Source organism: Miscanthus floridulus, chromosome 3 (assembly GCF_019320115.1).
Source record: "Miscanthus floridulus cultivar M001 chromosome 3, ASM1932011v1, whole genome shotgun sequence".
Taxonomy (NCBI): Eukaryota; Viridiplantae; Streptophyta; class Magnoliopsida; order Poales; family Poaceae; genus Miscanthus; species Miscanthus floridulus.
This window is the reverse complement of record NC_089582.1, coordinates 8116475-8188563: the sequence shown is the minus strand read 5'-3', so window position 1 is coordinate 8188563 and position 72089 is coordinate 8116475. Positions and strand designations below refer to the sequence as shown.

Genomic DNA, 72089 nt, shown 5'->3' with positions numbered 1-72089 from the left:
GCCCAGGAAGTCACTTGCACGAATCACACATCACAGAGTTTGTTGCCATTTGCCAAACAGGTTTGGCTGCTGACTCAACACAACAATTTTGCTGCCATTGATGTTATCTTTTCGAAGAAAGAAGAGGGAGCTTTGTTGAGTTGCTTCAACTATAAGCTTGGGCCTAAAACCGTTATCACTCGTCATCATGCAGGTTGTGCACTACAAGCGGATCCACCATGTCTTTCTTGTGGATTCCATACCGAAAAATGCGACATGTAAGATTCTACGGAAGGACCTGGCCAAGCTAGCATTGTGGCGTATCAGCTCCAAGCTATAGTATGTGTTAGCCCATAGGATCACCGGCTCAGGTCTCCAAGCTATAGTATGTGTTAGCCCATAGGATCACCGGCTCAGGTGAGTCGACCACTCACCAGTCTTACCGACCACGGCCGAGCACGATAGACGTTGTCCGATCACACTCTATGGTCAGAGGTAGAAGAAGAGAGGGAGAACAGAGCATACACACACAGCCAGAGACACCAGCATTGGCCGGAGCCTTGTATGGGAGATGACAAATCTGAACTCTCTTTATTAAGTTGCAGTGACAAACTATTTATACAACTCTATCCATCTAGTCCTAGTACAGCTGTCATGCTGGTACAGTGACTAGATAATACAACAGGACTGACTTCTACGCCTGTCCCTGTTGTGGCTACAGTGAGGCAGGTGAGCCGTTCGGCGCCTGTCTTCCACAGCGGCTACAATACCACAGTAGAGAGCCTTTTCGGCGCCGTCTTCCCTTGATGTGTGTTCACACAAGGAAGCAGTAGATTATCTAACAATTCTTCCTCTAATCCTACTGATATCCCTTGTATCCCCTCCATGTCGATCATCTCCTTCAGCTCCGTGAGTCGAAGACGTCCGAGCGGCTTGGTGAGGACATCCGCAAGTTGCCGACCAGTTTCGACGAACTCGATGACGATCTACCCTTCATCGACACAGTCCCTGAGGAAGTGGAACTTCACGTCGATGTGCTTGCTCTGGTCGTGGAGAACTAGATTCTTCGCGAGGGCGATGGCGGGCTGGTTGTCCACCATCAGTGCTGGTGGGTGAGCTTCCGCACCGGTCAGCTCGCCCAGCAGCCGGCGTAGCCACACAACTTGGCACGCCGCTGTGGCTGCCGCTACGTACTCTGTCTCGCATGTAGACAACGCCACCACCTTCTGTTTCAGCGACAGCCATGAAATTGGAGCCGGCCTAAGGAAGACGAGCACGTCAGAGGTGCTCCGTCGTTCGTCGATGTCCCCCGCCATGTCTGCATCGCTGAACACAGTGAGCTGCAGCCTACTCCCACCGGTCTTGGGGAAGATGATCCCCTGATCCACCGTCCCCTTGACTTAGCGCAGTAGCCGCTTCACCGTAGCCCAGTGATCCTCTATGGGATCCTCCATGAAGCGACTGACGTAGCCCACGACGAACGTAATGTTCGGCCTCGTGTGGACTAGGTAGTGCAGACCGCCGATGATGCTCAGGTAGAGTGTTGCATCCACCTTCACCGTGGTGCTGACCTTCGTCAGCTTCAACTGCTCCTTCGTCGAAGTCACGTATGGCTTGCACTCAGCCATGCCGCTCCGCTCCAACAGCTTTGAGGCATACGCGCTCTGACCGAGCGTGAGTTCCTCCTTCCCCTGTCTCACCTCGATGCCAAGGTAGTAGGAGAGTGCGCTGAGATCGCTCATTCGAAAACGAGCAGCCATCTTGCGCTTGAAGCTATCGATGTCCTCCGCACGCGCGCCGATGACGATCAAGTCGTCCACATACATGCCGACGATGGGCTCCTCCTTCCCCTGTCGCCGTGTATAGAGCGCGTGCTCGGTTGCGCACCTTGTGAACCCAAGCTCGTCCAACGTGGCGTCAAGCTTGGCGTTCCACGCTCGTGGGGCCTGCCACAGCCCGTAGAGCGCCTAGTGCAGTCGGAGCACCCTGTGCTCTGCTCCCTTGATGGTGAAACCTGGAGGTTGCCTGACGAAGACCGTCTCCACCAGCTCACCGTTGAGGAAGGCCGATTTAACGTCCAGGTGATGGACGCGCTAGTCCTTTGCTGTTGCCAAAGCTAGTAGCAAACGGGCAGACTCCATGCGCGCTATCAGCGCAAAGACTTCCTTGAAATCGATGCCCTCGCGCTGAACAAAGCCTCGGGCGACGAGGCGCACCTTGTGTTTGACAATGGCACCGAGCTTGTCCCACTTGACCTTGTACATCCACTTCAGGCTGATCGGACGGTATCCTGGAGGTGGATCGACGAGTTCCCAAGTCTCGTTTTCCTCAATCGCCTTCATCTCCTCCAGCATCGCCCGTCACCAGTTACCATCGCGCTCGGGCAGCGTGAACGTGGGTGGTTCCTCTGCACTGATGAGCAACAGCTCTTAGTCATTGAGCAGCCGACCAGCCAGGCCTAAGGGCCCTGTGCCACCGACGATGTCATCCAGCCTGCGGAACCGCACCTCTTCACCTTCGTTGAAGGCATCCACGAACTCAGTGATGTCACTTGAAGGTGAGGCGAACTCGATCGGCATCGATTGAGTTCCCTGTTCCGTCGGAGTGCTCAGCATAGCACCTGGAGTGCTCGGCACCCCAGATGTAGTGCTCGACACTACTTCTGGACAGCTCGTCATAACTCCTGTAGTGCTCGGCACCACTGTAGGAGTGCTGAGCCTCAGTCTTGGAGTGGTCGGCACCACTGCAAGACCTCTTGGCTCTGCTACGGGAGTGCTCGGCACCTGTCCTGAAGTGGTCGCCACCACAGCAGAACCTTCCGACACCACTCCTAGCGTGCTCGGTATCCCTCCAAGAGTGCTCGGCACTCCTCCTAGAGTGAGGAGTGCTCGGCATCCCTCCCGAAGTGCTCGGCACTACCCTAGAAGTGCTCGGCTCTGTTGCTAGAGTACTCGGCACTGCTCCCAGAGTGCTTGGCACCTCTTCCCCAGCGTCTCCACCACCGTGGATGACCAGGTAGAAGAAGAGAGGGAGAACAGAGCATACACATAGCCAGAGACACCAGCGTTGGCCAGAGCCATGTATGGAAGATGATAAATCTGAACTCTCTTTACTGAGGCCTCGTTCGGCTTGCTGAAACTTGGCTGAATTGACTGAAAAACACTGTTCTGGCTGAATTGTTGAGAGAAAAATTCTGTTCCGGCTGAAAAAACAAGCTGAATAGTGCGGATTATAAGGTAAGTCGAACGGGGCCTGAGTTGCAGTGGCAACCTATTTATACAACTCTATCCATCTAGTCCTAGTACAACTGCTATGCTGCTACAGTAACTAGATAACACAACAGGATTGACTTCTGCGCCTGTCCCTGCTGTGGCTACAGTGAGGCAGGTGAGTCATTCAGCGTCTGCCTTCTATAGCGGCTACAGTACCACAGCAGGGAGCCTTTTCGGCGCCGTCTTCCCTTGCTGCGTGTTCACACAAGGAAACAGTAGATTATCTAACAGTATGCACGAAGCGTTTGGTTCACAATTTGTAAAGTAAATGCATTACACAGAGACAACAGATACCCTTTACTGGTGTTTGTTTAATCTGCCCGGATTCCATTGCGATGTAATTGCATACTGACCTATTCAATCCCGCCCCTTCCCAGCTGTAAAAGTGTGAATTTTAAATTATATGCATTGTTTAAATATCTATAGACTGAGATTATATCAATATCATATACTCTGTGATGATTTTGTACCCTGGGAGTATTATTCATAGCCACTGCAAACGTATCTCCAATCCGATCATAATTTTATTTGAAAAAAGAAAAAGATCATAATGAGACCCCACATGGAAACAGCCGAATCTATCTTCCGCGGGTCTCTCTCTCACACACACAGTGTATGCTCCGTACCTATGTCTCATCCCTGCCTGCCTGTGCCCTCTCTTCACTATACAATATTCACTTTGCATGTACATGCAGGACCCACGAGCCGGGATGAGCACGACGGGAGGAGTGCGCTCCGTCCGCACAGCCCCAGGTGGGCTGCGCACCTTCCGCCGGCCCCTAGCACGCCTCACCTGGCGACCCTGGCTCGCCGCACCCCATCCCCCAGCACCCGGGCCGTGTCCTATGACTCCCTACCTCTGAAATATAAAATACTTGGATGCAACGTACGTCTGAAGCAGATAAAACATTTAGAACGTACACTTGAAACATGTATGTGCAACATATGCAACATCCAGATAAAACACTTGTAACTTGTAACATGAAAACACTTATTGCAACATAAGACTGAAACGACTGAAATATTCCGAATATACTCTTGCGACATATATGTGTGAAACATATGCAAAATCCAGATCAAAACGCTTGCAACATATGTCTGAAACAGATAAAACATTTCTAACAAACGCTTGCAACATGCCTCTGAAACACTTGCAACATATACAACATCCTGACCAACTTTGCAATATCCATATAAAACACCTGCAACATACATCTGAAATATTTGAAACACTTAAAGCATACTACCTTCGTCCCTAAATATCTGTTGTTTTCGCTTCCCAAGAAACAACTTTGACTAAATATATATTAAAAAATATTAATATTTATGATACGTAATTAGTATCATTAGATAGATATTTGAATCTAGTTTTTTAATAAATTTATTTGAAGATAGAAATGTTGCACGTATTTTCTATAAATCGAGTCAAAGTTATCGGCATGCAAATCGTGACGACAAACATTTAGGGACAGAGAAGTACATTTATAACATAGGGGGAGGGGACCGGGCCGGTCGATACTGGCCTCGGGGTGGGAGCCGACGGCGAGTGGTGGCGTGCGAGCATCACAAGCCCGACGCACGCGGGAGGGAGCGGCCTGACCAGTAGAGGTGGGCGCGTGCGACGAGTAGGAGAGAGGAGCGAGCGGCGTAGGCTGGGCGCGCGCGACGGCAGCACCAGCACCAGCGCCCGTAGAGGCAGGCGCGCTGTAGAAGACCGCGACGGGGCGGAGGCACGGTGGAGTGTGATGAAGACGGGCGGCCGCGCTTTGGCATGGTGGAGAGGAAGGATGGCGGCTGGGCGGACGTGGTGGAGAGAGCCGTGGTGGAGCGGCCTGGCCGCGATACCGCACACCGCGATGGTGCAGGGGCACGATGGAATGGGTGCGGGCGCTGCGGGGAAGCCTGAAGAAAGGGAAAGTGAGAGAAAAGTATTCCATATTTTTTTAACAACGCGGTGCAAGTTTGTTGGGCCATTCGGCCGGTGTCGCAGCCCACCAACGACAGCTTCCGACGGATTCCTATCAGATGGGACGCCTTGCCCCAGCATTACCGTAATTTTATCCACCAGCCAGCCTTTGCAAAATGGAACCAAAGGCTTATATTAACTTGTTGACCCAATTCATTGCTGAAAAGCCCAATGGGCCCGGCCCAATCATCATATATTAGGCACAGCCCACAGTGCCATAGCTGACAGCTGCCTCCATAATAAATGTACGATAAAAATTAGTCCAAATAGGACACCGGAGAAAGTGCATTTAATTAATCGAATCATCAGAGAAAAAAGCGTGTATATACATGTAGTTCTAGCATCCATGATGCAATTGACCTCTCCGTGTTGGTGGAGGCATTCTCATCCTCTGTTTTATTAATCAATAAATAAAGTCGTAAATGCTTCAACATCTTTTCGGTAGAATGCATCAGTCCATTGTTATTACAAAACAATGTAGAAAATGCTACCTGGTCGACTCACCAACAACAATTACGATGATACAAGAGCTAATTACTTCTAGTTAGCTAAAAATTAGCCCTAGTATATCCAAATGGGGGGAGGGTTAGTGCCTTCAACTAGTTGTTTGCCAATTAGCTATCTAACCTTAACTAATATAAGTTAATTTTTAGTCCAATTATTAACTCGTCCCGTCTCATCCAAACAGACCCTTAGTATAGCACCATACAAATGATATATAGTTCAAAACCATATTCGATAGATCAAATCTAGAAAACATGCATCCATGTGGGAAGCAAAAAAATGCATGCCTCTTGACTGTGTGGCCTGCAAATATCATCCACTCGTTTTGCTCTTCACTTGTTTGCAACAGCACCCATAACTGTGTCTAAAAAACTTTGAATATGGTAGAAACCATAATGATCTTGGCATTAAGAGGAAGGATTTGTACTTAGGACATTGGCAGAAAATAAGTTGAGTCCTGCATGCAGCTGAAATAACTGGCGTGGGCCTCTGACGATCCTGATGATGTATATGTACATATTATCGATGACAATGCATGCATGTGCAATTAAGTCCAAGGGACGACGAGCCACAACCCCTATTTGGGGCAAGCGTGTAGTGGCATGCATGAAACCTGCCGTAAACGGCCGGGGCAGTAGTACCGCCGCAGTACGTACAAATTAATCAAATAATATCTGTCTCGCCAACTGCGTAATTTGGACACAAAGGACGAATAATACAGTCTCATCAGTATATGTCACGGCACTGCAAAATTTAATTTTGACAGAGACGAGAACTACAAGGGTATGAGTTTCTTTGGATCACCTGGACTCACTGATCGATTGTCGTTGATCCAACTAAAATTTAGACGATTAAAGTTTATATTTCGTTCGCTGTTTGGATACATGAACTATATACTAGTTGAGTTGATGTGGAGTAAAGTTTAATCCACATTTTGTTAGTGTATCTATTTGAATAGCTTAGAATTAGGCCTCGTTGTCTGACGGCTCCTCCGGAGAAGTCGGGAGCCGGACATAAGTCCTATCAAATGGGGCCTTACCTTTAGGTAATTAAAGTCTAATCCAGTGATTCTAATAGTACAGACCTTAAATTGCCTTAATAAAGCCTTGTTCGGTAGGGCTCCTCCCCTAGGAGCATCTCCGAAGAAGCCGTCTTGGAGGAGTCACAAGTTACTCTAAAACGCCTCTGGCTCCTATTTCTTCACTAAAAACGGCTCTAAACAACTTCTCTTCTTAAATCGTTTGATAGACCTCTTCCATAGGAGCCGGAGAGAAGCCTAGAAAACGGGTTTAAATCTATGCTATGTACAGGGCGACACAGTTACATTGCATGTACAATGAAAATTGTGAAAATTATGTCCATGCGCGTGCATGCATGCAGGCTATGCAGCAGGTGCTGTTTGTCCATCAATTTTTTTACTGCTCTGCCACTGTGCAGTGTTTATGCATGTGTTACCACGTACAGTACGTGAGCTCCATCGATCTCTCTTTAATGCACGCTACGGGTACATACAGTAGTACTACATGCTGTATGCATGTGTATATATACGTATATGTACTTCCCAGCGTATAGGATGGATACATACGTGTACGTATATGATGAGTAGCTAGCACTGCTGTGCATGCATGTGGGCCATTACTTAGTTACTAGTACTAGTAGTACTCTCGATCTCCGGCCTCATCTCCTGTATTATACAGTGATGAGGTGTAGTACCTACTATATATATATATATATATATATATATATATATATATATATATATATATATATATATATATATATATATATATATATATATATATAAACCACTGCTACTACGTACGTACTACTGTCGTTCACTGCGAATACGTACAGATCACGTACGTACGTATATGCTTGGGTTTGTACATACTGATATATATATACTGATCGATCCATGCCATCCCATGCATGCATCTATCTGTTTGTCTGTGCCAGCGTGTACGTACGTGATCGTGGCCTCGTGGGTGACTCTCGGTGTACTGCAGATCGATCCATTGTATCCTAATGTAGCTATGTACGATAATATCCTGCAATTGGCATGCATATACATGACACGAGATCGATTCGCATCGCATCTGCCGTACACGTACGCTCCAACATGGCAGGAAATGCAGAGCCGTACGATAAAAAATGGTTTAGCTTATTAACCACAGAGATATCCATAATTCCATATCCTAAAGGATTGTCACCTGAGAGAGAGAGAGAGAGAGAGAGAGAGAGAGACGATACTACTACAGAAATAATTTTTATAGGTGTCTTTTTTTTTTGAAAGGTCATTTACTTAGCAAATTGGATCTAACAAGCTTTTATTTTTTTATAGGATTCTATCTTTTGTTTTGATAACCGGCTATAAAAATCATTTTTTACCCTATGTAAAAAAAACCTTTTTATTACAGTAGGGATGAACTTACTGAAATAAACAAAAGGTTAATGCTTTTATTACATCTAGTGCTTCCGAGAAATGTTATGAATTTGAACAAATAAAATATTCCTTACTGAAAAAGTTAAGTATTGGAGTTTGGAAACAGCGACAACAGAGACGTAGGAGCTGTGTGTACGGTTCATGCACCTTGCTTAGGGTGGTTGATTCGCAAACAAGTCCAATGGAGGAACTAACAATAACAATATGTTTGCTAGTATATATCCACAGTTTTAAATCTCATGGATGCAAGGTCATGGACTTAGGTACATGAGTGAATTAATTTGAGGCATCAATAATATTAAAGGAAGAACATTTGAACAAGTTGAATAATACCCTAGAGATCAAGCAAAGCATCTAAGATATCGAACCGGGTTGGATAAATACTTGAAGATGAAGAACAAACATGTTGAATAATTACACTCACATTCGATAATATCATGACTCTATAAAACCAATTCATCAGACACTGGTACAGAGACGGGCTTTACTCCCGGTGAGGAACCCCCTTTAGTCCCGGTTCCCCACCCGGGAGCAAGCATCCGGGACTAAAGGGGTCCTTTAGTCCCGGGTCAGGAACCGGGACTAAAGGGGGACCTCTAGTCCCGGTGGGTAATACCAACCGGGACTAAAGGTGTCTCCTGACATGCCACGAGGGTGCCCACCCTTTAGTCCCGGTTGGTAACCCCAACCGGGACTAAAGGTTTTTTTCCTTTTTTTTTCTATTTCTATTTTCCTTTTTTTTCTATTTTCACGCTGCTACCAGGTTTTTTGTTTCTATTTCTATTTTCTTTTTTTTCCTATTTTTAATTGATGATTCGTTTTGGTTTTTGAATACGCATTCTACGCTGCTAGAATATACGTACGTTTATAATGTTCAACATTTTATATAAACTATAGTACGAAGGACCTTTAGTCAAAGATCAGCGGTACAATCCTGTTCAAGTTCGTGCTGCTTGGTTCGAGAGCTGAGCTTTTAAGTTAGCTTTCACTCTTGTGAGCAAGCGAGGTGGTGCTAATAGATGGGACTGACCAGCAATTCCAGCATATTGCGTACTAGGCCGGCCCATCGAGGCTCCTGTAAACGCTCGGGACTAAAAGACCTTTAGTCCCGGCTGATAATACCAGCCGGGACTAAAGGTATACCTTTAGTCCCGGCTCGTAATACCAGCCGGGACTAATTGATTTGGTCGTGTTCAGTTGCATCGGACCAGCCGGGACTAAAGGTCTTCGTTTTCAGTGTCAGCAATAAATGTAAGCAGGTAAATGCAAGCAGGTAAATGCAAGCCAGGACTAAAGCTCGTAAATGCAAGCAGGTACAAGTAAAGCACCGGGACTAAAAGTTCAGTGCTGGTCATCAGCTCGTTAATGCAAGAAGGTACAAGTAAAGCACCGGGACTAAAAGTTCAGTGCTGGTCATCAGCTCATAAAGCACGGCAATAAATGCACTAAAACTTACTTGTTTCAAAAGACTGCTTAGAGCTTTAGAGCTGTCCCTAGTAAAGTGCCGGTTGCATTCATAAAGCACGGCAATAAGTGCCAGTTGCATTTATGGTCATTAGCTCATAATGCAAGAAGGTACAAGTAAAGCACCGGGAGTAGAGCTCTAGAGCTTAGAGCTTAGAGCTTAGAGCATGGCAATAAATGCAACCGAGACAACACGCTGTCAGTCCTGGCTCAAAAGACTGCCGGTTACAGTTTCAAGCTTTAGTCCCGGTTGGTGTTACCAACCGGGACTAAAGGGTCCTTTAGTCCGGGTTGATGTTACCAACCGGGACTAAAGGTTGGAGGACTTTTAGTCCCGGTTGGTGGCTTTAACCAGGAGTAAAGGTCCACCTTTAGTCTCGGTTGGTGTCTCCAACCGGGACTAAAGGTCCCCTGCCACTGTGCCGAGCGCAGTAGCTGTTGGGTAGGGACCTTTAGTCCCGGTTGGAGACACCAACCGGGACTAAAGGTTTTTCTAGTCCCGGGCGCAAAAAATGCCGAGACTAAAGCCAAATTTTAAAGTGGATCAAAAGTCGTTTCTCTACTAGTAAGATGATTTGGTGCTGTACGTGTTCCTTAAGCACCTAATTTCACCGCTAGACTAATGATGATCCTAGGGCATCAACAGAGTGCTTCTCCCAACGGATGCTCCAGTGTTGCAGAAGTTGTTCTAGGAAAATCGAGTTCGGTACTGAGTTGAGTGGTTTTAGGAAATTTCAAGGCACTAGAAGGTCGGTCAGTTCACTAGAGATATACACCAGAGTTTGGTGAAAATTAAAGCTACTAGATAGAGAACGCATTAGAAGCTCCGACGCTCACCATGATGACCACTAGATCATCTTAGGATAATGCCGAAGCTACCCAAATGGCTAGTTTCTTTGCTCTCACCAAACATTATGGTGAAGGGCACAGAATTGAGCACACGAACATCTAGTGAAGTCATTTGTGAAGTCTGAGTTGCAAAGGCTAGTTTCTTTGGTTGGGGATATAAATAGCCCATCATTTGGTCATTTCATACACACTAAAGATGTAAGACACTTACATTTGATAGCTTCAACATACAAATTTTGATGCTGAAGATTAACGCAATTAGAACAAGGCATAAGCCTCAATTGGTGCTAGTTTAAGTGTTAGCTCAGGTTACACAGGTTTAACCCCCCCCTAATCTTTTTCAAATGGGCCGCCCGGCACGACACGGCACGGGCACGGCATCGGTGAGGCACGGCACTATGCGGCACGGCGGCCCGCCGTGCCATGCCTGTTAGTGCCACCGTGCCTAAGTGGCAGCCCAGGCACGACACTATGGAGGGGAAACCGTGCCGTGCCGTGCCGTGCCAGCAGGCACGGTGGCACGCCAGTGCCCATGCCGGCCCAGGCACTAACACATTTTTAACCCAAGTTCATCAGCACAAGTGCACAACTCAACTAGTCAGGAAAACACAGCAAACATACAGAGTTAAGAAAATAGGAATATATTTGGAGCATGTACAATGGCTGCCTCATTAAAAACCTGCTAGGTAAAATTTACCCTTGTGAGAAACCCTAGTCAGGAAAAGAGTACAGCCTAGCTCCATTAAAGTTCAATGTTCTTACATCATTGTCCAAGTCCAAGTTCTCATATTACAGAGCCAAGTTCAAGCTAAATGTAAAGACTAAACTAATAAAGATATGCTTCAAGCTTCAAGTTCAAGCTCCCAGCTGGCCAGCTGCAAAAGATGAACAGAGTTAGCATTAGGAGCACTGATCAGTTAGCAAAAGAAGAAGAGGAAGTTAGGGTTGTGATTTACCTTGGCGGCCGGGGCACTAATCAAGATAAAGCTCTTCAAATGTTTCCTCCAGCTCCGAGTCCTCCACATTGTGCTGCAGCCTTGCCTCCGCCAACTCCCAGTCCTTGACGCAGGTGAGCCACTCCACCGTCTCTAGCTTCAGCCTCCTCCGCCGCTCCTCGATGATCCTACCAGTCATACTAAACGTAGATTCTGAAGATATGGTAGACACAGGAACAGTTAAAACATCTTTAGCCATGATGGACAGCACTGGATATGTTAGTTTGTGCTCATGCCACCATTTCAAGATGTCAAATGAATCATCCAACTGGCTAACAGTGTCACAATCCAAGTATGAGACAAGTTCAGAAGCATTAGATGCTATAGAAGTAGTAGCATGCAGCAAAGCAGTAGCAGATGTATCTCTAGATAGATTAAGAGAGGAATGCAGCAGTGAAGTACCCCCCACCAGAAGGACTAGGTGTATCATCATCATAAATTTCATCCCAAGCAGACCTTTTCTTACCAGACAGGTTTTGAGGGACAGTCCTCCTCAACCTAACAGCTCCATATTTCTCCTCATACTTATTGAAAACATCAGTAAGCCTAGCTCTAGTGCCAACCTAGTAAGCATTGTAATCTGTACTGGTAAGGTTCATCAACTTCCTTAGCACTTTTGCAAAACCCTTCATTTTAGCTCTAGGGTCCAAGATGAATGCAAAAGAATAGAGCAAAGGTATGTCCCTCCAATATTTATTATATTTGTCTATCATAGGTTGAATCACATTTCTTAGGTGAATGTCATTACTATAATTGTTCAGGTGTATAGCAATCTTAACTAGATAATGAAGCATAAGTGGAGATGTAGGATAGTAAACACCAGACAATGCAACAATAGCATCATAGAACAGTTCAAGAAACACAAATACTTTTTTAGCAACAACCCAATGTTCTTCAGTTAGAAGCAACTCACTATTCTCACCTCTAGGATAATTGGCATGTATGAAAGTAGTGAAAGGATCTTTGTGAGGAAGCAAAGTCTTAAGCATTAGATATGTAGAGTTCCACCTTACATCCATGTCCAACTGAAACTTTCTAGGCCTAACACCCGCTGCAATGCAAAGTCTTTTGTATGCTACAATCCTCTGATTAGATGAGTTTAAAAATGATATTGCAGTTCTAAAAACTTTAATCAAAGGTTTAAGATAATTAAGTGCCTCCTTGACAATCAGGTTGATTATATGGCATGCACAACGCTGATGCAAGAACATAGTACTAACAGCAAATTCAGGTTTAGGATGTCTTGAATCCTCTACAAGTACCTCAAGACCAAGATATTTAGACAAAACATGTCTAAGTTTTTGCATGGCAGAAACATTAGATGAAGTATTGTCCAAAGTAACAGCAAACACTTTTTTAGCAACACCATAATCACCAAGAATAGATGCAACTCTATCAGTAATGTTCTGTCCATTATGGGAACAATCAATAAGCACAAGACCAAGCACCCACTTTTCTAGTTGCCAATCAGGGTTTATATAATGAGCAACAACACTAAGGTAGTCCTCTTTGGCTTTGCTAGACCATATATCAGAGGTTAGGCACACACAATTAACAGAATTAGAAGCAAGTAGCTCAACAAGCTTAGCCTTTCTATCAGAAAACATTTTGGCTAAGTCTCTAGTGGTGGTTTGTGTAGAGACAGCCTGAAACTTAGGATTATGAGCATTACAGATGTATTCCTCAAATGCAGCAGATTCACCAAAGCTTATAGGAACATCTACCCTAGCAAGCAATCGACAAAGTTCAGTATGAGCACGCATAGGACAGTAATCCCAATTACGCATAGAACCATCAGGATTAAAAGAGATCTGAGACTGACTAAAGCTCCTAGTTTTCTCTTGCCTAACAGCACATTTATCCCTATGACGACGGAGGTGGCTAGTGCCAATTGCAGATCTACCAGAATACTGCTTTTTACAATGGATGCAGACAGCGCCATACCTGACCTTCTTACCTTTGGGACCCATCTTGAACAGCTTCTTGAAGTCAAGCCACACATCAGAGGTATAGGGACGTGATACCTGGTCGTCAGCGTTTGAAAGGTCCTAATGGCTAGAGGGGGGAGGGGGTGGATAGCCTAATAAAAATTTCTACAACAACACTTAACAAAAGGTTAGATAATTATGAGGCGAAGCAAGTGTTGCGCTAGCCTACTCAAAATGCAAGCCACCTACCACAATTCTAGTTTAGATAGTGTCGATTCACACAAGAGGTATGATACTACCCTATGTTAGTATGCTCTTAAAGGCTAACTAAAGAGTCACACCAACCAACCAAGCAAGCTCTTGCAACTAGTTACATTAAAGAGCTTGTCAACTAGTTTGCGATAATGTAAAGAGAGTGATCAAGATAGTTATACCACCGTGTAGAGGAGTGAACCAATCAATCACAAGGATGAATAACAATGAAGACCAATTACCTCAGAATCAAAGGATGAATACAAAGATTTTTACCGAGGTTCACTTGCTTGCCGGCAAGCTACTCCTCGTTGTGGCGATTCACTCACTTGGAGGTTCACGCGCTAATTGGCTTCACACGCCAAACCCTTAATAGGGTGCCACACAACCAACACAATATGAGGATCACACAAGCCACGAGCAATTCACTAGAGTACCTTTTGGTGCTCCACCGGGGAAAGGTCAAAAACCCCTCATAATCACCACGATCGGAGCCGGAGACAATCACCACCCTCCGCTCAACGATCCTTGCTGCTCTAAGCCATCTAGGTGGTGGCAACCACCAAGAGTAACAAGCAAAATCCGCAGCGAAACATGAACACCAAGTGCCTCTAGATGCAATCACTCAAGCAATGCACTTAGATTCACTCCCAATCCCACTATGATGATGAATCAATAATGGAGATGAGTGGGAGGACTTTGGCTAGGCTCACAAGGTTTCTATGTTAATGAAAATGGCCAAAGATATGAGCCATAGCCGGCCATGGGGCTTAAATAGAAGCCCCTATGAAATAGAGCTGTTGTACCCCTTCACTGGGCACACTGCGCTCTGACTGGACGCTCTAGTCCATTTGACCGAACCTTGGACTCAGCGTCCGGTCCATTGATAGATGCCACATGTCACCAGCTTCAAACGCTGTTCGTTAGATTTCAACGGCTATGAAGCTGACCGGACGCTCCAGCAAAACTGACCAGACCCTGGAGCCTTAGCGTCCGGTCGAGTACAGTAAGGGTCAAAAACCGGTTTTCCTCGACCGAACACAGCCTAGCGTCTAGTGGTAAACCCTAGCCACTGTACCACCAGTCAACGTGACCGGACGTAGACAGTCAGCGTCCGGTGCTTTTGGATCCAGCGTTCAGTCACTTGACCGACGCTGGCATCACCTCTGTTTTCTTCACCCTTGCTCAAGTGTGCTAACCACCAAGTGTATCACCTTGTGCACATGTGTTAGCATATTTTCACAAAAATTTTCAAGGGTGTTAGCACTCCACTAGATCCTAAATGCATATGCAATGAGTTAGAGCATCTAGTGGCACTTTGATAACCGCATTCCGATATGAGTTTCACTCCTCTTAATAGTACGGCTATCAAACCTAAATGTGATCACACTCGCTAAGTGTCTTGATCACCAAAACAAAATAGCTCCCACAAATTATACCTTTGCCTTGAGCTTTTTGTTTTTCTCTTTTTTCTTTTCAAGTTTGAGCCCTTGATCATCGCCATGCCATCACCATTGTCATGTTATGATCTTCATTAGCTTCTCCACTTGAAGTGTGCTACCTATCTCATGATCACTTGATAAACTAGGTTAGCACTTAGGGTTTCATCAATTCACCAAAACCAAACTAGAGCTTTCAATCTCCCCCCTTTTGGTAATTGTTGACAACCCTTATACAAAGATATGAATTGAAATTTAATTGAATCCATGTTGCTTACCCAAGCATATTTACCATGTGTAAAAGGATATGGACAAGTTTCATAAACCCCAAATGGTAGCAATTTCTCCCCCTACATATGTGCTAAGAGTTTGGATTGAAGCTTGCACATGTGCTTAGATAGGAAATATAGGAGTCATTGTCTACCAAATGATGCTAAGGTATAAGAGATGGACCTTTGAAGCGTGATACCAATCAGAGTGCACCAATATACCATCCTTAGCACCATGGTTAGCTCAATACCACTTGGAAACATACTTTAGAAATATACCACTTGTAAAGACTTACTTGGAAATGAAAGTTATCTAGTGATTTCATTTCATCATTCAATCTTACAACTAACATTCATCACACAAGCATGGATGTTTAAATTTAATACTTGTGCCATGCAAGCAAACATATGAAATGCACATACAAATGCACCATACAAGTTCATGAGCTTGCTCCTCCTACTTATGTGCTCAAAATTTTAGTTGATCCCTTTCCTTTTTCATATCTTTTTGTTTTTCTCCTCTTTGTTTCCTTTTTCATTTCTCTTTGTTTCTCTCCTCTTTGTTTCTCTCCTCTTTGTTTCTCTCCCCCTTATCTTTGTTTTTCTCCCCCTTTGTCATCAATGACCACAAAGGTTCTAAATATAGATAGTATTACTTGTAGGGTCGAGATTATCAATGTCAATCAATGGGGTGAGAATCATTTTCCCAAATTTAGTCTAGTCTAGATCATTTACTAAAGATATTTAACTCAGTTTGATCCAAGGACAAGCTTCTTCACACCTCCAAATAAGGGTTATCTTATACCATATTGAGTTAAACACTTATAGCTCATTTTCTAGATTAAACACTAGATTTACAAGCCCATAAACAAGTCATATGCTATCACTAGATCAAATCAAGCATAGAAGCAATAGTGATATCATATAAACATCAAAATCATTTGATTTTCATGAATGAGCCTAATAAAATAGAACCACTTGAAAGGTCCTAATAAGATTGAAAATATGACTAGATGCACTAAACATGTCCTTAGCAAGGATGTATGCCATGCCAATCAACTTTTACCTTGGATTACTCGAAGGAGAGGCATGTCATGTAAATGGGGGGGGGTGCATCAACACATATTTGAGAAATCCAATATGTTCAACTCATTCCTTAGCTTGTAAAACCTTTTCTCATCCAATGGCTTGGTGAATATATTGGCAAGTTGATCTTCGGTGCCTACACTCTTAATGCAAATGTCCCCTTTTTGTTGATGATCTCTTATGAAATGGTGGCGGACATCAATGTGCTTTGTTCTTGCATGTTGAACCGGATTGTTGGTTAGCTTGATTGCACTCTCATTGTCACATAGCAATGGCACTTTCTTGAACTTGATTCCAAAGTCAGTCAAAGTGGCCTTCATCCAAAGTACTTGTGCACAACAACTACCGGCAGATATGTATTCGGCTTCGGCGGTTGATAATGCAACACTATTTTGCTTCTTTGATGACCATGAAACAAGTGATCTTCCCAACAATTGACATGTGCCCGAGGTGCTCTTCCTTTCAACCTTGCATCCCGCATAGTCCGAGTCGGAGTAACCAACTAGCTCAAACTTTGCTCCTTTGGGATACCACAAACCAACATTTGGTGTATGCTTCAAGTACCTCAATATCCTCTTTGTAGCCTTCAAATGACTTTCTCTTGGTGAGGCTTGAAATCTTGCACACATGCATACACTAAACATGACATCTGGCCTTGATGTGGTCACATAGAGTAGGCTTCCAATCATAGACCGATACAACTTTTGATCCACCATGTTTTCACTTGCATCACTATCCAAGTTACCATTGGTTCCCATTGGTGTGCTAATGACTTTGCTATCAATCATTCCAAACTTCTTGATTATATCCTTGATGTACTTGCCTTGACTCACAAATGTACCATTCTTCAATTGCTTGATTTGAAGACCAAGGAAGTAACTCAACTCTCTAATCATGGACATCTCAAATTCATTAGCCATTATCTTTCCAAACTCATCACAAAAATCTTGATTTGTTGATCTAAATATGATGTCATCTACATAGATTTGCAATACAAATAGATCTTTTCTAATCTTCTTGATGAAAAGAGTGGTGTTAACCTTGCCCATTGTAAACCCTTTAGAGAGAAGGAAGTCCATCAATCTCTCATACCATGCTCTAGGTGCTTGCTTCAAGCCATACGATGCCTTCTTCAACTTGTACACATGGTTGGGCTTCTTATCATCTTCAAAACCGGGAGGTTGCTCAACATATACTTCTTCATTGATATAACTATTGAGAAATGCACTCTTAATATCTATTTGATAGAGCTTAATGTTGTGGGCACAAGCATAGGCTAGCAAGATTCTAATTGCTTCCAATCTAGCAACCGGGGCATATGTTTCTCCAAAGTCAAGACCCTCAACTTGTGTATAGCCTTGTGCTACCAATCTTGCTTTGTTCCTTACTACTATCCCATCTTGATCTTGCTTGTTTCTAAAGACCCATTTAGTTCCAGTCACATTGTGTCCCTTTGGTCTTTCTATCAACTCCCATACTTGATTTCTTGTTAAGTTATTCAATTCTTCATGCATAGCATTCACCCAATCAACATCCATCAAAACTTCATCTATCTTCTTTGGTTCAATGGATGACACAAATGAGAAGTGTTCACAAAATGGTGCCAATCTTGATCTTGTTTGTACACCTCTAGAAATATCACCAATGATTGTATCCAAAGGATGATCTCTTGCAATACTTGTTGGTTGGAGCAATAGAACTTGATTGCTTGCACTTGCTTGATCATTAGGTTGAGATGATGTACTAGCCACTTGATCTTGATCAATATCATGAAAGTCACTTGCACTAGCTTGATTTGTATCATCTTGCACATTTGAGTTAGAGAGCACTTGAACTTGATCATCTTCATCATCAATCACTTGCCTAGGCCTCAATTCACCAATATCTATGTTCTTCATGGCATTTGAAAGTTGAATGCCTCTAACATCTTCCAAGTTCTCATTCTCTTCTTGTGAACCCATGGTTTCATCAAATTCAACATCATGAACTTCTTCAAGAGTACCACTATCCAAATTCCAAACTCTATATGCTTTACTTGTAGTGGAATAACCAAGTAGGAATCCTTCATCACATTTCTTGTCAAACTTGCCCAATCTAGTGCCTTTCTTCAAGATATAGAATTTGCAACCAAAGACCCAAAAATATGCAATGTTGGGCTTTCTACCATTCAAGAGCCCATATGGTGTCTTCTCTTTCAATCGGTGACAATAGAGGCGGTTGCTACAATAGCAAGCCATGTTGATAGCTTCGGCCCAAAAGGATTGACTCACATTGTACTCACTAAGCATAGACCTTGCCATATCAATGAGTGTTCTATTCTTCCTTTCAACAAGGCCATTTGATTGGGGTGTGTACTTGGCCGAGAATTGATGTCTAATTCCAAATTCATCACATAACTCATCAATTCTAGTATTCTTGAACTCACTACCATTATCACTTCTAACTCTCTTGATGGTTGTTTCAAACTTATTATGAATGCCCTTGACAAATGATTTGAATATTGCAAATACATCACTTTTGTCCACTAGAAAGAATACCCATGTGTATCTAGTGTAGTCATCCACTATCACAAATTCATATTTGTTTCCACCGATACTAGTGTATTGTGTTGACCCAAACAAATCCATATGCAATAACTCAAATGATTTACTAGTGCTCATCATGCTTTTCTTAGGATGGGTGTTTCCAACTTGTTTGCCGGCTTGACAAGAGCTACAAAGCTTATCCTTTTCAAACACAACATCTTTCAAGCCTTTAACTAAGTCATGCTTAATCAATCTATTCAATTGTTTCATTCTAACATGACCAAGCCTTCTATGCCATAACCAACCCATGCTAGACTTTGTGAACAAGCATGTAGACAATCTAGCTTCACTAGCATTGAAATTAACTAAGTATAGATTTTCATATCTAAAGCCTTTGAAGATCAAATTAGAGCCATCTACACTTATGATTTCTACATCATCTACTCCAAATATGCATTTGAATTCAAGATCACACAATTGAGCCATGGATAGCAAATTGAAGTTCAAGCTCTCTACTAGCAACACATTGGATATTGCAATCTTACCAAGCCCTTTGACCTTGCCTTTGCCATTGTCACCAAATATGATACTATCATAGCCATCATTGCCATTGGTGTTGATTGAGTTGAACATTCTTGCATCACCGGTCATATGTTGAGTGCACCCACTATCAAGAACCCAATGCCTTCCTCTAGCTTTGTAATTGACCTACAAAAGAAGATCAATTCTTTTTAGGTACCCAAACTTGCTTGGGTCATTGAAGGTTAGTTACTAAGCTTTTTGGAATCCAAATGGCTTTCTTCTTTGAGCCTATCCATGGTTTGCCAATGAACTTAGCCTTTACACCATTTGTACCCTTAGTAAGCATATAGCATGAATCAAGCTTAATGAAGGATACATTAGCATTTTTGCTCTTGTTTTTGCATTCTTGCTCTTTGTGACCCACTTTCTTGCAACTAGTGCAAAACTGATCATTGTTCTTCACAAAACTAGTCTTGTGAGGAGCAAAGGCCGCTTTGCCTTTCTTGGGGGTATAGCCCAATCCCTCTTTGTAGAGAGAAGCTCTTTGGCTACCCAAACACATAAGCAAGCAGTCCTCACCGCCATAAGCCTTAGCTAAGGTGTGAATGAGCTTAGTGACCTCCTTCTTGAGGTTCTCATTCTCAACCACTAGTGAGGTGTCACAAGTGAGACCATCACTACTACATGAGGTAGAAGTGGAAGTTCTACAAGAAGGGTTAGTAGGAGTAACAATGATAGGCATAGATAGTGATTCATATATTATATCACAAGTTAAACCTATATTGCAAGTTTCAATATGCTTCTTTTTATTTTGCTCATCAAGCAAAGAGGAATGAGCTTTTTCAAGCTTTTTGTGAGCCTTGCCAAGCTTCTCATGGGCTACCTCTAGCTTCTCATGAGTTGCTTTGAGCTCATCAAGGGCTTGCTTAAGGGCTTTTACCTCCTTATTCAAGCTCTTCTATTCCCTTCTCTTTAATGTTAAAGTGTTCTTTAGCATCTTCTAGCATGTTAAATAATTTGTCCTTAGTAGGTTCATCATCATCACTATCACTATTATTTTCATTTTCATGTTCATTATCATCAACATGTTCTTCATCACTTTCATCATCACAAGATTGTACCTTAGTGGCCTTAGCCATGAAGCATGATGAAGATTCGAAGAGAGAAGGCTTCTCATTGATGGTAATGCTTGCAAGAACCTTCTTCTTGGTGGTCTTATGATCATCACTATCATCATCATCACTTGAGGAGTCATCACTATCCCAAGTGACTACATATGAACCACCCTTCTTCTTCTTGAAGGCCATCTTGTCCTTCTTCTCTTTCTTTTCCTTCTTGTCCTTCTTGTTCTTCTTGTTGTCATCATCATTGTCACTATTGTATGGGCATTGAGCAACAAGATGATCTTTGCTTCCACACTTGAAGCACCTTCTTGACTCTTCTTTGTTCTTGGATGAAGACTTCTTTCTTCTAGCACGGTAGCCCTTCTTCACCATGAACTTGCCAAATCTCTTGACAAATAGAGCCATCTTCTCATCATCATCATCATCCCATGATTCATCTTCTTCACTTGATGTTTCTTGCTTTGCTTTGCCCTTGGATGATGTGGCTTTGAATGCCACGCTCTTCTTCTTTTCATCCTTCTTCTCCTTTTTTTCTTCCTTCTCATCATCATCTCTATAAGTATTATCGGTCATTATATCTCCCAACACTTGGTTTGGTGTCATGGTATCCAAATCACTCCTCACTAGAATAGTGACCAATGTACCAAATCTTGATGGTAAGCATCTCAAGAACTTGTGGGAGAAGTCCTTGTCCTTCACCTCTTCTCCAAGTGCTTTGAGATCATTGATAAGCACTTGAAGCCTATGAAACATCTCCGGCACACTCTCATCCTCCTTCATCTTGAAGCTTACAAACTTTTCTTTGAGGATATATGCCTTTGCACCCTTCACGGCTTGAGTCAAATGATTCTTCCAACTTCTTCCAAGCTTCATGTGCCATCTCAATATTTTTGATTTGCTCAAATGTTCTTTTATCAATTGCATCATGAATGGCACTTAGAGCAATGTCATTGTTTTGGAGAAGCACTTCTTCGGTGGTGGTGGGATTCTTTGGATCACCAATCTCAATTTTGATTTCTACCACCTTCCACATCTTTCTATTGATTGACTTGATGTGTGTTGTCATCTTTGACTTCCAATAAGGATAATTTGTGCCATCAAATTGGGGTGGCTTCTTGGTGTTGTTGATTTGAGCCATTTTAACACCGAAAGTTGTTAAGCCTCAAATAATGGTGACCTCGGCTTTGATACCACTTGAAATGTCCTAATGGCTAGAGGGGGGGGGGTGAATAGCCTAATAAAAATTTCTACAACAACACTTAACAAAAGATTAGACAATTATGAGGCGAAGCAAGTGTTGCACTAACCTACTCAAAATGCAAGCCACCTACCACAATTCTAGTTTAGATAGTGTCGATTCACAAAAGAGGTATGACACTACCCTATGTTAGTGTGCTCTCAAAGGCTAACTAAAGAGTCACACCAACCAAGCAAGCAAGCTCTCACAACTAGTTACACTAAAGAGCTTGTCAACTAGTTTGCGATAATGTAAAGAGAGTGATCAAGATAGTTATACCGCCATGTAGAGGAGTGAACCAATCAATCACAAGGATGAATAACAATAAAGACCAATCACCTCAGAATCAAAGGATGAATACAATAATTTTTATCGAGGTTCACTTGCTTGCCGACAAGCTACTCCTTGTTGTGGCGATTCACTCACTTGAAGGTTCACGCGCTAATTGGCTTCACATGTCAAACCCTTAATAGGGTGCCGCACAACCAACACAATATGAGGATCACACAAGCCACGAGCAATTTACTAGAGTACCTTTTGGCGCTCCACCGGGGAAAGGTCAAGAACCCCTCACAATCACCATGATCAGAGCTGGAGACAATCACCACCCTCCGCTCAACGATCCTCGCTGCTCTAAGCCATCTAGGTGGCGGCAACCACCAAGAGTAACAAGCGAAATCCATAGCGAAACACAAACACCAAGTGCCTCTAGATGCAATTACTCAAGCAATGCACTTGGATTCACTCCCAATCTCACTATGATGATGAATCAATGATGGAGATGGGTGGGAGGACTTTGGCTAGGCTCACAAGGTTGCTATGTCAATGAAAATGGCCAAAGATATGAGCCATAGCCGGCCATGGGGCTTAAATAGAAGCCCCCATGAAATAGAGCCATTGTACCCCTTCACTAGGCACACTGCGCTCTGACCGAACGCTCCGGTCCATTTGATCGGACCCTAGACTCAGTGTCCAGTCCATTGATGGACGCCACGTGTCACCAGCTTCAAACGCTGTTCGTCATATTTCAACAGCTACGAAGCTGACCGGACACTCCGGCAAAACTGATCGGACACTGGAGCCTCAGCGTCCGGTCGAGTATAGTAAGGGTCAAAAACCAGTTTTCCTCGACCGGACACAGCCCAGTGTCCGGTGGTAAACCCTAGCCACCATACCGCCAGTCAGCGCGACTGGACGTAGGCAGTCAACGTCCAGTGCTTTTGGATCCAACGTTCAGTCACTTGACCGATGCTGGCATCACCTCTGTTTTCTTCACCCTTGCTCAAGTGTGCTAACCACCAAGTGTATCACCTTGTGCACATATGTTAGCATATTTTCTCAAACATTTACAAGGCAACCTCAACTGTCTCTTCGGAGGAGGGCCGAGGAGGCATCGCCACTGGCCTCAAACGGCTGCACAAGTGCACATGAGCAAGAAGAAGTAGATCATTAGATCAAGATTCAAGAACAAGAAGAAGAAGATGGTCAAGATCAAGAACTAAAGAAAGAACAAGAACGGTTAGGGTTAGGGTTTACTACGAATTCTTACCTCAACGACGCCAGTGATGTAGACGGAGCTCGGAGCAGCTACAAATCAGCGGATCTAAAGAAAGAAAAAGAAAAAGATTAGGAAGAGAAAGCATCTTCCATGCTGGAGCTGCCGGAGGGCGAGAAGAAGAAGAAGATGAGTGCTCTTACCTGCATCTTCGGAGCCCTGGAGCTACCGTAGGGCGAGAAGAAGAGGTGGGGACGACGGTGGGTCGCCGTCGCCCGTCGGAGTCATCCTGCGCCATCGGAATCAGAGAGGAGAGCCAAAGAGAGTGAGAGGAGAGCGCGGTGGGGGAGGGCAAGAATGATTTAGGGTTTGGGTGCGAGGGGGAGCTGGCCGACGCTGCTGCTTATATACACCCCCACCCCAATGGCGGAATCCAATGGCTAGAATTGTAGGGGTCGGGGGATCCAATGGCCATGATGGCTCGAAGCCGTGCCGATGCCGAGCCAGGCCATGAACATGTAGGATTCAAAAATTTTCCCATAATATGTGTCAATATAGGCCCTATAGGCTACTGTGTTACCAATGTGATAGAGCACATCGTCAGTTCATGTGGGTCCAAGAAAAAAAAATCGACGGAGCCTCCAGAAGCGCCCGTGACCCGTCCTGTTGTCCCTATTCGTGTGTGGGACCAAGAAAATAAAAAAAATTCATAAAAAAGGAAAAAAAAATCAATGGAGCCACTGCATCCAGAAGCGCCTGTGACCGGTCCTGCGATCCACTCGTTCGCATACGCATCATCTCTGCCGCACCATCCACTCGTTCCTCTTCCCTTCCCCACCCAGCTCACATCTCGTACAGTAGTAGAGTTCGATCCTTCTGCTTCCTAACCAGAGCAGTTCCCCTATGCGTGCATGGCGAGAGGGAGCGGGATCCATCGTCGTAGCCGCTGGATGCCTCGAGGTGGCAAGATGTGCGCTGCCGGGGGTGCTGTAATGGAGCCCCATGGCGAGAGTGTACTCAAGGCCGGTGGCCACGGGGTCCGCGGGCATAACAGTGGTGGGAGCCTCGGCCAAGTAGTCAAGGCAGGCAGTGCCGACTCCAAAGTCGACAAGCCAAGCAGCGCCGATTCGGCCGGGGACGGCTGGATCTACGTGCGCGGGCATCGGCTCAAGAAGGCTGGCCTGCATATCAACTGCCACGGCAACGTGTACGTCCCCGACTTGGAAGATGAAGAATCCAGCATGGAGGATCAGGCGTGTGGCCTACATGTCTCTGCGGGCACGAAGCTCGCCATGGACCTGACCCCCCAGGTCCATGACGAGGCCGCAGTCGGGGCTGCCGGTGTGGAGATGGCCCCTGATGTGACCGTGGATCAGGCTACTCACAAGGATCTGCCCGTCGATGAGGATTCGAGGATGAAGGTGCCCACCGAAGTGCCTGAACAACTGAAGGAGGTGCTTGCCAACATGGATCCAATCTACCATGACGTCTTCGTGAGCATGTACAAGATTCTAGTGCCTATATGCTTCCGTTCGTTCCATCATTAGTACATTTATTACTGTTTTATGTGTGGAGTGCTTTTGATGTCTGTTGGGATGCTTTTGATGTGGGTTCTTTGGCCGTGGGATGACGAACTATTGTATGTAGGGTTTAGATAATTAGGTGTAGTGACGAATTGTTCCTTAGATGTGAATGTGTTATGAACTGTTGCTTTTGTGTGCAATATGCTGGTTGGAGTAATTAATTATCGTAGCTAATAAAATTGGTGTTTGTACCAATCTAGATAACCAAATCCCCTCTAATTTTTATAATGGCAAGTCAAAATCCTGATCTGCAGCTTGCATCTCCTCATATAGGCTTCCAAATTTACAGCAGTAGCAGACATGAGTCACATTATAATATTATATAAGGTTTCCAAATTTACAGTACTAGCACACATGAGTCACATTAACAAGCAGACTCGACTAATTTACAGCATTAGCACACATGGTTAACAGTACGAACCCTACATTATAAGGCTCCCAAAATTACGGCAGTAGCAACATAATTAGTTCCCTAATGATGCCATCACAGCCTCATATAGGCAACGGTCACAAGGAAGCCTTTTAGGCAGCATGTCCAGTGCATCTAGCCTATCTTTGTCCATGTGAGGAATTTTGTATCGGTTTCCTCCACCATCTTTCATCACCTCAATCATACACGCTTGTAGTGTTAGAAACACCCTATTCAAATTAGCTGGATCATAGTTCTGAAACTCGTTGTCCACATTCTGAATCAGGTCATCCAAGTTCCTAGAGATCCTATCATAGGTTAAGGATTGAAGAGAAGCAAAGAATCCTAGGTCTAGTACGTTCAAATCTGGGGAATTGGCAGGTTGGTTGACGAGTTGTATGTCAAGCCCTGTCTGTGCTACAGCAGCTATAAATTTTTTATCATTTACTGGCACATGTGAAGGGGCATTATCTTGTTGAATATAGATAGTTTGTCCTGCAAGTTCTCTTGGCCACCGTCGAACAATAGCTTTTACAACTTTACCAATCAGGTATGACCTCATAGTTGTTCGATCTACCTTAATAGGCTTGGTGACTTCGGCCCCCCTCCCTCTATTGTGGCTCCTTCTTTTTGCTTTTTCCTACAGCAATTGAAAACCCAGTAAGGAATCACTAATATTAATTAACAGAATTTGGAGCAAGAAAATCATACTACTGCATGACGTACCTTTCTAACAAATGGCCACACTCCTAGCTTCCCATCAAAAATACAATTACCTTCATCATCATATATAGGCCTTCCTACCGCTGATAAGAACATTACTTTATCAATGGCATTCTTATTGCGCACAGTCCTATGTGGGTCGTTCTCATCTGGAAGCATATAATACGTTGTGTACTTCGATGTGGTGTTGAACCACTTCTCGTCCATGTGAATAATGTTTTTCATTTCACTGAACATGGGTTCATTTGGCAATGTCCGCTGATCTAACATGGACAGACACCATTGCAACCTCTCTTTCTTGTTTTTGTCCGACAGTAGAGGCTTTAATGTGCTGGAATGGCGTCGTAGCAGCCCTTGCTTGAACCACCTATGTAGAGTGCTCTTCTTTACTCCAAGAGCAGTAGCTAGTGATCGTATCGTTCTCCTCCTATGCAAGGGGATGCTAAGAACATCTGATAGGTCTATTTGTTTCTTTTTGTGGCCACAATTCTTTCTTCTTGATCTAACATCTACTGGTCTTCCTTGTGTACGTCACTGCTTTACTCTCCGCCAAACACTCCGCACTTGATTGATACTGACCTGGAACATCTGAGCAACTATATTTGTACTGTTCTTTTGTAATCTTCCACAGTTGCTTCTCTCAAGCAATGCTTCATATATTTGCTGTCTTTGAAGATCTGTCAAATTTGTGCGATGATGTGTATTATTTTCATTTGCATGTTCATCTTCATCAACATTTGAGTCCAACTCGTCAACATCGAAGGCTATGTCCACGGCATCAGTGTACACACCATATTCATGCATGTCCTCGATCATGTCTACAAGAACAATTACTAGGTGAATTCTTATACCAGTGCTGCTGAGCTGTGCACAAATGCTAAATGTTTCATAATAATAGTTGCTGAAAATGTTTCTAAAAGCTAAAAGGCTTGTCTTGGAAGTGTTGCAGCTGTATGAAAAAGTTGTGCTGACTATTTGAGAAAAAACACGGGTGTTAAATCAACTTATACATAGTTTTATTTACATGGTTGGAACATGCTTTGACACTATATGCAGTCATGTGTACTAGTGCTTATTGTACTCGATGATTGACATGAACACTATATATAGGGAAAATGGTTTGCTGATCTGGTTCATACCGATCATTTGTTCCATCTCTTGTTGCTGATCAAAAATTTGTGAGTTGAGGTCAAATTCATCTTGTTCATATGCACCATGAAAGCTGATATCTCCATGTTGTTGATGGTCTTCTTCAACAGCAAGGACTGCAGAAAAGGTGTGGCATAGTGTGCAAGTCATGTTTCGAACTTCTGTTTACACATTTCACCATTTGCTAGTTGTAATGATGCAATTAAGAGACATCACCTTCATGTGGTGGTTGTCCCTCACAAGCAGCGATGTTGAGATCAATGCCATGCACACCAACCTGTTCATCTTCCTGCAGATAGTGGACCTGATCTTCATGGTGTCGATGTACTTCATCCTCTTGGAGGAGATGGACTTGATCTTGATCCTGAGGATGATGGGTTTCAACTCCTTCCACATGTGCAGGTTCTGCATTTAGGTCAGGTAAGGCTTCTTCATCTTCTTCAACAAGAACTATGTTTAGATCTATGGCCAACTCTCCGTCTCCTTCTGGCACTGTGTTGAGATCTATGGCCAACTCTCCATCTCCTTCATCTGGTACTATGTTGAGATCTATGGCCATGTCTAACTATAGATTGGATTGCAGGTTGTTGGAGTTTGGGTGGGGGGGGGGGGTGTATTTGGAGCATGTTGAGCCTTTCATTGGGTTCATCTGGAACAGGTGGAGGCTTTTTATAGTGGTGCAATGGCGCCAGTTCAAATTTTGTAATGTGGGCACAATGGCGCCAGTTCAAATTTTGTAATATGGGCACAATGGCCCCAGATTTGGGTTACTAGAACCTTCCGTGCTCTTCGTGGCGGCCGGTTGGTTCCACTAAATAATTCTTTATTATGCTTCTTTGCTCCGTGAGTTGTCAGATGCCTTTATAGGGGCATCAGCGTAATTTGGCAACTTTCTTAATCTACGCGTCCAAGAGCTAGATGTACTTTTATTTGTAGGACTGAGGGAGTATATATGATATCGATCCCTAACGCTCTAGCTACCTACAGAGTTGCCATCCATCCACATATGCGAATGTGATGGATGCATGGTTGTATCTGCTGACGATAACTAATATCTCCATCTTGCAGGAAGCAGCATAGCAGATTGGCATATGCAGTCGAGGAGCAGCTTCATATCGGTAGATAACTAATAAATACTTTGATGATTTGTGAATCTACTGAAATTTGAATGGTATAAATTATACTTCATTTCCCAAATTTTACACAAACATTGTGACTAGTACCTTGTTAACAATAGAATAGAAAAAAAAACGAAATACCGTATTACAACCCATCACGAACGCACGTACGTAGCAGTTGCCTCAGCTCCACAACACATGGAACAAAGTTACTATATGGGGCCGGACCAGCTGAAAGAAACGTGATGTCAAATGGTACATGTCACCAGATAGAGAAATATCAACTGTGATAGGTAATAGTTGTGTATGCGCTTGCACTCTCATCATCAGATGATAGATAGAAGCTTCCAAACCCTGCTTTCTCTCTCCTCTCCTCCAATCGCAGAGCTTACTTCCACAGGCAGCTACAACCCACCACATTCACATCTCTCGAAAAGATTAAACAGAAAAGAAGATGCAGTAAAAGTGTGTCGGTGTCAAAGAGTGCTGTTAGTTAAAAACCAAATATTTTGTATGCTTTATTTGTTTGTTACTCCTGGATTTTTAATGGGGCAATGGGTAATTTTTCTTTTGAGAAGATCAGGCCCTTGTTTAGTTACCCCAAAATGCAAACTTTGGCACTATGCAAAAAGAAGATTCCCCGTCACATCAAACTTGGGGTACATACATGGAGTACTAAATGTTGACGAAATCAAAAACTAATTGCACAGTTTGGTTGTACTTTGCGAGACGAACGTTTTGAGCCTAATTAGTCAACGATTGGACAATTATTACCAAATACAAACGCAAAGCTACAGTGCACTGCAGTGCTGATGAATTTCAGGCGGCAACTAAACGCGCCCCAGGAGAAGATTTTATTCTCAATTGTTTATATATTATTAAAAAGGGCCAAAAGTAGCATAGGCACAATCAAGTGACAAAAATAAGAAATGAAAAAAATCAGAAATATTATATTACACAAAGATCTCTAGCAACGAGACAATCTCTGGGGATGTATGTCTCCTTTGATAACCATTACAAAGGATTCTTTGAAGGAAGCATTGCATGACTCCACACTTGGTTGCGTATCTCTGAAGATGATATTATTTTCGCTTTGTCCAAATAAAGACATTAAAGATTTCAATTGGGAATTGGGTAATTTGGCCCTTCAAGATTTCAAAGGAAATTAAAGTCGCTTTGGTTTGATAGCCAACTTTCAACCTCCTGCTTTTAGTTTGAGCCAGATATATATGCTACAAACTGAATTTGAATTATGCAAACGAAAGGGTCATGGAAAGACATATTTACCGTTGAGCCCAATCTAATCCATCCCATATGTGAGTTTTTGACCTAAGTAATGGCATAACTCCTTTGTCCATTAAGAGGAAGGACAAAAAAAAACCGGTTTTCTGCCCTCATGAAACCATGTTAATATTTTAGAAGACGCTCAAAGAATATGTCTACCTCTCAAAAATGGATTTTCATAGGCAGTTCTCTTCCAACAGCCAGACTCAACTACTAAGTAAACCCTAGGTCTTTTAAGTGTCACCCATAATAGCTCCTCTCACAGGTGTTGCCCTCTCTTCATGGTCTCTCTCTCCCACACTCGGCCTCTAAACCTCGACGATGGTGGCTTGGGGGGGGGGGGGGGGGGGGTGCAGCAGCAGTGTCGGTTCTAAGCCTAGGTCCAGCACCGGGCAATGCCTCGGTGTTCTATGACCTCACGCGCCGTGGAGATGAAGATGAGGCCGAGATCCATGGCGGGTGGGAGACGTTTGAGATCCATGTTGGTCGGATCCGCTCGCGTGCCCTAGAAATGAAGATGAGTCCGGGGCCACAACAGATGGGAAGAAGTCGAGATCCATGGGTCCGCGCTAGCTGGATCAGCTCACGATTTTAGGAGATAAAATTAATTAAAGACGAGGGGTCCACTGTGGCTAGGATCCATGGTACGGTGGCCGGATCCATGAGACCATGACGGCGGAAAGGTGGATGCCATGGAGGTGTAGCCGCCCTCCATGTCTAATAGAAAACCTAGGCAATTTGCCTGGCTCCGAAAACCTCGGTTGCGCTACATGCAGCAATGGCAAATTTTACATACCTAACCTAAAATTGCAATACGAGGCATGATGAACAAGCTGCTGCGGCACCTTTAATGGAAACATACATGAATGCATAATACAAGACCCTACGGACAAGCTCATATTGGTTACAACCTGGCCCAACATGCATATATACAAATGCACGACAGCAAAATTACTGACACGGCCGGCCTTGTACTTTGGATTCCTAACGGGCGCATGCATGTTATTAGTAGGCCATGGATCTGCTCATGCCGTACGTGCAGGACGGACGACAACACACGAGATCGATATATGGAGCTGCCAATCCTACGTACGTGCAGGTGCATCATGGTGCATGCCATTTGATTGCAACAGCACCGAACGTACAAAATATTTAACTCGTGCACGTACTCTACGTGTACAAAGTTATACAAACCTACTATGCATGAATGCATATGCATGCTGGCTAGATCCATACATATGCACGTACGTCCATGGTACGGTGCATGCATGGCGTATATAGTTTGTATCATGCAATACTGCTCTTTATTACAACGCTAGCTAGCTCTTTATTACTATTAGCGCACATAATCATCTGTATGTACTTGGTTGTGGATAATTTAGACATTTATAACCAACTCGTATGTTTTGTTTGATTTTTTTATCTCATGTTTTGTTTGAATTGATACACCAGGATATGGCCTCCTTCAATCAAATCGAACCGTGTTATTTTGCATATATACTGATCTACATCTCTTCATTTCAAAATATGTTTTAGTTTAGTTTTATTAAGTCAAACTTTTTTCTAACCAATTTTACGGGAAAAAATACATTAACATAAGTTGGTTATGAGGACGATGATTGAAACATAAATTCGTTAGGAGGACTGAAATCATACTAAATTTAATTTGCTTGCAAAATACTAGATTAATTGCCCATGTTTAATATTATATACAGATAAATGACCTACTTAGCTTAATAATTTACTCTCGCCCCTTCAAGACAACTACTGTTGGATAAACTTTGCAAGTTCGCGCGCGCGCACACACTATATATATATATATATATATATATATATATATATATATATATATATATATATATATATATATATATATATAATATAGCCAGCAAACATAGCTAGGACATGGGCTAGCAGCTGTGTGACCTTGTTCATATGCTGCAAGCACACGTACTGGTACCAGTGCTTGCTTGGCAATATATACTATTCTTATTTATATATAGTACTGTACTTATTATATATGCTCTTACAGCCTCGTGTTGTGTCGCATATATATCGCCTTCTTGCTACTTAATCTACTGCATGCCTCCGGTCAAAAATACTTGTCACATTCGACTCTATATATTACCCGTGCGTGCCTTTGACCAATAATATCTTCTAGCATGCTTTCTTAAAATTCTTAAAATTTTGAGATTCTACGGTATTTTTTTTAGATAATGGAACGAAGTTCCAACCTCTACACTCCAAAGAGATGTATATTTCCAAATAAACTCGATAATTTAGAAGTTATTAGTGTTTGTAGTTTTTTTTTGATTGATCAGATCTTATCTGAAAAGGACGTGTGCTTGTGGCCGGATGGAGAATTATTGTTTTAACCTCATGGCACACCATTAGATTAATGTTTTACCTTTTTTTGAAAGGGTAAAATTTTTATTACTCAAATACAAAATACAGAGATGGAGCAAAACGAGCTCCATTGAAAGTTCTCCAAATTAGTCTGGATATACAATTTCTATAATGTACTAAAAATTCGCAAGAGGAACAACGTACAAGAGCTTACCTTGCAGAAGAAAAACTAAATACTTCCTCAGTCATGTTAACATGACGCACATTATTCACAAAAAAATGTTTTACACTGAAATGCAAAAGGAAAACTAAATGCTTTCTTGGGTCATGATATATAACACGTACGGACATGTCTCTTCCACTTGCTTTCATTTTGTTTCACATTACAGGACCCATGGTAGATGGTAACATTATCTTCGTGTGTCTCCATCCCCCGTTCCTTGATGGCTTGATATTTCTTTATTTTCTCCATTTCTCTCACTCTACGTCCGGAGCGATTTGTTCGTGGTCGTGATCATGGATACACCTCCATGCAATTTTCTCACTTCGGTTTTCCTTTCATTTTTTTCTTTCTCCTCTCTATCCTTTGCATTTTAGCTTCTATATACTATGAATATTTTTTAGGTCGAGAAATTTGTCCAGAGCAAATTACGTAGAATAATTGTGCTGGATAAGTTGTATTTAGTTTTTTCAAAAGATGTTGAGCAACAAAAACATATGTGTATAAGTTACTCGTAAAATAGTTATGTAAAGTTCTGCTATAAAAGTTATGTTGAGAAATTGTTATGAATAAATTTATCCACTGAGAATAAAAGTCGCTTTCAAAAGTTACATAAGGAAACTTTCATGATAAGTTATCTATAAACTAATATAAAGTATATTGAAAATGTTATGATTAGAAGTTGTGGTAATAAATTATGTCCTGCAAAACATTATGCATGAAAGTTGTGAGTATAACTTTGGTTTGTAATTTTTCAAAGAATAAAAAGTTGTGATTTTTTTTAAAGTCACATAATTATCTTATCTTTTCTCTGGATTCTAGTATAGTAAACGTTCGCTGATTAGCTAGGATCATACAGCTAGCAAAATTGAAGTAAAACTATCAACATTTGTAGTGCCCTAATGGGTTACAATATCATTGCCAAACTAAAAGAAACTACAATGCACATTGCTACTTCAGTGGACTCTTCCTTTCTTATATTATTACTACTACTAGTTAGTAAGAGTAACTAGCGCTCGGACGTTCGGAGATGGATGTACGCGTCTGGATGCCTAGGCCTACTACACGCACAGGCAAGGGACCACCCGCGCCTCTCCCCCCATGCTTCCTGCTTACCACACCCCTCCCATCCCCGCCACTCCAAGTGCTTCCCTGCTATGCCGCTCCCCTCCACGCCTACTGCGCCTGCGTTGCTCCCCTGCTTTCCACGAGCAAGCAGGGACAACCTGTGCCCCTGCCGCCATCTCCCTCCATTCCCCCGCCCACTGTTGAGCAGCTGAAAGTCCTAGTTTGATTTTGGATAATTGATGAAATCTTAGATTAACCTTTGATCTAAGTGTGTGAATTAGGTAAGGTGGTCCAATCCAAGTGGTGAAGCTAGATGTTGGTCATGGTGAAGGTGATGGCCACAAAAGAGATGATCAAGTGCTTCACATTTCGAAAAGAAGAAAGAGAAAAACAAATATGGGCTCAAGGCAAAGGTATAATGATAGGAACCATTTTTGTTTGGCACTCAAGACACCATAGAGGGTGTGAGTGTATTTAGGATCGATAGCCGTACTATTAAGAGGGGAAATCTTTGGCTAAACAGTTTATCGAGTGCCAATAGGTGACATGATTCATGCATATGCATTTTGGAACCTAGTGTGCTAACCTTGACCCTTGTAAAATGTTATAAAAAATGCTAACACATGTGCACACAAGTTCTACACTTTGTGGTTAGCAATTGGGAAGCAAGGGTGAAGCGGTTGAGGAGTTAGAAAAAGAAAACGAGGCCAAGGTGCGTGACCGGACGCTAGCGCTGGGGTGACCGGACTCGCCCTAGGGCGCGTCTAGTCAATGTTGAGCACGATCGAGAAGGCCAAGTCCTGACCGGACTCAGAAGCGAAGAAGTGACTGGACGTGCAGGGCCTGTGTCTGGTCGGTAGTAACGTATGACGACGTCAACAGTGTTTGCACAAAGAGAGGAGTAGTGCAAGGACCGGACACCGGGCACGTCAGGTCACCTCTGATCGGATGCGCCCGGTCAACAAAAATCCTCTTTGGAGCCTTACTGGACTCGACCTGACGCCACGTGTTGGTGCGTCTGGTCATATTGAGTGTGTGTCCGGTCATCACTTAATGCATGAGCGATCAGAAACTTGACCATTGAGATCCAATGGCTGAGGTTTAAAGGTGGACATGTGGCGGCCATCGGTGCAGGCCGGACTCAGGGGTGACCTGGACGCTGGGGTGCGTCCGATAAGCCCGACTAGTCCCCAACAACTCTTTGAGTCTTGGGGCTCTATAAATAGAAAGGTACCTAGCTTGGGGCTTACTCGCTTGACTCTTTGACATTCCTAACATCCTTAGTGAGCCTAAGCAAACACCTTCTAGTCATCTCCATCATTGATTCATCATCATAGTGAGATTGGGAGTGATATCTAGTGCATTTGCTTGAGTGACTACATCTAGTGGCACTTGGGGATCATTGTGGCTGTGGATTTCTTGTTTCTCTTGGTGGTTGCTGCCACCTAGATGGCTTGGAGCAGTGGAGGAGGTCTGGCACATGTTGATGATTGTTAGTGGCCAGTTCTGGTGATCTTGTGAGGGTTATTGCACCTTCCCTAGCGAAGAGACACATGGTAGCTCCGATAAATTGCTCGTGTCTTTGAGTTACCTCACTTATAGGTAAGGTTCTTATGGCAGTCTCTTGTGGTGGGCTAGGTGTGTGATACCTATTAGCCATCCGAACCACCAATTGTTGGTTCGACATAACGGGGACTAGCAGTGCCTGATAAGCACGTGAACCTCGGAAGAAAAATTGGTTGTCTCTTGCCCTTTGGTATTCTCCCGGTGATTGAATTGGTATTTATCTTGTGATTGGTTCACTCCTCTACGCGGCGAATATAATCATCTTACTCACTCATTTACATTCCCACAAACTAGTTGTGACAAGCTCTTTAGTGTAACTAGAATTAAGAGCTTGCTTGTAGTTTAAGTTCATCTAGTGGAGCTCTTTAGTGTAGCAAGATTGAGAGCTCTTAGTGAGTAGCAACATAGCTTCTTGTGTTCCTAGTGATCATAGTAACTAGAATTGTTGGATAGGTGGCTTGCAACCCTTGTAGAGCTAGAGCAAGTTTGCATTTCGCTATTTGTCATACTAATCAAATTGCTCTAGTGATCTTATAGATTTTTTAATTGGCTATTCAACCCCTCTAGCCATATTAGGACCTTTCAAGTGGTATCGAAGTCATGGTCACCGTTTGATTGAAGGCTTAATAGCCTCGGTGTCGAATTATGGCTTCAAGTTGTGTTCAACCATGTAGGAGGGCCAACCACCATTCTTTGATAGCATATGCTATGATTATTGGAAGAGAAAGATGAAGATGTATCTTGGTTCAATCAATGACCAAGTGTGGGATATGACCGAGAGTGACTATGTGATTCTTGATCCAAACAATCTCACCAACATCGACAAGGCCAACAAGCAATGCAATACAGTGACTCTCAACACCATCTATAATGCCATTGATTCTAAGGTGTTTGAGCAAATTAAGAATTGTGAGAAAGCTAGTGAAGTGTGAAAGAGATTGGAGGAGACCTATGAGGGCACACCGGGTTGTGAAGAGTGCCAAGCTATACATCCTCAACGACAAGTTGATAAGCTTCAAGATGAAGGATGATGAGAGCATTCTAGAGATGTTCCATAGATTGCAAGTAATTGTCAATGACTTGAAGGCTTTAGGAGAGAAGATCAATGATGATGATGTCTCTCATTGGTTCTTGATGTGCTTATCCTCCTAGATTTGAGACATTGAGATTGATCATCATTAGAGGAGGATTGAAAGAACTCACCCCTAACCAAGTACTAGGTGATATCATGACATAAGAGACATACCATGTGAAAAGGGAGGGGGTTGACAAGGATGACAAGAAGATAGATGAAGGCAAGAAGAAGAAGAAGAGTGTGGCATTCAAGGCTAGCTCATCATCCAAGAACAAGGGCAAGTCCAAGAAAGAAGAATCAAATGATGATGAAGATGCTAGTGACATTGATGATGAAACCATGGCTCTCTTTGTGTGCAAGTTTAGAAGATTCATGAAGAAGAAGGGCTATGGTGCAAGAAAGAGAAGAGACAACAACAAGAGCAAAGAATATGTGAGGAGATGCTACAATTGCAAGAGCCCCAATCATGTTGTAGCGGATTGTCCCTACAATAGTGATAATGATGAGGATGAGAAGAAGAAGCACAAGAAGGACAAGAAAGAAAAGAAGGAGAAGAATGAGAAGAAGTTGACCTTTCAAAAGAAGAAGGGTGAAGGCTATGTGGTCACTTGGGATACTGATGGCTCTAGTGATGATGGCAAGAAATCTATCAAGAAAGCACTAGCAAGCATCGCCATCAACAACAAGCCTTCCATCTTCGACACTCCATCGACATGCCTCATGGCAAAACCTACCAAGGTAAAATATGATGTGAGTAATGATGATTGTGAAAGTGATGATTGTAGGAGTGATGATGAGGAGGAGTACACCAAGGAGGAGCTCAGTGGACATGTGTGAGCAAGTACACACTTGCTTTGAGATAAAAAGAAAGGAGTGCAAAGAATTGCGTAAAAAGATCAAATCTCTTGAGCAATCCTTTGATGAGCTCAATGCCTCTCATGAGAGTCTAAGGGAAGGCCATGAGATGCTTGGCAAAGCTCACTCTAAGCTTGAAAAGGCTCACTCTTCTCTCCTCAAGCAAGTCAAGGAGGAAGAAGCCAAGAAAGAGCAAGTGATTATGTCATGTGATGTGGGACTAACATTTGATATTATAGATGAATCTTTTTATAAGCCCTATTGTTGTTGCTCCCTACTAACCCTTCTTATAGCACTACTACTTCCACTTCACCTTTGAGTGATGGTTTCACTTGTGATGCCTCACTAATGGTAGAAAATAAGACCCTCAAGAAGGAGGTGAATGAGCTCACTCGTGCCTTAGGCAATGCCTATGGTGGAGATACCCACTTGCTAAAGTGCTTGGGTAGCCAAACAGTTTTCTCTCAATAAAGAGGGATTAGGCTATACCCCCAAGAAAGGCAAGGCGGCCTTTGTCACTCCCTAAAGCTAGCTTTATGAAGGGCAATGATCGATTTTGCAATAGATGCAAGCAAGTTGGGCATATAGAGCAACATTGCAAGATTAACAAGAACAAGCAACCTAATGTATCCTCAATTAAATTTGATTCTTGTTATATGCTTGTCAAGGGTGGCAATGGTGTGAAGGCTAAGTTCATTGGTACACCAATTGTGGGCCCAATGAAGAAGGCCATTTGGGTACCAAAGACCTTGGTAACTAACCTTCAAGGATCCAAGAAAATTAGGGTACCTAAAAAGAATTGATCTTCTTTTGTAGGTCAATTATAAAGCCAGAGGAAGGCATTGGGTGCTTGATAGTGGGTGCACACAACACATGACCGGTGATTCAAGAATGTTCAATTCAATCAATGAGAATAAGAGCAATGGGATTGATAGCATCACATTTGGTGACAATGGCAAAGGCAAGGTCAAAGGTCTTGGTAAGATTGCAATATCCAATGACTTGAGCATTTCTAATATGCTACTAGTAGAGAGCTTGAACTTCAACTTATTGTTGGTAGCTCAACTTTGTGATCTTGGTTTCAAGTGCATATTTGGTGTGGATGATGTAGAGATTATAAGTGTAGATGGCTCTAACTTGATATTTAAAGGATTTAGATATGATAATCTATACTTGGTTGATTTCAATGCTAGAGAAGCTCAATTGTGAACATGTTTGCTTACTAAATCTAGCATGGATTGGTTATGGCATAGGAGGCTTGGTCATGTTGGAATGAAACAATTGAACAAGTTGATTAAGCATGATCTAGTTAGAGGCTTGAAAGATGTCACATTTGAGAAGGATAAACTTTGTAGTGCATGTCAAGCCGGACAACAAGTTGGCAACACACATCCTAAAAAGAGCATGATGAGTACATCTAAGGCATTTGAGTTGTTGCATATAGATTTGTTTGGACCAACCACTTACACTAGCATTGGTGGAAACAAATATGAATTTATGATTGTGGATGATTTTACTAGATATACATGGGTGTTCTTTCTTGTTGACAAGAGTGATGTGTTTGCAACCTTCAAAACATTCATCAAGAGAATTCATAATGAGTTTAAAACAACCATCAAGAAAGTGAGAAGTGACAATAGAAGTGAGTTCAAGAATACAATAATTGATGAGCTTTGTGATGAGTTTGGGATTAGGCATCAATTCTTGACTAAGTACACTCCTTAATCAAATGGCCTAGTTGAGAAGAAGAATAGAACTTTGATTGATATGGCAAAATCAATGTTGAGTGAGTACAATATGAATCATTCATTTTGGGCCGAAGCAATCAACAAGGCTTGCTACTATAGCAACCACCTCTATTGTCATCCCATAATGGAAAAGACACCATATGAGCTCTTGAATAGAAAGAAGCCCAATATTATATACTTTTGGGTTTTTTGTTGCAAATGCTACATATTGAAAAAAGGCACAAGATTAAGCAAGTTTGAGAAGAAATGTGATGAAGGTTTCTTGCTTGGTTACTCCACTACTAGCAAGGCTTATAGAGTTTGGAATTTGGCTAGTGGTACTCTTGAGGAAGTTCATGATGTGGAATTTGATGAAACCAATGGTTTCTAAGAGGAAGATGAGAATCTAGATTATATGAGAGGCACTCAATTGGTCAATGCAATGAAGAATATGGATATTGGTGATATAAGGCCTAGAGAGGTGATTGAAGTTGAAGATGACAATGATCAAGGGCTCTCTAACTCAAATGTGCAAGTTGATACAAGTCAAGCTAGTTCATCATCTCAAGTGCAAAATCAACAAGTGGCTAGTTCATCATCTCAAGTGCAAAATCAACAAGTGGCTAGTTCATCATCTCAACCAAATGATCAATCAAATGCTAGCAATCAAGTGCAAGTGCTCCAACCAACCAATGTTGCAAGAGATCATCCATTGGACTCTATCATTGGTGATATCTCTAGAGGTGTACAAACAAGATCAAGATTGGTATCATTTTGTGAACACTTCTCATTTATGTCTTCCATTGAACCTAAGAAGATAGATGAAGCTTTGTTGGATGTTGATTGGGTAAATGCTATGCATGAAGAGCTAAACAACTTCACAAGAAAGTATGGGAGTTAGTTGAGAGGCCTAAGGACCATAATGTGATTGGAACAAAGTGGGTCTTTTAGAACAAGCAAGATCAAGATGAGATAGTTGTAAGGAACAAATCAAGATTAGTTGCTCAAGGTTACACTCAAGTTAAAGGTTTTGACTTTGGAGAAACATATGCCCCGATTACAAGATTGGAAGCAATTAGGATCTTGTTAGCCTATGCTTGTGACCATAACATCAAATTGTACCAAATGAATGTGAAGAGTGCATTTCTCAATGGGTATATAAATGAGCTTGTGTATGTTGAGCAACCTTCTGGTTTTGAAGATGAGAAGAAGCCCAACCATGTTTACAAGCTAAGAAAGGCATTGTATGGTTTGATGTAAGCACCTAGAGCATGGTATGAGAGATTAAAAGATTTCTTGCTCTCTAAAGGGTTCATGATGGGAAAGGTTGACACCACTCTCTTCACCAAGAAGCTAGGCAATGACTTGTTTATGTTGCAAATCTATATTGATGATATCATATTTGGATCAACCAATCAAGATTTTTGTGAGGAGTTTGGAAAGATGATGGCAAGTGAGTTTGAGATGTCCATGGTTGGAGAGCTTAGTTACTTCCTTGATCTTTAAATCAAGCAAATGAAGAATAACACTTTTGTAAGTCAAGGCAAGTACATCAAAGACATGTTCAAGAAGTTTGGCATGGATGAAAGCGAAGCTATTAGTACACCAATGGGGACAAATAGAAGCTTGGATAGTAATGCTAGTGGCAATATGGTGGATCAAAAGATGTATCGGTCTATGATTGGAAGCCTACTCTATGTGACCACATCAAGGCTAGATGTGATGTTTAGTGTATGCATGTGTGCAAAATTTCAAGTCTCACTAAGAGAAAGTCATTTGAAAGCAACAAAGAGAATATTGAGGTACTTGAAGCATACATAAAATGTTGGATTATGGTATCCCAAAGGAGCAAGATTTGAGTTGATTGGATATTCGGACTCTGATTATGCGGGATGCAAAGTTGAGAGGAAGATCACATCGGACACATGTCAACTATTGGGAAGATCACTTGTGTCTTGGTCATCAAAGAAGCAAAATAGTGTAGCACTTTCAACCACCGAAGCGGAGTACATTTCGGCCGGTAGTTGTTGTGCTCAATTAATTTGGATGAAGGCTACTTTGAGTGATTTTGGAATCAAGTTCCAACAAGTGCTATTGCTATGTGACAATGAGAGTGTCGTGAAGCTCACCAATAATCTGGTTCAACATTAAAGAACAAAGCATATAGATGTCCGCCATCATTTCATAAGAGATTACCAACAAAAAGGGGGCATATGCATTGAGGGTGTGGGCACCGAAGATCAACTTACCGATATCTTCACCAAGCCACTGGATGAGAAGAGGTTTTGCAAGCAAAGGAATGAATTGAACATACTTGACTTCTCTAATATGTGTTGATGCACCCCATATATGACATGCCTCTCCTTCGAGCAAAAACAAGGTAAAGTTGTTTGACATGTCATTCATCTATTGCTAAGGACTTGTTTAGTGCATCTAGTCATTCCTCTCATGTTTTAGGCTAATTCATGAAAATCAAATGAATTTGATGCTTGTATGGTACCACTATTGGTTGTATGCTTGAAATGATCGTGGTAACATATGACATGTTTGTGGGCTTGTGAACCTAGTGTTTGATGTAGAAAATGAGCTATAAGTGTTTAACTCAATATGGTGCATGATAACCCTCATTGGGAGGTGTGAAGAAGCTTGCCCTTGGATCAAAATGAGTTAAATATCTTTTGCAAGTGGTCTAGATTGAACCAAATTGGGAAAATGATCCTCACTTCACATGATTTCACACAACTTATCTAAAATTTGAGCTCACCTTTTGTGGTCATTGATGCCAAAGGGAGAGAAGTAATTCCCAAAGATAGGCAAAAGGGGGAGAGAGACCAAAGATAGTAAGATAGGTGAAAAGAAGGGGATAAATTAAAATTTGAAGCACACAAGTAGGGGGAGCAAACTTGTAAACTTGTTTGTTGCATTTTAATGTGCATCACATATGATTGCTTGCATAGTACAAGTTTTTAAATTCTATATCCATGCTTGTGTGGTGGATGCTAAATGTAGGATTGATTGATGAAATGAAAAACTAGCATTGTCGACATAGAATTTCATCCCATGCCGAGGACACACGAGCAAGCTAGAAGGGTCCGCTCGATGGAGCTGGAGATCCGCCTAGCTTCAGCGCAAGGGTGGTCGATCCTATGCACTCCTCCTGAGACGTGCCTAGTCAATTTGACCCTACAATTGATAAGGAGAGAAAGCTTATCAGTAATTAAGAGCAGAAATGCCGATGTTGCTAGACAGTCCTGAATGTGCGGCTCTGAGAGCCGATATGAAAGGAGATCGACTAAATAGCCGATTCCAGCATATTCGTAAGAATAAATCAGGTTAAAGCTCATAGGGTTGTGTAAGAAGAATCGGTTATCATTATGAATATCATTGTTTAAACAAATACTGGTCACTGGCAAAAAGATATCAACAGTAATTAGTTCATGCTAAGCCAATGACTATAAGTAACCGAACCCCTTTTTATAAAAGAAACTAATTCAGTCATCATTCAACCATTTAATAGAGATAAATCTAATAAATATATTAGATCTCATCTATCGTTGTGACCAGTGGGACATGAGGACAGAATCATGCAGGCCGTAGAAACAACAATAGACTCGACGACCCTAACTTATTACTAATATTAGTGGGGCATGAGGCAGAATCATGCAGGCCATAATACAATAATAAGATCATGGGGCTAACACATCTTTTAACCTATCACTACTTTAATGATCTCGTGATGCGAACCAGTTCATGAAAGCGCTCGATATCGGCTAAAACATCCGATTCAGGCATAACGCACAGTTAAGCTCATTCCCTCTTAGGAATAGATCTACCAAATAACGATCCTCACTCCATGGTGCTAACAGTGGGGTTTGAGGCAGAATCACACAGGCCATGATAACGAGCCATGGAATAGTTTTTCCTAGCCAATAGATCTACTCAAGATCAAACACGCCTTGACCGCACGCTATGCTCGATCAAGATGGACATAAAATAGCCGATAAAACATAACTCATCGTTTAAAGTGTAGATTAAATCGGTTTAGATTAACAAACGATGGGTTAACAAAGATGTAAGGCCGATCTAGATCAACCCTAATTGGGTGAAGTGATATTGCTATAATTAAATAAACAATGGAAGTAATAAGCAATATCGGTAACTTAATGAATCTATCTGAAGGAAAGCCACCCTTAGATAGAGCCGATAACTTGACCTTAATCTAGTTCGAGCAGTGGAGGTCGATCGGATCGATGCAGCCGTACTTGAACTAGACAAGAGTCGATAACTAACTCATACCAGAGTCGCAGTGGAGGTCGACCGAATCGATGCGGCCGTACGAACAGAGGTATAAGCTATGACGGTACTTACAGACAAGCAGTGGAGGTCGACCGGATCGATGCAGCCATACTTACTGAAGAACTCACCGAGATCTACTCTACTCCTACTCCTAAGGGGTGGCTAGAGCCAAAAAAGTAAATAACTTGTATTTGATTGATTGTGTGTCCTTTACAATAGCTGGGCTTTGATATTTATACTCGGGACCATGCGTATGACTCCAGTCTAAGCACTGACTCATCATAATTTTTGACCCTAGAAAAAGCATTCCTAATTTTAAGATAACTTGGACTCTAATCTTTCCCCTTTTGTAGAGTCCATCATGTTTCGTCCTGGCGTCCGATCAGTAGCCTTTGTTATTATCTGCCGGTGCGGCCTGAAGAAAGCCGATTCTAGTGCTACATTCGAATCAGCTGATATTGATCCACACGCAATTGATTCCCCGCTGACATGATCTTGGGAGCTTTCGAGTCCCTGTGACTCTTCTTCCAAATTTTGGTGTAAACACATGCCTCCTAATTTTGGGATAAAAGTAATTTTATTCCAAAATTATCATGTCAGTGCCCTCGATAGGTCCATGGTCATGGGTAAAGAATCTTGATCTAGGGTCTATTGTTTGTCATCGTCTATGTCTACTCATGAGCCCATGCTTCAAAACTTTCACGAGAGCATCATTGCTTCACGGGCATTTGGACTCATCTTTCTGGGCCGGCTATAAAATGCCTATCTGACCCTGGTAGGAGCAACTCAACAATTCAGTCATGTTTCTCTTCTATTTGCCTCCTTGAATGCTCCTGACTCCGCTGGACCCTCCATGGTCTATCTTTTTCTATGAAGATCTCAAGCGGTTAGAAGAATTCTTATGCATAGGGTGATTGTGTCGCTCATTCTAGCGCCTTGTTGAGCAAGAAGACCAGCCATTGTGGCTAGAAGAATTCTTGTGATATCACCTGAGTCTTCTCTCCATGCTCGCAAAGCTGTTCTAGTGTTTGCGAGGGCCAAAATGTGTGGACACCTTCCCCTTATTTGCTCCTCCAAACATGCACTGGGAAAGCCACATGCTTCTTTCCCATAGTTCCTCAATTTACCAAGAAATCTGCTGATCATATGTTAGGCGGGCGATCTTTCCTTTTCTCTATCACAATTTTATCGACGGGCCGATGTGACTCGGTTCACGATAAGTTTTGGCCTTGTGGGGATCCAGACTCCCTTCAATCCAAAGAAGCCCTGGTGGGTTAACCACTGGTCAATGTAAATTCTTTGTATCTGTCCCATGATATTTTGTAATTTGGGGAAGCAATAAGTTCGAGTCCGTTATCTCCTTGTTATCCGTCCCCTGAATTTCTAGAGTGTTGATCCGTTTCCATTTCTGATTTTAATTTCACACCCTCGGCGACATCTACCTTCTCGCTTACCCGGGCTATATATACGGGCCACAGCTGCGGATCAAAAAACAACCCGCTTCATCTCAAACCTTCTTCATCTTCAGTATAGTTCCTACCTTTCTGTAGGTTTGAGGTCATGGAGAACAACAAGAGGTCTGCTGAAGAAGCCCTCAACAGATCTACATCATCGTGCCAACACCTTTGTCGCTAAGAGGATGCAACTTGGGGTACTCCCATCGCTTCGGATCAGAGCGCCGACTCTGCCTAGCCTTTAGGGTCAACTTTGGCACCAATTCACCGCCAGCTTCCTCATCACTCGAGGAGGCAGATCAACAATGATGATCTGCTAGCCTCCATCGATCGGACCGACCAGCTCAGACTAACTGCCTCTCCCTAGCAGAATCGGCTTTGGCCATGATTGAAGGCCGATCACCCCCCGAGGTTGGCCTAGTGGGAGAAAGGTTGGCAAGGGCTGAAGCTAGAATCATGGGTGAGATGTCTGCCATAATTTCTCTATTTTCTTCTTAATTTTGCCCTCAAGATTTCTGATCACTCTTTCCTTGAATCTTTTAGATCTAAAGGCTCAGTTGGAGAGTCTTCGATCAACTGCGGATCACGCGGCAGGATTTGTCAATGTCAGGGGCGCCGTTCCAATGGTTCATTTGCATGACATCCCAAATCATGTTAGGGAGGTCGCCCTTCATGGCATTCGTCATGGTGCCACCATGGTGCTGGCTGCTGCACAAGCCTGTTCTGGTCACAATCTTTGGCTTCTTTCCCATGGTTTCTCAGACACAGCGTACCCTAGGGAGCATGAGCGCTTGGTTGAGGACTTCATGAGCGCTGCCAACTCTATAGCCTTCAACACCCTGGCCGATGATATAGTAGGCAAAGTGTTTTCCGGCCCGTAGCTTGTAATAGGTGACGTTTAGCAAACAACTTCTTTATCTTGAGTGATTTTCCTTTGTTTCGTGCTTCATACACATCACTTCGTCCTGTGTTTGCTTTGCTTCTATAGGTGATACACATCATACCGGCTTTTACTCCTTTGGGTTTATTTTTGCACTGGAGGCGATACCTTTCCAGTATCGGCTATTAAAGCTATCGACTAACAAATCGCTTATTAAGTATTGATCCAAACGCTAGGATAATATTTATTTAAATATTTCCCGTTGATTGCTCAGCCAAATTCTTCCTCTCCTTTTAGTGTTTCAAGAATATAAGCATTACCAGGCGCACAACGTTTGATCCGATAAGGTCCTTCCCAGTTAGGTGACCATTTGCTGAATTTACTGTCATTTGACCTGATTAGCAATTTTACTTTCCAGACCAAGTCTCCTTCATAGAATTGCTTAATCTTGACCTTTTTATTGTAATATTTCACAACCCTCAGTTTATTGGCTTCGATATTTTCAAGAGCACGCTGCCGAAGGAAACTCAAGTCTTCCAAATTGTCTATCATAAAATTCTTGTAGACTTCGGCTGACAAATCATTCTACAGTGTAACACGCCTCGATCCAGTCCTAACTTCCCAAGGAAGAACTGCATTGTGGCCATACACAAGTTCATAAGGTGATGTTTTAATTGATCCATGGTAGGCCATCCTATATGCCCACAGCGCCTCATTTAGCATCGAATGCCACTTCCTTGGCTATCCCTCGATCTTTTTCTTGATCAGCTTAATCATAATCTGGTTGGACGCCTCTGCGTGGCCATTAGCCTAGGCATAGTAAGGAGAGGAATTCAGTAGCTTGATCCCCATACTGACAGCAAAATCCCCAAACTCTTCTGATGTGAACATTGTTCCTTAATCTGTAGTTATAGTTTGAGGAATCCCAAAACGATACACAATGTGTTCTCTGACAAAATCAATTATGTTCTTTGAGGTTACCATCTTCAAAGGAATTGCCTCAACCCATTTAGTGAAGTAATATGTTGCTACCAATATGAACTTATGTCCTTTGCTTGAAGGCAGAAAAATCTAGCCAATTAAATTAATTCCCCAGCCTCGAAATGGCCATGGCTTGATTATTGGATTCATGGCCAAGGCAGGCGATCTCTAGACATTACCAAAACGTTGACAGTCCTGGCACCCCTTGTAATATTAAAAACAATCTTCCAACATCGTTGACTAGAAATATCTAGCTCTACGGATAATCCATTTCATCTTATAAGCCGATTGATGAGATCCACATATCCCTTCATGCACCCTCACCCATCAACACCTTAGCTTCTTCCTAGTTTAAGCATTTGAGCAACACCCCATCAACTATTTTATAATATAACTGATCATCTAACAAAACATACTTAGCCAATTTATACCTTAGCTTTCTGGTAACTTTCTGAGATGGATCTCTATGGTAATCGGCTATTTTGACTCTCCAATCATCACTTGAGGTTTCACTACTCAGGACTTCTTGAAACACTCGATATCTTGATGCACATTAAGCTAGACGGTTAGCTTCTTGGTTTTGTGCTCTCGAAATATGTTGGAAAGAGATATGAATAAACTCCTTGAGTAACTTTTGACACTCATCATAGTATCCTTTCAAAGTCTCTTCTTTGCACTCATATAGGCCGATCAACTGATTAATGATTAACTGCGAATCTCCAAACACTTCAATTGCTTCGGCCTTTACTTCATGAAGAAGTTGAAGTCCCTTGAGAATAGCTTCATACTCCGCTTGATTGTTAGTAATCATTGGCTCAGTTAGAAGAGCAAATTCAAAACTTGCCCCCCAAGGCGAAATAATAACAATACCAATGCCATCACCCTGCTTGCATGATGACCCATCAAAGAATAACATCCAAGGTATCGGTTCTACATAACCAATGCTTGGCTTATGATGCTGGGTGACAAAATCGGCCATTACTTGTCCTTTGACTGCTTTAGCTGATTCGTACTTCAAGTCAAATTCCAATAATGCAAGAATCCACTTTCCCACTCTTCCATTCAGTATTGGCATTGATAACATGCGCTTAACCACATCAGCCTTAGAAACAACTGTACACTTGGCCGATAATAAGTAGTGTCACAATTTAGTGTAAGAGAAATATAAGCACAAGCATAACTTTTTGGTGGGAGAATATCTCATCTCTGGATCCAGTAGTCTTCTACTCAGATAGAAAACAACTCTCTCTTTTCCTTCAAATTCTTGCATTAAGGCCAATCCAATTGTCTTGTCATCAGCTGATATGTACAACTTAAACGGCTTACCTTACTGAGGAGGGACCAACATAGGTGGATACTTCATATATTCTTTTATCTCTTCAAACGCCCTTTGTTGCATGTCACCCCACTTGAATTCTTGATCATTTTTTAGCTTCAACAAGGGAGAAAATGGCAGGATCCTTTCTAACAAATTTGAAATAAATCTTCTGATGAAATTAATCTTACCAAGTAGAGATTGCAACTCTGTTTTGGTAGTCGGGGGAACTGCCTCATCAATTGCTTTCACGCTTTTCTAACCAACTTCGATTCCTCTCTGGTGGACCATGAATCCTAAGAATTGTCCAGCTGATACTCCAAAAGCACACTTATTAGGATTCATCTTTAAACCATGCTTGCTTGTGCATTCTAGAGTCTCACGCAAGTCAGCCAGGTGCTCTTTGTACCCTTTGGATTTTATTATCACATCATCGATGTAGATTTCAATAATTCTACCGATTAACTTATGGAAAATGTAATTCATCGTCCTTTGATAAGTTGCACCAGCATTCTTCAGACCAAAAGTCATCACAACCCACTCGAACAGACCGATTGCGCTGGGGCACCTGAAAGCGGTCTTTGCTATGTCTTCCTCAGCCATGAAAATTTGGTTGTATCCTACATTACCATCCATGAAGCTAATAACCTTGTGCCCGGCTGCTGTATCTACTAACATATCAGCTATTGGCATCGGATAACCATCCATGGGTGTGGCTTTTGTTCAGATCCCTGAAATTGATGTAAACTCTCAATTTTCCATTCTTCTTATATACAGGGACAACATTTGATATCCACTCTACATATCGGCACGGTCGGATAAATTTTGCTTCTAGTAACCTTTCAGTCTCCTTTTTGATATCATCGAGCATGTTCGGGTAAAATCTTCTTGGAGCTTGTTTAAACGGCCAATATCTAGGTTTGATTGGCAACCGATGTTCAATAATTGACCGGTCTAAACTAGGCATCTCATAGTATTCCTAAGCAAAGCAGTCTTTAAATTCCTTTAATAAATCAATTAATTCCATGTTTATACTCCGAATCCAACTTAGCACTTATGTACGTCGACCTAGGTCTATCTCCAGGACCAATATCTACTTCTTCCAATTCATCAGTCGACGTGAAGCCATGTCCTAGTTTGCCATCTATACCATCTTTTGGATTATCCATTAATACAAGTTTTCAAAGCCGACTGCTTGGATCGACTAGTTGGCTTTCACTAATGACTCTGAATTCTGATGGCAACAGGAAAGCCATCTGGATATTAGCTGATGGTTGCTTTCTATCGGCTGTTTGCTTGGTACGCCATACTTGAGGTTTACCGGATGCCTGAGCCTATTCCATCTCTTTGTTACTTAGGCGTTGCACCCTTCTCTTCTGGCTTCTTGTTAAACCTCCTGGACACCATTGGCCTTCCTTACCAAACATATTTTCTTTCGTTGCCTTCCTCTTCATAATCAGCTAGTCTTGGTCAACAACTCGCTTTCCAAGCCGATCATGAATACTTTTATTTTTTAGGCACCGATCCATGTTATTATGATGATTTGCATCTTAAGCATGGATAGACCAGCGATTGGTTTGAGACTGCCTAAACTCCCAATATTGATTGCTGTATTCTGGACAGTCATGTCTGGTAGACAACTTCAAACCTCCATTCTAGCAATGTCTGAAGAAAGAACAATTCTAATGTAATTCGGCTTGTTTCCTTTCATACCTCTCTTCTTTAGTTAATGCTGGTATGCTTGATCCTTTAACCAACGCTGATAATCCTTTTCCTTCTGCCGCTGCCACTTATTCAATAGAATCCAAGATATAACTTGCTGCTTTATCATCCCTGCTTTTACTTCTGCCCGCTGCCACTCGTATTGGCTCTTTTGCTCGGCACGACGTCTTCTAATCTCTCTATACTCGTCAGCCAATATTTGCATCTTGGGATCGACTATTCTAGCTTCTTTTGATTTGGTTGATGTTAGGACCTTAGTCTTTCCTTTGAGTAGCCCAGCATCGTCCATGTTTTGATCTCCTAGGAAAGGATTATCATCAACTTTCATTTTTTGAGGCGTATCAAATTTGAGCCTCCCTTGCTGAATAGCCCTCTGTATATGCTGCCAGAAAATTCTACATTCGTTGGTGGAATGAGAAGTAGCATTATGGAACTTGCAGAACTTCTTATTCTTCAACTGATCAGGGGGCAACATGATATGACCATCGGGCAACTTGATCTATCCCTTCTCAAGCAAGAAATCAAAGAGCTTATCTTATTTGGTGACATCAAAGTCATAGCTCTCCTTGACTCCTCTTCCCCAAGGATTTGGCACCATTACTATCTTCTTGCCTCAATTCCATTCAGCCACAGCAACCTCTTCTTCTTCATCTTTATTGCCGTCATCGACTGAGTATGGATCATAAGCTTCAGCTACTATGGTACTTTTCTGAAATCAGGGTATCTCTGCGCATACTCTGGAATTAGGCTATTGAGCGATGCCACTCGTTGAGCCAATTGTCCCAAGTTGTCAAATTCTTATCCCAACAGCTTTTCTTTCCACATTGGCAGCATTCCTTGAACAACTAAAGCACCTAGTTGATCATCAGCCAAGTTTAAGGAGAAGCACAAGTTCCTGGTTTCTTGGAACTTTTGAAGAAATTTAGTGCCCGATTCATTAGTCTTTTGTCTTATAGTTGTTAGATCGGTAATCTTCTTTTCTCTAGTCCCAGTGTAAAAATATGTATGAAACTTCTTCTCTAGGTCAGTCCAATTGGCAATGGAATTGATTGGTAGTGATGAAAACCAAGTGAAGGTTGGCCCTGATAAGGACAAGAAGAAACGAACTCGATGTGCATCCTCAACTGATGCTTCACCCTAATTGTGTAAGATACTGACTAATATGTTCTATCATGCTTGTACTGTCTTGGCCAATGAACATAGCGAATTCTGGGAGCCTGTAATTTGTGGGAAGAGCGACCAAATCATACCATTCTGGATATGAGGTTTGTACGAAAAGGTCAGCCCTTTTGGCTTCAGACCGAACTGATTTTTCATCATCTCGGTCACCCTCAGCAATAATTCATCAGCTTACGGATTTGGATTCCTCTGCACCTGCTGACCCATCTGTGGATTGAAATCCCGTGTGCCTTGATATCCTGGATTTGACATCATGTGAAGGGTGTTATAATCCGTGCCATAGTAATACCCTTGTGGAATCTCGATTTGCTGGGTCCTTTGCTGGCTTGCTGCTTGAAGTCTCTGATTGTAGACATAAGGATCTATATCTCTATGGATCCTTTGAATTGATGGTGCTATTTTTTTAGCCGACGACGGTATGTGGCCTAATGTGACAAAAGTGATCACCTAGTTCTGACTTTGCCCCATCGGCTATTGCACATGCTATACTGACGGTCTAGGATTGTACTGTATCTAACTTGCAGTAGTTCCTTGAGTTTGTTTAGATGAACCCTAAATTGCCTAGACTTCACCATTACTAGCTAGTGCTACTTCTTGATGGCTGGTACTGACCTGATTAGTCCCTTGGGTCGATGGATTTGGAATGTTGTAATAAGCCGATACACCTTGACCAACTGGAAACCCATGAATCGCTTCTCTCATGGTGTTGTGGAATATGTCCAAGAAAGCTTCGTTATGGCTTGATATGGCATCACAAACAGATTTGCCTACAACTTCCTTAAAGAAACGCCTGTCTTCATCTTCAGTTGTATCCTGTCTGCCCGTGTAGTAGAACTCTTGGTAGTGAAAATTTCTAAACAATTGTGTTGTCACGTGTTTTGGTGTAGGACAACAAACACTTGTTCTGAAACTCTTCTGTAGCTTTGCTGATGATACCCATATCCCCATCAGGAAGATCTTCATAATGCAACATAAGGATGTCATTGTTGTTGTGAACCGCCATGACGATTGTGGGGTCCCACCGAGCATGCCAGAAACGCGTGTCAACATGGAATTTCATCCCGTGCCGAGGACACACGAGCAAGCCAAAAGGGTCTGCTCGGTGGAGCTAGGATTCGCCTAGCTTCAACGCAAGGGTGGTCGATCCTGCGCACTCCTCCCGAGACGTGCCAGTCAATTTGACCCTACAATTGACAAGGAGAGAAAGCTTATCAGTAATTAAGGGCGGAATATGTCGGTGTTGCTAGACTAGTCCCAAATGTGTGGCTCTGAGAGCCGATATGAAAGGAGATCGACTAAATAGCCGATTCTAGCATATTCGTAAGAATAAATCGGTTAAAGCTCATGGGGTTGTGTAAGAAGAATTGGTTATCATTATGAATATCATTGTTTAAACAAATACTGGTCACTTGCAAAAAGATATCAACAGTAATTAGTTCATGCTAAGCCAATGACTGTAAGTAACCGAACCCCTTTTTATGAAAGAAATAATTCATCATCATTCAACCATTTAATAGAGATAAATCGAATAAACATATTAGATCTCATCTATTGCTGTGACTAGTGGGGCATGAGGTAGAATCATGTAGGCCGTAGAAACAACAATAGACTCGACGACCCTAACTTATTACTAATATCAGTGGAGCATGAGACAGAATCATGCAGGCTGTAATACAATAATAAGATCAGTGGGGCTAACACATCTTTCAACCTATGCTACTTCAATGATCTCGTGATGCGAACCAGTTCGTGAAAGAGCTCGATATTGGCTAAAACAGCCGATTCAGGCATAATGCACAGTTAAGGTCGTGCCCTCTCAGGAACATATCTATCAAATAACGATCCCCACTCCACGGTGCTAATAGTGGGGTGTGAGGCAGAATCACACAGGTCATGATAACAGGCCATGGAACAGTTTTCGCTAGCCAATAGATCTACTCAAGATCAAACACGCCTTGACCACACGCTATGCTTGATCAAGATTGACATAAAACAGCCGATAAAACATAACTCATCATTTAAAGTGTAGATTAAATCAGTTTAGATTAACAAATGATGGGTTAACAAAGATGTAAGGCCGATCTAGATCAATCCCAATCGGGCGAAGTGATATTGCTGTAATTAAATAAACAATGGAAGCAATAAGCAATATCAGTAACTTAATGAATCTATCTGAAGGAATGCCACCCTTAGATAGAGCCAATAACTTGACCTTAATCTAGTTTCGAGTAGTAGAGGTCGACCGGATCGATGCAGCCGTACTTGAACTAGCCAAGAGTCAATAACTAACTCATACCAGAGTCCATAGTGAAGGTCGACCGGATCAATGCAGTTGTATAAACAGAGGTATAAGCCATGATGGTACTTACAGACAAGCAGTAGAGGTCGACTAGATCGATGCTAGCCGTACTTGCTGAAGAACTCGCCAAGATCTACTCTACTCCTACTCCTAAGGGGTGGCCTGAGTCGAAAAAGTAGATAACTTGTATTTGATTGATTGTGTGTCCTTTACAATAGCCGGGCTTTGATATTTATACCCTGGGACCTACGCATGACTCCTGTCTAAGCACTGACTCATCACAATTTTTGACCCTAGAAAAAACATTCCTAATTTTAAGATAACTTGGACTCTAATCTTTCCCCTTTTGTAGAGTCTATCATGTTTTGTCCTGGCACCGATCGTAGCCTTTGTCATTATCTGTCAGCAGCTGCTTGAAGAAAGCCGATTCTAGTGCTGCATTCGAAATCAACTGATCCCTGATCTGCACGCAATTGATTCCCCACTGACATGATCTTGGGAGCTTTCGAGTCTCTATGACTCTTCTTCCAAATTTTGGTGTAAACAAGCATGCATAGGATGGTAGTTAGATGTGCCTTGCATATTTTACAAGTGGTACTAGAGCCTTGCTTATAATGTTGATCTCATGAGGTATCTAGTGTTTGTGTTGCAAGAGCTATCTAACTAACTATGGTGCTAAGGATGGTGTTCAAATGGCAACTCCGATTGGTATCACACTTCAAAGGTCTATTCTTTACACCTTAGCATCATTTGGTAGCTATTACTCTCCCAAACTTCTAATTCGTGCATATGTACAAGCTTTCAAATCCAAACTCTTAGCACATATGTGGGGGGAGCTAATACTACCAAATTGGGTTGATGAAACTTGTCCATATCCTTTACACATGGTAAAATGCATGGGGAAGCAACATGAATCTAAAAAGATTTTATTAAATATCTTTATAAATAGGTTGTCATCAATTACCAAAAAGGGGGAGATTGAAAGCCCTAGTTTGATTTTGGATAATTGATGAAACCTAGGACTAACCTTTGATCTAAGTGTGTGAATTAGATAAGGTGGTCCAATCCAAGTGGTGAAGCTAGATGTTGGTCATGGTGAAGGTGATCGGCCACAAAAGAGATGATCAAGTGCTTCACATTTGGAAAAGAAGAAAGAGAAAAACAAAAATGGGCTCAAGGCAAAGGTATAATGATAGGAGCCATTTTTGTTTGGAACTCAAGACACCATAGAAGGTGTGAGTGTATTTAGGATCGATAGCCAGTACTATTAAGAGGGAAAATCTTTGGCTAAATGGTTTATCGAAGTGCCACTAGATGACATGATTCATGCATATGCATTTTGGAACCTAGTGTGCTAACCTTGACCCTTGTAAAATGTTTTGAAAAATGCTAACACACGTGCACACAAGTTCTATACTTTGTGGTTAGCAATTGGGAAGCAAGGGTGAAGTGATTGAGGACTTAGAAAAAGAAAACAAGGCGAAGGTGCAGTGACTAGACACTGGCACTAGGGTGACCAGACTCACCCCAGGGCGTGTTTGGTCAGTGTTGAGCACGACTGAGAAGGCCAAGTCCTGACTAGACTTAGAAGTGAAGAAGTGACCGGACACGCAGGGCCTGCGTCCTGGTCAGTAGTAACGTACGATGATGTCAGCAGTGTTCGCACGAAGAGAGGAGCAGTGCAAGGACCAGACGCTAGGCAGTGTCAGGTCACCTCTGATCGGATGTGTCCTGGTCAACAAAAATCCTCCATAGAACCTTACTAGACTTGACCTGACGCCACATGTTGGTGCGTCTGGTCGTCAATTAATGCACTGAGCGATCAAGAACTTGACCAGTTGAGATCCAATGGCTGAGGTTTAAAGGTGGACACATGGTGGCCATCGATGAGACTAGACTCGGGGTGATAGGACACTAGGGTGCGTCTGGTCGCTGCGTCCAGTCAGCCCGATAGTGCCCAATGACTCTTTGAGTCTTGGGGCTCTATAAATAGCAAGGTACCAGCTTGGGGCTTACTCTCTTGACTCTTTGGTATTCCTAACATCCTTGTGAGCCTAAGCAAACACCTCCCACTTATCTCCATCATTGATTCATCATCATAGTGAGATTAGGAGTGATTCCTAGTGCATTTGCTTGAGTGATTGCATCTAGTGGCCCTTGGGGATCATTGTGGCTATGGATTTCTTATTTCTCTTGGTGGTTGCCACCACCTAGATGGCTTGGAGCAGCTAAGGAGGTCCAACACATTGTTGGTGATTGTTTGTGGCCATCTCCTGATGATCTTGTGAGGGGTATTGCACCTTCCTCGGTGAAGAGCCACAAGGTAGCTCTAGTAAATTGCTCGTTGTAAGGAAAATGGACCTTAGGCCCATTTACTTTGAATTTTGGTGTTTGATGACCAACACAACCAAATTGGACTAATGAATTTGCAAGTGATTGTTTTGTAGTTCAATAGGGTGCAAGACATGACTTGGACGACGGCGACATGATGATCCAATTATCAACACCATAAGCAAGACCTTAGAAGCACTAAGAGAAGACCTAAGATATTCAAGCAAAGTCCAAGCACGAAGATAGGAACCAAGCTGGACGTAGGATCATGAAGAAATGAGCTCATAGAGGTGACCAGACGCTCTGATCAAGAGGCTCAGCAAATAGGCGTAAGCAGCAGTGACCAGATGTTGGACCGAACACTGGCGGCAAATCGACCGGACGTAGAACTGCAGTGTCCGATCGAATACAGAAAGGTTCTAGAATGGTGAAATTGCGACCGGACGCGTACCAAGGGCGAAATTGCGACCGGACGTGTACCAAAGGTTCCAGAGCTGAGGAAACATCCAAGGGTGTTGATACACCATTTTAGTGATCTCCACTTGCATAGTGCTTAGTGATTCATTAGGTGATTAGCGTAGGTGCTTTCCGAAGTGCTTAGGTTGATTAGACCACCGCTTATGCGCTTGCCCTAGGTTTAGGCCTAGTGTTTAGTGAGGTTTGAATACCTCTTACCACTCGGTGCTTGCGTGCACCATTGTTGTACATCAGAGGGGCTTGTAGTCTTGTGAGATCACACCAACTGTGGTTGTGGTGTGGCTGCCACCGTGTACTGGAGAGGAACAAGGCCCGCGGCGTTTCGGTCGGAAGCTTGATAGTGAAGACGACAGGGAGCATCCGGGAGAGGCTTGCCGGAAGGCACGTCAGAGATCCACTTGTGCGTGTGGGGAAGGCCCGAGGCTATCCATGGAGTTACCCGACCAGGAGCTTGGCCCTTATGAGGGATTCCTTGCGAGGGGCTCCAACGAGGACTAGGGGGAAGCTTGCGTGCTTCTCGATACCTTAGGTAAAATACCGAAGTCATCGATGGGAGTTTGCATATCTCTACCTTGCTCTTTAGCTTCCGCATTTACATTGATTGTATTACTCCTTTTGCTTTAGAGACAACAACACACTAGCAAAACCGTAGTTGCACATTTAGATAGTTTATCTTTTGCATAGGTTTTGCTAGGGTTAGAAAAAGAGGCCATAGTTTAGAGTTAGAATTTTAAGTTGCCTAATTCACCCCCAGCTCCCCACCCCGCTTAGGCGTCACGGTCCCCTACACTCGTGTCTTTGAGTTACCTCACTTATAGGTAGGTTCTTGCGGTGCCTCTTGTGGTGGGCTAGGTGTGTGATACCTATTAGCCACCGAACCACCAAGTGTTGGTCGATACAATAGAGACTAGCATGCCGGTAAGCACGTGAACCTCAGGAGAAAAATTGGTTGTCTCTTGCCCTTTGGTATTTGCCTGGTGATTGAATTGGTATTCATCTTGTGATTGGTTCACTCCTCTATACGGCGGTATAATTACCTTACTCACTCATTTACATTCCCGTAAATTAGTTGTGACAAGCTCTTTAGTGTAACTAGAATTGAGAGCTTGCCTTGTAGTTTAAGTTCATCTAGTGGAGCTCTTTAGTATAGCAAGATTGAGAGCTCTTAGTGAGTAGCAACATAGCTTCTTGTGTGCCTAGTGATCATAGTAACTAGAATTGTTGGATAGGTGGCTTGCAACCCTTGTAGAGCTAGAGCAAGTTTGTATTTCGCTATTTGTCATACTAATCAAATTGCTCTAGTGATCTTGTAGATTTTTAATAGGCTATTCACCCCCTCTAGCCATATTAGGACCTTTTGGAAGCGCTCCATCCCTTCAATCCCCACACGCATGCACGATGCCTCATGAACTACAGTAGGAGGTTGTGGCAGGTGGGGCACAAAGCAACAAGTGGAGTATTCTAATCTACTTTTGAAACATCCAGATGAAACAATTGCAACATACGTCCGAAATAGCTAAAATACTTACAACATACGTCTGAAACACTTGCAAAAACACCTAAAACACTTAAAAACACGTGTGTAGCAGTTGCAAAACATATGCAACATCTAGATGAATGTTGGCGGTCACTAACGACAACATTTGACCACTAATTATAGTCCAAAATAGGTGAAAACAACATACTTTTAAACACATATGCATATACTATTGACCCATTTCCACTTGTATTAGAGGAAACATGTTTTACGGGACACATATTCAAATGCAAGTGGAAAACAAACAAAAACAAGCAAAAGGCGCAAAGGAGAAAGCGTAAAGCGGAACTACGCAAAGGAAATAATCAAAGAGGCCCACCTTCAAGCAAAACCAGGACAGAACACCACCATAGAAGAGGCCCAGGACTAGCCCAGAGCCCACACGAGAAGGGTGGTGGCCAGCTAGGCCAGCTAAGTGCGGTCGCACTAGGGGTGCGCCTGCAACCCTACCACCTCCTCTTGGGGCCACGCTTCTACGGTGGTTGCATGGCAGCATGCATAGGCGCTTCATGGATGTTTTCTAATTTTCCTACGCCAAAACACCTATGCTTCACTATATAAGCAAGGGTGGAGCTCATATTCAAGACACACACCATTTTAGAGCTACCCTACCCTCTCTACTTGTATTTCTTTAGTTCTTAGCTTTTAGTGTTAGTTTGGAGCAAGGCTAAAGCTACAAGGAGAGCTTGTCTACTTGGAAGAAGAGCTACTCGGTATAGAAATTTCTATAAATAGTTCTTCCAAGTTCAAGCTCTCATATCAATTATATAGCAACGCATATGAACTAGAGTATAGTTTTCATGTCATGATCATGATATATGAACTAGTATATAGTCTGTGTGTTATGATCTTAACATGTTGAACTTTGAGCTTAATCATTCATATGACTTGTATGAGTAGAAGTTGAGCTAGGGTTGGGGTGACCGTTCATTGTTCCTTCGGGGTTGCCTATATCCTTGCTTGTCAATCTGTAGGGTTGGAGTCCCGGGGGGTGTTGGTATAAATTAATGCACACGGAATAATCCGCAAGCGCCTGGATATTAAACCAATGTAGCACTTCACTGGGAGTACCCAGTTTTATATTGAACTTGAGGAAATGTGTGTGAGAATAACCAAATCTAACTTATCCCAACTTTACAATAAAGGCTAGATAATAGGAGTATAGAGGAGACTACTAAGGTCTTCTAATTCTAACTTCGGTGAGCTTTGTCTTCTATTGTTCAATTCTAGGGATAATACTAAAGAAAACATAGGTAGAGTATGTTTCATATAGCAATACTATCATGCTAGTCCTATTAACGGGAGGTGAACTATAGAGGATTCAATGAGGCTATAAAAGTCACCCTCGCGAGCTACCACCGATCTAGAAAATAGGGTACATATATGAGTAACCGAGTCTAAGCACCACGCTTACACTACGAATACTACTTTAACCCAGGAGCTACAAGATTAAAGTACTCAAAAGAGAGTTGCAAACCTAAAGAACAATATGAACAAGATGCTTACTTGAATTAGAAGTCAATTACTAGAGAAATCTCATAAGCAAGCTCAAGAAGAACTTGATTTTGCTAGGTACAAGCCGTAGAGAGCACCGACAGGCTAGGACTCCTCCAGAACTCTTCTCTCATACTCTATCTCTCTATTTCTAGAACTAGACTGGATCCTATGGAGGACTAATCTTCTCTTGATTGCTATGCTCTGATCTTGGTGGACATATGAATTAGGGTTTCTGGCTTCTTAGCTCTCAGGATCAAATGAGCAATGCCTTAGGAGGAGGGTGCAGGCTTGATTATATGGCCCTAGGAGTGCAACATGAGCCCTTAGATCAAACTGACTTAAGCAACGACCTAGATGCATCCTCTAAGGTGGTGGGAAACCGACTTTCGAAGCTGGCTGACAGGTGGGACCAGGGGGGCTGGGCAGCCCCACCCCCAAGCCAGGTGGCCCCACCTAGCAGTGGGTGGTGCTATTCTTTGGTGCTGTGGCTTCTGTACCCTTCTAGAGTCTTCCCACGTGGGTACCACGGTGGAATTTCGTATTTTCCTTTGATAATTAGGTCCTCCTTGGTATTTTCTGATTAAACCCTACTAGAAATATAGATTCACCAAAACTTATGGAATTTGTTAGTTTAAACCCCTAAGTCTACTTTGGTGATTCATTTATACCCTTTTCATGTTTAATTGATGGTTAAATATGTATGATAACTACCGTCAACAACTCTCCCACACTTAGGCTTTTACTCGTCCTCAACAAAAGGATGGATTACTCAAGATATAACCTTAGGACAAGGCATCAACATAAAACCATTCCCAGTCATGCATGCACTGCAGGATTCAAAGTGTCTACCATAAAACTTTGGGCGGATGCAGAACAGAACAACTTGAACTAGATCACCATCTTTCTTCAATAAAGTCAATTGGAGAAACATTTTAAGATTTTTGAAAACAAAACATAGCTTACCTTCTCCTTTTGTTGTACTCTCAAATCTCTCTGTATATATGGTATTTTTGGATCCTCACCAATGCATTAATGACTTTGCCTTCTTTTTACCTACTTCTAAAAGCTTATGTGGAGCTTAGATAGGGGTGAATATGAAAACAGACTTGCATTGCATATATTGTAATTTCAAAACAAGAATCCGAGGAGAAAGATGTCATACTCTTAGATCAAGATGTGCATGTGTGTGGATATATATATATATATATATATATATATATATATATATATATATATATATATATATATATATATATATATATATATATATATAGAACCACTATTCTGTAGCTAGCTATAAAATAACTTATTCTGTGGCCACTTTGAGTTACGATAATTACTATGCTAATTCACGAGATTATAGTAACTCCTTACTGTGTGATTTACTATAACGTTATGGTAAATATCCTCATGTGTTATAGTAACACAACTATCGTAAATATATATTCACTTTATCGTAAATTAGTATATAAAATTATCGTAAATGGAGGTGGCTATAAAATAACTTATTCTATGACTAGCTGCAGAATAGCCTTACCATATATATATATATATATATATGGTGGCTAACCTAATTCTATTATGTTCCTTGAAACATCTCTCTTGATTGAAACTTGAAAAACACTTTGCAAGAGAACATGGGCTATCTTATTCATCTTTGTTTTTTTCAGGCAGGCATCTGAGTACCCATTGTTTTAGATATCTCGGGCACTTGCCCTTTTTTCAATACCCCTTTTTTCTAAATAACTTTTGAATAGCCACATGCCTCTTTTCTACGATTGAAACTTTTCAAGAGAGACATTTACAAGATCTTAGAGCATTTATCCTATCAAATATATTTTTGTGTCTATTCCTAGTGTAGGAGTAGAATATTTTTGGTGGATTGAAAACATGTTGTTGCGTACTCCAAGTGTAGGAGCAGTAGATATATGTGGAGTGTATATGATCTTGATCTTGAGAGCATGATAAGTTTCTCAACAAGGGTCACAAGGTTTGACCAAACACAATATAATGACAAGTAGTATATGTAGAAGGTTCCTCTAATCTATATTTGGCTCTGGTAGGACATGGCTTACTATAAAGGAGAGGTGTAGCTATTCATTTTACTTTTTGAAATAAATTTTTCCAATAACGAGACATCAAGAATCAAGTTTTCATTATTCTACTATATCTCATTCCACAACAACTTAAGTAACATGGGGTCCCTAATAATAAGTTCCTAACAGTAGCATGACTTGTAGGAAAACTATTATGTGAGTCTATCTTTAAGTCATGACTGAAATAATCATTCCTCAGGTTTTAAAGCTGTTTTATTAAGTGATTTTTAATTTGGATCAAAATGGAAAGTGAAATATATATAAATAGAGTGTATTGGGCTTATACCTAACCGTGGACGAAGCACGAGGCGAGACGGCACCGTGGTGGGATAGGCGACCCATAGAGGAGGCCGGGTGGCCCACTCTAGGGTCTGCTCGGGGCCCGCTTTGTTGTACGTGGTCCATTGTTTATTACTTCCTAAATTTTATGATTTTTGCGATAAAATCTCGTCTTGTTGCGGTGTGTCTCCCTCACACTTGTTTTCCTGTATACCTTTATGCACAACATGTGGAGACAAACACATATCCAAAAGAAATTACAGACATATAATAATAAGAAGACTTTCTTAATATATAACGCACTTTATTACACAAGTACATATTGAGCACACACTTTAACTGACCTAACATGAACTTTAATATTCTAACCATCCGAGCTAAGTGACAAACCTAAACATTAAACAATCGACCTAACCACTCATGCCTTATTATTAACTACCCTCATTTTCACCTCTTCATCTTAATGACAAAATGATTTAAAGCATTAAGATCGTGTTGTAAACTCTTGCGATAGACGTGTTCCTCATCGATTCTCTACTCTAGGGTATAGATAACATCACACAGATCCTCAATCCTCTTGTCTAAAAGAGCAAAGGTCATTCTTGGACACTTCTCAACCTCTGAGATGGGTGATGATGGTGCCTTCCTCTTCTTCGGCAGGACGACCTTGATTTGATCCGGCATTGCATGAACTCCATCGATGGTGGTACGAGGGGTGGCTGACTTGTATTTTGCACATGTAACATCTCCAAATTTATTGGTCTTGATTCCAGTCAGCACCTCATGTCCCTTCAAAGGAAGAAGGTTGATCTCCTTTGTCACCTTGATTAGCTTCGGGGTGTCTAGATGAGGTGGGCGTAGCTTGTCTTCAAGAAGTTGATGAGGCGGTGGTAGAGCGATCACCGGACAATGAATGGCTTGAGACAAGTAGGATTAGCTTGAGCGAATGGGGGTAACTTCTGGAGGAATGACGATTAGCGCTAGCACATCGGACTTCTTGCTAGGATCAAAACCATAGGGAAGATCTCTTTGTTGGCCATGCGAACTAGAGAGGAGAGCTTTGCTGCTGCTGGAAGGAGATGGCTTTGATAGGATGGATATGAGGGAGGCAGAGGCTTGTTTATATAGATGGGAAAACTTGTGGTAGGGGTCAAGATCCATCCTCAAGGGGGCTCATAACGAGGAAAGATATTTTGTGTCAAAAATCTATGGGATTATTGCAAGAAAAGATCACGTAATCATGAGAGAGTTGATCAGAGGCGAGAGGGGCTGACAATGGGCTGCCCGACCTCTAAGTGGGGCTGGCCGGCCCCACTTGTCATCCTCTCAGGGTGATTTTTCTAGCGGTGGTTGCTAACCCTTTTCTAATCACAAAAAATGTATTTTCGCGTTACGAAACATTCCAGAGGATGGCAGTGGTGTAAATTAGGGTAAAATAAAAAAATTGACCACATTTAGCTCCTCTGATGGTTTTTTAGGTTCTAGAGAGATCTTAAGACGGTGGACATTAACTATGAATAATGTACATTTGTCATTTTGAAGTGTTACCGCCCCATGCGACGAAGTGCTTATCACCTTGAATAGTCCTTCCCATTTGCTCCAAAGTTTTCTGTGCCTGAATAATTTAACCCTAGAATTAAAAAGTAATACCTTATCTCTAGTGGTAAATTCCTTCTTCTTGATCCTCATGTCATGCCATCTTTTCATTCTCTCCTTGTAAATCTTGGAATTATGATATGCTTTTTCATGCCATTCATCAAGTTCTGAGAGTTGCATCTTCCTCTTGGTTCCTACAGATTCAAAGTCCATGTTCCATCGCTTGATGGCCCAGTGAGCTTTGAATTCTAGCTCAACAGGTAGATGGCAGGTCTTCCTATAGATTAATTGATATGGTGACATCCCAAGTGGTGTTTTATATGCCATTTTGTAAGCCCATAATGCATCAGGTAATCTAACCTTCCATGCAATTCCCATCTCATTGACTGTCTTCGGCAGAATGTTCTTGATTTGTTTATTTGATGTTTCTGCTTGGTCACTTGTCTAAGGGTGGTATGGAGTAGCAATGTTGTGACGGATCCCATGCCTTGACAAGTAATTGTGAAAATTCTTGTCAGTGAAGTGAGTTCCTGCATCACTAATCACCATCCTTAGAACTCCAAATCTTGGAAATATTATCTCTTTAAACATCCTCTTGGAGTGTTTTGCATCAGTAGTTCTGCATGGCATGGCTTCAACCCACTGGGAAACATAGTCAACCACCACCAAGATATACTCACAGTGTTTTGATTTTGGAAATGGTCCCATGTAATCAATTCCCCAGACATCGAAGAGTTCAATCTGGAGATTGTTGGTGAGTGGCATGGCATCTCTTGAGTTGATATTCTTGTGCCTCTGACATGCTCCACACCTCCTGATGAAGTCCTTTGTGTCTTCATACATGGTTAGCCAAAAGAATCCACTCTGCCAGATCTTAGAATGAGTGCGGAATGCTCCATAATGTCCTCCATATGGTGATGAGTGGCATCGTTCTATGATCTTAATGCATTCTTCTGCTGGTACACACCTTTTGAGTAAGCCATTAGAGCAAACTCTGAAGAGGTACGGTTCATCCCATATGTGGAGACGACTTTCATAGATAAGCTTCTGTTTGTTCTCCCTAGGTGGTACATAACCTGCAACCATAAAGTTAACAATATTTGCATACCAGGGGTTGGATTTTGTTACCTTGAAGAGCATGTTGTCCCACAGTGAATCATTGATGGGTAGTTCCTATGAATTCTCAAACTGCATTCTAGATAGGTGATCAGCAACAGAATTTTCTACTCCCTTTTTATCTTTTATTTCTAAGCATGATCAGTATAAACAATCACCATAGCTCCTACTAAGTAAGATCTAAACTTATCAATAGCAAAAACAATAGCCAGGAGTTCTTTTTCAGTTATTGCATAATTAAGTTGAGGTCCTGTCAGAGTTTTGCTAGCATAAGCAATTGCATGATGCTTTTTGTCTTTAGTTTGTCCTAACACTGCCCCCATAGCATAATCACTAGCATCACACATAATTTCAAAAGGTAGCGACCAATCAGGGAGGTTGAATGATTGGTGCAGAGTTGAGTACTTTCTTAAGAATGTTAAAAGATTTTAAACATGCATCATCAAATTCAAAGGGAACATCCTTAGCCAATAGATTTATAAGTGGTCTAGCAATATGTGAAAAATCTTTTATAAAGCAGTGGTAAAAACCAGCATGACCAAGGAAACTACGAATCTCGCTGATATTTATGGGAGGAGGTAACTAGTTCAGTTACTTTAATTTTAGCTTTATCTACCTCAATCCCTCTTTCGGACACTAAATGTCCATGCACTATTCCTTCTCTAACCATGAAATGACATTTTTCCCAATTAAGGACTAAGTGCTTTTCTTCACATCTTTGCAAAACCTTGTCTAAATTTTCAAGATAATCATCAAAATTTTTTCCATAAACAGAAAAGTCATCCATAAAAACTTCCATGATTTTTTCAATCATATCAGAAAATATAGACATCATGCATCTTTGAAAAGAAGCTGGAGCGTTACATAATCCAAAAGACATTCTACGATAAGCATAAAGTCCCATATGGACATGTAAAGGTGGTTTTGCTTTTGTCCATTGTTGGTGTTTATTAACGTGTCACCTGTTCTAAGTACTTAGCCACCTATTATAAACCTATACCTCCTAGCTTACTAGGTTGTCATCCCTAGTGATGATGTCAGAGATATGTATTGGTACTATATATTATTACTACTAGAATAACACTAAGTAGTTCTTATTAATGCAAGTGACTAGAAAGAATATATATAAATCTATGAATACAAAGTATCCGCAAGCGCATAGATAATATATCATTGTAGCATTTTAGCCAAGAGTATTCCAGGTATCGTTATTTATATTTTTACCACTAGGGAAGGTCTAGCATGGATAAGTATTATCAACAGTATACTATTGAAGGAGAAGTAAAACCATAGCCATTACTCTACTTATAACAAGGATAAGTCATAGAATAAGATATATATAGATGATAAGTATTGATAATGATAAATTACTCAGAGCACTCCTTCTTATAGCATTAGCATGGTCAGGTAGAGTATTAGAAGAATAATTCCTAAGTCATTCTTAATTACAAGTCATAGCATACATTTAATTGGTGCAATTACACCTAGTAATAATTGCTAAGATCATTATCATATCTATACAGAAGGGATATTACTAAGATAGATTGAGGGCAGAGCTTGTTCTATCTTCGTAATCGGACCCAACGTGTACCTATATTCGAGGAGTGGACTACAAAGGACTCAACGGTAGTGTCACATCTACGATCTAACACATGACCTAGAATATAGGGTGTATCATCAGGTAAACAACGTATAAGCACCACACTTACACAATGTCGACCACCCACCCATGGATCCCTAGAGTGAGCGCTATACGAACTTATGCATAAACATGATAATAAACTAACTATAGTAAGTATATAATCAAAGTAGACGATGAACATCATAATGAAGAACATAAACAAGATGAATATTGATATTGTCATAACAATTGTATCTAACATATAAAAATAATGGAGAAACAAGAGAGAGAGGGGTACGAGAGTTTATACCGAACCACGCTCTAGAAAAGATCAGAAATCCAAGTGAAGTCCTAGTTGCCTCCCTCTAGATCTATCCTAACTAGCTATGCTATGGAAGAGGAGCTCTGAGGAGATTAGGGTTTCTATCTTAGATGACTTGATTGACTTATGAACCAGGGGGGCAGGGGTCTGGTTATATAGTCCTGAGGGTCCAATGTGAGCCCTTGGATCAAACCAACTTAACCAACAGGCTTAGATGCGTCCTCAAAGGCAGTGAGAAACCTGACATAGGAAGATGACTGATAGGTGGGACCAGGGGAGGCCAGGCGGCCCCACCTATCAGGGGGTGGTCCTCTGCTTCCGTGATGTGGCTTCTAGACCCTTCTAGAGCCTTCCCATATAGGTACCATAGTGGAACTCCATATTTTCCTTTGAAGTTTAGGTCATCCTTGGCAGTTTTCTGATTAAACCCTGCTGGAAACACAGATTCACCAAAACTTGTAGAATTTATTTGTTTAAATCCCTAGACCTTCATTGGTGATTGTATTTATGCCCTTATGCATGTTTATTTGATGGTTTAGATTGGTTGTTAACTACCATCAACAACTCTCCCAAGATTACTGGCACACCCAATTTTAAGGACAAAATTGAATGCACTAAACTTATGTGTGACCAGGGATCAGTCACACACATAAGTTGACAAATTACAAAAGTATCATCACGGTGTATCTTACATCACGAGTAATACCATAACATAGTCTTACATAACACAGCGGAAAATAAAAAGATAGCTCTCATGTGGAAGCTCCAACACAGGGACAGGTCAACTGGTTGACCACAAGCCTAATAGTCCTCAGGAAACTCCTTATACATGTTGTCATCTGTTACCCATCCGGGATTTTTATCCAAATATAGAAAGTAAACAAGCGTAAGTACATCCCGTACTCAACAAGTTAACCTGGGGTTATGAAGCTCAAAAAGGTTGACACTAGTTTACTGCAGTTAGCACTTTTAGTAAGTCAAAATTTTATTATCAAGTATTATCAAGTTATGCTTAAGCTTCCGTTTAAACCCACATAATCAGATATCAGAATCATTTGCATCATATTATCATCGTATTCCATCATAAATGAACAACAATAAGTAACCAATTATTCTGTGAGTTTTCTGGGCCACTCGTGACCGTGAGCATGGCTGTTATAACAGTTTGTAACCCTCTGCAGAGGTGGTGCACATTCACCACGAGTCGTGATTCCCATATGCCTGGGTTAATTACTCCCATATCACTGCCTAAGGTGAGCGAGCAACGTACACTATGAAGCCATTTCATAGGTTTCTCTAACAAGTTAGGGCCGCTAGGTTTTCTCGGCAGGCAGATGTAGGAACCCCCCTTTCCTATGAACATATCCATCAGTGGCTATACACATAGGATCAGAGGCATTCCTATACCCAACGTGGCAAGCCCCTTTTGTGCCACAAAGGTAACCTCTAATAAGCTAGAAAAGGTCCTATTACTAAGCTAAAGTCAAAGCCATATGACTCTCACAGTTGCACTGTCAGTCCTAGCTTTTGCCGACAGATAAGTCCTTATGGAGGGCCGAGAGCAACATGATCGAAAGTCATTTGCTCCTTTGTCCTATGGATCAGTTGTTATAAAGCATGTTTTACCTTTAGTTCCATAGAACCATTAACCATTGTATAGATCATGTTTAGTTAGAGCGCTACCAATCTACCCATATGCAATTAACCCATATGAGTCAAGGAAACATGTCATCCAATAACTAGGATGTCCTTATGGTTATCAAATTTAGACACATGCACATGAGTGAATGATTAAAGTGAATAGGACATCAAGGTAGGCCCATGCTATACTTGCCTTGGTTCACAAAGTCCTGCTGGTCCTGTTGTTCTTCGAAGAAATCTGGGTTCGCGAAGTACTCCTCACCGTCTGAACTCGATCAACACGAACCAACAACACGCATTCCGAAGACAATCATACAAGCAAACAATCCTATGGTTAGAAAGTACACCAGCAGTAAATAAAGCAAGATAAAGGTTTATGAAAATCATCTATGTCTCGCTACGATCACATAGACGTGAAGTTCACGAAAATCAGAGCTAGAACCCGAAAGTTATGAATTAAACGAGATTTCCTATAGCAATTTAATTAATTAAATCTAACCTTGAAATTTAAAAGTTGCAAACATGACTAATAGTGGTATTAACATGTAGAGAACTTAATTGCGAACCTAACGCAATTTGAACGGCTCAAATCAGAGCTAAAACAAAGATTTTATGCATAAAATAAGACAGTGGCATTGCTGTAAATAATTTGAACTTATTTTTGAATTAAAATAAATCGAAATCAAGAGTTTGAATCAGCCGAGGGACCTCAGGGTTCTATTTTGAAAAAGAATAGGGGGCTTTATGAAAGATACATGCCTCTTTTTGAATTATTTTCAAATAGATCTGGACTACGTAATTATACTGGGAAACTGTAGGGGCCTAAGTGCAAAAGAGGCAGGGGCCATTGCTGTTGACTTGGTCTCTGCCGACGTGGTGGCCAAATGGCAGAGTGGGGTTGGTCCACGGTGGTGAACCAGTGGTGGACCGGCCAACATGGCGATGGTGAACCGTGTCCACTGGTGTGTTGTGCACCGAAGGGGTACCTTCTAATCATGGCTATAAATCTAGAGATGGACGGCTATGGTGGCTTGGGGGGGAAAGTTGGCCGGCCAGAACAGTAACTCCTGTGCGGCTGAGCCATGGCCGATGATGTGGAGCTCGCCGGAGTGCGGGAAACAAGGCCTACGGGCCACGATTCAAAACGGGAATTGGACGGGGAGAAAGAGGAGAGTAAGACGAGCTCACCACGGGCAAAAATCAGAGGCGGAGATGAAGCAAGGATGGCGGACCATGGTGAGCAGCGGATGACGGCTTTCTACAAAGAATGATGACGACGTTTGAGCAATAAAGAGTGGGAGAAAGAGGGGAACCAGTCGGGGAGGTTCACTAACATGATGGGATGATCGGCGATAGACTAGGGGTCGATGGAGAAGCGGCGAACGACGATGACCACGGCTGCAGCAGCTCTGGCGGGCCGCTACACTGCGGTTTCTACGATCAAGAGAGGGAGAACTAGGGCGAGGAGCAGCAGGGGAGAGGCATCGGGGTCTGGGCTCCCCTTTATGGAGGTCGAGGAGTAGGGTGGGGTGGGGCGGCGGTTTCACCCACGACGCGAGCATGTCTGAGATGAGCGGGAGGTGGGCGATGATGGCACTGACGAGTGGACCCAGAGCAGTCAGCGGTAGAGAGGAAGGGGGAGGGAGCGGCAGCAGTTGCCGCCACAGGTTGGGCCGGCCCAGGAAGGGAAGGCAGGGGAAGGGAGCGAAGGCGAGTGGGCCGGCGGTTGCCAGAGCGAGTTGGGCCAGCGAGGAAAGAAAAAGGCCAATCGGGCCAAAAGTGAGGAAGGGAGAGAGAAAAGAAAGAAATTCCTTTTCTTTTTCCAAATAAATTTTCCAAACTCATTTTCAAGTTGAATTTGAATTCAATTCAAATTTTAGTCAAAACTAATCATTACAAAAACAAATGTGCAGCAGCATGTATGCATCAAAAGGTTACTAACCTTATATTTTATTTTAGTTTCCTAAAAATTATTAATTTCCTATATTTTAATGCACACATAATAACATAATTAAATCAAATTTACTTATTTTAAAAGAATAAAATTTTTGGGATGTTACACTTACCTTTTGCTAGTCCCTTAGCAAAACTAAACTTAAATAGGAGTATAAAGAATTCAAAAATATTATAGCAACTCCTCTTAAGTACACATATGTTCAAACAAGAATTCTCCTCCTGAGTAGAATAAATCGATCTGACTTTCAAACTTACTCATATTACCTTCAACCATGGGGCTTCTCAGCCTTCACTTGGGTTTTGAGCAATTGAAAGACAAAACAATCAAGTCAAGCACTATGTCTCAAGTTCTTTTGCTCAACCATTATTCCAAAGTTTTTATAGATTTTCAAAATAAAACTTAGAGCTCTCCATTGTATGACACTCTCAAGTCTCTCAATATATGTGGTATTTGTAGATCCTTACCAAGGAAATAGCAGTGTTATGCCTTTCCTCTTCCTACAACTAAGGCTTATGTGGAGCTCATAGGAGTGGAGAAAACATAAAAGACCATACTTGCAATACATGTATTGTAAAGTCAAACAATGGATCCAAAGAGAGTTGAGTCATATAATCAAATCAAGATGTTCATGTGTATGGATATAGGTGGCTAACCTAATTCTACTGTGCTCCTTGAAAACATATCTCTTTTTTGAAACTTGGAAACAACTTTGCAAGAGAACATGGGCTATCTTATTCATCTCTTTTTTTCGGCGAGCATCTGAGTACCTATTGTTTTAATAATTCGAACACTTATCCATTTTTCTCTTCTCTTTTTATTTTCTTTTTTATGAATAACTTTTGCGTATCCCCATGCCTCTTTTCTGTAACAAAACTTTTGATATATAGCAACAAGAACTTGGAGCATTTATTTGGTGGATACCCTATATGGCATATTTTTTGTGTTTACTCCCAGTGTAGGAGTAAAACATTTTTGGGTGGATATAGATGGAATGGCATATTTTTGCGCATACCCCTAGTGTAGGAGTAGTGCATGTTTGGGTGGTGTGTACAAGATCTTGATTTTAAGAGCATGACAAACCTCTCATAGGGCATCAACAAAGCTTGACTAAACTCAATGCAAAACAAGCAGCATATATGAGTGAAAGTTTTCCTAATCTAAATATCATATATGGCTTTGGTAGAAATTCAAGCTTTGTCATACAAGAGCTCATCATATTTTTTTCTAGTTTTTCAAAAGATAAATTTCCAGAACTCTAGTATCACTAGGAACAAGATAGAAAGTGGCTTGGACTTTCTCATTTCATATCCATCAATTACCTAGACTTAGATCAAGCATATGCTACCCACAAGTTTCGAATTCAGAGTAAATTCTTATAGCAAAACAGTCATATTCAAAACTCAGGAGAATTCAAGGTTGAAAAGTAGGTACTTGAAAGGAATCATGACAGAGCAACTAGTCATCATTTCCATTGCAAGAGATTATCCTTAGAGTCCATTTATTTAACTCCTAAACACTCGACACATACTTTTTATTTAGTTTTCAATTTTTAAGATCACACCTTAATATATATATATATAGCTAAGATAATTTTTATTTTGTTTTTGTTTGTTATGCATCATTTTATGTCTCTAACAAATATATGGAAGACTCAAAGGTAGTAAAACCAAAAAAGGAAAGAAATATTTAGCTAAATACATGGGGGATGCTCCTCCCCCAAGCTGGATGTTGTCGTGGTCTCTCTTATCCATCCAGAAGTAGGGTTCCTTGTGCAGTAGGTGTAGCAGTAGTTTGAGACAATGTACTTCGAATGGATGGCTCTACTCTTGATCATCCTACAAAATATTCCAACAAGAACACCAAAACTCGTGGCACAAATTAGGATAAGGGGTTAGTGGTCAGCCATTTGATATTTGTTGCCCTTGGAGGTTAGACAAGTTTCCTAAAGTTCTAGCAGGATGTTTATTTAATATTTTTTTGGATTTTCTTATTTATGATATGCAAAAAGGAAATATGCATGCATGATTTTTTTATTTTTATGCCATCACGGTGAATATTCCTACAGGCTTTTACACACCATAGATTTATTCACATGGGGCTTAGGATGCAATAATGTAATGCAGTAATGACATTTTTTAAAATGCAATGCTGGTGCAGAAAAGTAGATATGCTAAAGTGAAAAATAATTCATGCAATACTAGTAAGTAAATATGGATAACTACCGATGTTACCTCACGGCCAGGGTTTGGATTTTTAAGTCCTCCGGATAGGACTTGTCTCCTATCTTGTTCATTTCTTGGGTGCATCTATCGGTCCCGAAGATGGAGACCCTGATGGTTGCACCAATTGTGCATCTAGTGATGATGTCCCCTTCTCTTTCCATACCTGCTTGGTCTATGGACTTGAACTTGGTGGAGCGGGTTCATCTTCTACAACTTCTTCAGGTTCCTTATATTCCTCCCACTCATTATTTGGAGATTGGTTCTTCTGTTTGCGGGATCGATGTCTCCTCCTAGAGCGAGACTTCTTTGGCTGCTCATAAGTGGTATAACTATTGAAATAACAACGTACCTTTTCTCTAGGGAATTGGAAGTGGACTTGTCTAGATCCAACATAGATGATCGCATTGGTGGTGTTAAAGAACGGTCTTCCAAGGATGATGGGTGTATCATCTTATTCTTCTCTCATGTCTAGAACCATGAAATCTGTAGGAGCAAACTGATCATGTATTCTTACCATAACATCTTTTGCTATTTGTTGATGGTAGTTACCGACCATTATAAATATCAAAATAACCCAAGATAATGCATGAAAATGATCACCAACATAGACTTAGGGGATTTAAACTAACAGTTTCCATGAGTTTTGGTGAATATGTGTTGTCAGCAGGGTTAAATTAGAAAACTATCAAGGGGGATCTAAATGTCAAAAGAAAAATCAAAATTCCGCCATGAAACCAACTCTAGAAAGTTCTAGAAGGTGCGAGAAGACTCCACACCAAAGTGGAGACTGAGACACCGC

The 72089-nt window shown here is 41.9% G+C and overlaps 2 protein-coding genes, 1 long non-coding RNA gene and 1 pseudogene across 5 annotated transcripts in view; 2 read left to right on the top strand and 2 right to left on the bottom strand.

The window, feature by feature from the left end:
• LOC136541326 (4-coumarate--CoA ligase-like 5) overlaps positions 1-3630 on the top strand; it is a 6479-nt gene extending 2849 nt beyond the window's left edge. Inside the window, exons 5-7 of one of the 3 annotated variants that reach the window (XR_010780334.1) lie at positions 1-60; positions 194-350; positions 397-3630. The exon at positions 1-60 is cut by the window's left edge and continues 50 nt beyond it. Coding sequence is in view for 2 of the 3 variants with exons in the window: in XM_066533164.1 (XP_066389261.1) it covers positions 1-46; positions 187-319 (179 nt within the window). In the remaining variant the exon portion in view is untranslated. Of the gene's footprint in view, positions 61-186 lie in introns of all 3 variants that reach the window. The other 2 variants (XM_066533164.1, XM_066533163.1) reach the window with 2 other exon arrangements.
• LOC136543088 (uncharacterized mitochondrial protein AtMg00810-like) lies at positions 741-1805 on the bottom strand. Its single transcript, XM_066535645.1, has 2 exons — positions 1499-1805; positions 741-781 (listed from the first exon to the last, which is right to left on the bottom strand). The coding sequence occupies exons 1-2, from the start codon at positions 1803-1805 to the stop codon at positions 741-743; spliced, it is 348 nt and encodes a 115-aa protein (XP_066391742.1).
• Positions 3631-25081: 21451 nt separating the features above from the next.
• LOC136544892 (uncharacterized) lies at positions 25082-26898 on the bottom strand (annotated as a pseudogene).
• On the top strand, positions 26806-27634 carry LOC136544893 (uncharacterized). The gene is made up of 3 exons (XR_010780866.1): positions 26806-26901; positions 27175-27340; positions 27509-27634. It is a non-coding gene; the product is annotated as an uncharacterized lncRNA (long non-coding RNA).
• Positions 27635-72089: the final 44455 nt, after the last annotated feature.

What these genes read in the sequence shown, in the direction of transcription:
- LOC136543088 (XM_066535645.1), bottom strand. Translation starts at nt 1,805, where the DNA reads ATGTATGTGGACGACTTGATCGTCATCGGCGCGCGTGCGGAGGACATC. An exon ending in CTACCTGAGCATCATCGGCG is followed by an intron (nt 782 to 1,498) that starts GTCTGCACTACC and finishes ACACACATCAAG; the next exon opens with GGAAGACGGCGCCGAAAAGG.